Genomic DNA, 56,854 nt, shown 5'->3' on the forward strand with positions numbered 1-56,854 from the left:
TGCCCCGTGCACCCCGGCACAGGGGGGGGTCCCTGCCGCCCACCGTGCCCGCTGCTGGGGGTGTCTGCTCCCTGGGGGGGGGCGGGGGGGGGCCATCGAGGGGCACGGCGCGTCCCCCCGGCCGGGCTGCCGAGCCCCCCGCGCGCGGCGCGTCCCCCCGGCCCCTCCGCCAGATCGCGCGGGACATCCAGGAGGGCGTCGGGGCGCCCCATGGGCTGAGAAGCTTCTGGAACTCTCCCGGCTGCTGCCCGGCGCCGCAGAGGCGAGGGCTGGGGGGTGGGGGGCCCCGGGCGGCCCCCCCCGACGCCCCGCGCTGCCCGCAGGTGGCCCGGCTGCGCCCCTTCCCCGGCAGCGCCCGCCAGCTCGCCGCGCCCGGGCTCCTCGTGCTGCTGCTGACAGCGGTGCCCGGGTGCGGGCGGGGGTCCCGGCGCCGGGGGGGGGGTCCCACGCAGCTGGGGGTCCCGCGCTCGCCCCCTCACCCCAGCTGCGCCCAGTGCCCGGAGCTGCTGGTGCTGGAGGAGGAGTTCTGCCCCGGCTCGGCGCTCTGCGCGGCTCCATCCGGACCCTGACGGACGCCGCCGGGGGCGAGCGGCGCCGCGGGGGGCACCGGGCCGGGGCGGGGGGCCGGGGGGCACCGTCCCGGCCCCTCCTCGCCCCTCGGCCGCTCCCCAGAGCCGCTGGCGCGCGAGGAGCTGCACAGCATCCTCCGCCCTCCCGCCCATCCCGGGATGCCGCACCGCATCCTCCACCGCATCCCGAGCGCCGGCAACCACCTGAACTCGGGGGTCCGCGCCCCGCTCCCCGCTCCCCCCGGGCTCGGCGGGGCCGCCGCGACTCCCCCACTCTGCCTCCACGGTGGCCACGCCAGCGGTGCCGCTGCCTTCGGCCTCGCCTCGCCGCTGAAGCTGCCCGGCGCCGAGGCCGAGGAGCGTGGCACGGGCCGGCTGCGCTCCGTGGCCACGGCCCCGGCGCTACCGGGGGCAGCGGGCCGGCTCTTGGCGGGGCGCTGGGTGCGTGCGCGGGCGGGGGGCCCTAAGCGCAAGACGGTGCCCGTGCACCCCCCCGCCCCCTCCTCGGCCCTCGGGGCCGCGGTGGCCGCGGCTGCCATGAGCAGGGCCCGCGTCCCGGCCCCGTGGCCCTTCCCTGGGCGCGGCCGGCACGTGCCACGGCCGAGCCGAGGCACCGGGCGCTGCGGGCGCCGTGCCGCCCGCCGGCTGCCGCAGGCCCCGCGCGTGCCCGGGGACCCCCAGCCGCCCCCCGCCCCGTGCCAGGCTGCCGCCCGCGGCTCCCGGCCAGGGCTGCGCCCGCGTTTCCCCGCTCCGGCGCCGTTGCTCCCGCGCTCGCCCCGGCTCTGCCCGCCGGCAGCCGCGCTGCCGGCCCCTCGCCGCCCGCCCTCGCCGCCGGCCCGGCCCTCCTCGCCGGCCGCGGACCCTCCTGCCGCCGCTGCCGTGGCCCCCCGAGCCCCCTGCGCCGCGCGGGCCCGTCTGTGTCCTCGCTGCGCGTTTGCCTGCAGGCGCTGGCTCGGCGCCCTGCCGCAGTGACCGGGGACGCGGGGCCGTGGGGCCATGGGGTCATGGGGACGCGGGGTCACGGGGTCACAGGGACGTGGGGTCATGGGGACATGGGGACACGGGGTCACGGGGTCACAGGGACGCGGGGTCATGGGGACATGGGGTCACGGGGACACGGGGACGCAGGGTCACGGGGTCACAGGGACGTGGGGACATGGGGACGTGGGGTCACGGGGACACGGAGTCACGGGGATGCGGGGTCACAGGGACACGGGGTCACAGGGACGCGGGGTCACGGGGACATGGGGTCACGGGGACATGGGGTCACAGGGACGTGGGGTCATGGGGACGTGGGGTCACGGGGACACGGAGTCACGGGGACATGGGGTCACAGGGACACTGGGTCACAGGGACGCTGGGTCACAGGGACATGGGGACACGGGGACATGGGGTCACAGGGACGTGGGGTCATGGGGACGTGGGGTCATGGGGACATGGGGTCACGGGGACATGGGGTCACAGGGACGTGGGGTCATGGGGACGTGGGGTCACGGGGACACGGAGTCACGGGGATGCGGGGTCACAGGGACACGGGGTCACAGGGACGCTGGGTCACAGGGACATGGGGACACGGGGACATGGGGTCACAGGGACGTGGGGTCATGGGGACGTGGGGTCACGGGGACGCTGGGGACGTGGGGTCATGGGGACGTGGGGTCACGGGGTCACAGGGACGTGGGGTCATGGGGACATGGGGTCACGGGGACACGGGGACATGGGGCCATGGGGACACGGGGACGCAGGGTCACGGGGTCACAGGGACGTGGGGTCATGGGGACATGGGGACACGGGGTCACGGGGTCACAGGGGCGTGGGGTCATGGGGACATGGGGACACGGGGACACAGGGTCACAGGGACGCAGGGTCACAGGGACATGGGGACACGGGGACGTGGGGTCATGGGGACGTGGGGTCACAGGGACGGGGACGTGGGGATATGGGGTCACGGGGACACTGGGACGCAGGGATGCGGGGATGTGGGGTCACAGGGACATGGGGTCACAGGGACATGGGGACGTGGGGTCGTGGGGTCACAGGGATGTGGGGACATGGGGTCGCGGGGATGCGGGGACGTGGGGTCACAGGGACACAGGGACGTGGGGACGCGGGGTCACAGGGACGTGGGGTCATAGGGACACGGGGTCACAGGGACACAGGGTCACAGGGACGCTGGGTCACAGGGACACAGGGTCACAGGGACACAGGGTCACAGGGACGCTGGGTCACAGGGACGCTGGGTCACAGGGACACAGGGTCACAGGGACCCGGGGTCACAGGGATGCGGGGTCACAGGGATGCTGGGATGTGGGGTCACGGGGACGCGGGGTCACAGGGACGCGGGGTCACGGGGACGCGGGGTCACGGGGACGCGGGGTCACAGGGATGCGGGGTCACAGGGATGCTGGGATGTGGGGTCACGGGGACGCGGGGTCACAGGGACGCGGGGTCACAGGGACGCAGGGTCACGGGGATGCGGGGTCACGGGGACGCTGGGTCACAGGGACGCGGGGTCACAGGGATGCTGGGATGCGGGGTCACGGGGATGCGGGGTCACAGGGACGCTGGGTCACAGGGACGCGGGGTCACAGGGATGCTGGGATGCGGGGTCACAGGGATGCGGGGTCACAGGGACGCGGGGTCACAGGGATGCTGGGATGCGGGGTCACAGGGACTGGGGTTCACAGGGACACGGGGTCACAGGGACGCGGGGTCACAGGGACGCGGGGTCACAGGGACGTGGGGTCACAGGGACGCGGGGTCACAGGGACGCTGGGTCACAGGGACGCAGGGTCATGGGGACGCGGGGTCACAGGGATGGGGGTCACGGGGACGCTGGGTCACAGGGATGCGGGGTCACAGGGACGCGGGGTCACGGGGACGCAGGGTCACAGGGACGCGGGGTCACAGGGACACGGGGTCACAGGGACGTGTGGTCACATGGACACGGGGTCACAGGGACGCGGGGTCACGGGGACGCGGGGTCACAGGGATGGGGGTCACGGGGACGCTGGGTCACGGGGATGCGGGGTCACAGGGACACGGGGTCACAGGGACGCGGGGTCACGGGGACATGGGGTCACGGGGACATGGGGTCACGGGGACGCTGGGTCACGGGGACGTGGGGTCACAGGGACACGGGGTCACAGGGACGCTGGGTCACAGGGACGCGGGGTCACGGGGACGCGGGGTCACGGGGACGCGGGGTCACAGGGATGCTGGGATGCGGGGTCACAGGGACGTGGGGTCACAGGGATGCGGGGTCACGGGGACGCGGGGTCACAGGGATGCTGGGATGCGGGGTCACAGGGACATGGGGTCACAGGGACGCGGGGTCACGGGGACGCGGGGTCACAGGGATGCTGGGATGCGGGGTCACAGGGACGTGGGGTCACAGGGACGCGGGGTCACGGGGACGCGGGGTCACAGGGATGCTGGGATGCGGGGTCACAGGGACATGGGGTCACAGGGACGCGGGGTCACGGGGACGCTGGGTCATGGGGACGCTGGGTCACAGGGACGCGGGGTCACAGGGACGTGGGGTCACAGGGACGCGGGGTCACGGGGACACGGGGTCACAGGGACGCGGGGACGCGTGCCCCGGGCTGCTCCCCAGGCAGGGGGAGGGGGGCGGGGGGGCCACCTCTGCCGTCCCCCCGGCTCCGTCTCGGTCGGGGCGCTGGGGTCGCCCCGCGCTTCGGCGGGGGCTGCCTGCCGCCCCCCTCGCCCGCCGGAGGCTGCCGGGGCGGAGGAGCTGCCGGAGCTCCCCGGCAAGCTGCGGCGCGTGGGTCCGGTCAGGGCAGCCCCACGTCCCGGGGGGAGCGGGGACCCTGCCCCACGGCGGGGCGGGAGGGGTCCCAGCTGCGGGGGCGGGGGGTGATGTGGCGCAGGGATGGCCGGGCCGCCCCGGCTGCGTGTGGCCTTGGCGGTGCTGGGCCAGCGGCTGCACCGGGCGATCTCCGCGGGCTTTGCCAGCCCCAGCGGTTCCGTGATCCTGTAACGTGTGGAGGCGTGGCACTGGGGGGCGTGCCTTGGCGGGCACGGGGAGATGGGGTGACGGCCGGGCTGATGGTCTCGGAGATCCCTTCCAACCTCAGCGATTCCCGGTTTTTACCTTCGTGAACAAATAACCCAGCCCCCAAGCAGGAAAGCTGGAATTAATTATGACTTTACCCTTAAGTGGTTCAGTGGTGGGCTTGGTGGTGTTGGGGTGACGGCTGGGCTGATGGTCTCAGAGCTCCTGGCCAACCTCAGGATCATGAGGTTGATGATCATAATCAACCTCAGCGATTCCCGGTTTTTACTTTAATTAACAAATCCAGCCGCCAAGCCAGGAAAGATGACATTAATTATGACTCTGCCCTGAACCGGCTCAGTGGTGGGCTTGGTGGTGTTGGGGTGATGGTTGGGCTGATGGTCTCGGAGATCCCTTCCAACCTCAGCGATTCCCGGTTTTTACCTTCGTGAACAAATAACCCAGCCCCCAAGCAGGAAAGCTGGAATTAATTATGACTTTACCCTTAAGTGGTTCAGTGGTGGGCTTGGTGGTGTTGGGGGTGACGGCTGGGCTGATGGTCTCAGAGCTCCTGGCCAACCTCAGGATCATGAGGTTGATGATCATAATCAACCTCAGCGATTCCCGGTTTTTACGTCCATTAACAAATACCCCAGCCCCAAGCAGGAAAGCCGGAATGCTGCTCCCGCTGAGCCGGCTGGGCGTGGGCTGGGTGCTGGGCCAGCGGCTGCACCGGGCGATCTCCGCGGGCTTTGCCGGCCTCGCCGCCGCCGTGGCTCCGCGACCCTCCGCAGGCTTGAGGCGGCGGAGGCGGAGGGGGGGGCTGCGGCGGCCGGCGGGGCGGCCGAGGCGTCGCTCCGTCGCCGCGGGCGGGAAGGGGCGCGGGGGCCCCCCGGCTGAGGGGCCGCGGGGGTGGGCTCCGCTTTTACCCCTCCCCGCGTCCCCCTCTGAGCGGACAATAAACGCTGCGGGGCTCGCCGGGCGGTGGCCGCGCTCCGGCGCGTCGCCGTGCTCGTCCCTCCGGCGCCGGCGGCTCGGCCCGGGGGCATCGGGGGGCCCAATCCTGGCCGGAGCGCGGCCCGGGGGCTCGGGGGGCTCGGGGGGCTCGGGGGGCTGCGGCTCGGAGCAGGGGCAGCGGCAGGGTCGGAGCCGGCTGCTCGCAGCCCCATCCCGGCACGGCGTGGAGACCCCCGGGGATGGAGGCTGCACAACCTCTCCCGGCAACCTGCGCCAGCGCTGGAGGGAAAAAACCTTCCCTGTATCCAGCCTGAAGTTCCCGGTTCAGCCGATGCCTGCGGTCTCCTTGAGCCGTCGAATCGTGGAATCATGGAGTCATGGAATCATAGAGTCATCAAATCTCATCGTAGGCTCTCCACCGCGGCGCACGACGGGAGGCAACGACGTGGGTTGGTGGGCACGGGGGTGTTGGGGTGACGGCCGGGCTGATGATCTTAGGGATCCTTCCCAACCTCCGTGATTCCCGGTTTTACTGTCATCATAAAGGATCCAGCCCCCAAGGCAGGAAACATGGAATGATGACTCTGCCCTTGATGGGTTTGGTGGTGGCCTTGGCGGTGTTGGGTCAGTGGTTGGACTGGGAGATCTTCAAGGGCTTTGACAACCTCAGCGATCCCATGATTCCATGATTCCATGACTCCATGATTACATGATTACATGATTCCATGATTTGATGGTTCCATGATTCCATGATTCTATGGTTCCATGATTCCTTAATTTGATGGTTCCACGATTCCATGGTTCCATGATTCAATGATTCCATGATTCAATGATTCCATGGTTCCATGATTCCATGATTCCATGATTCCATGGTTCCATGATTCCATGGTTCCATGATTCCATGAGTCCATGGTTCCTTGATTCCATGATTCCATGATTCCATGACTCTGTGATTCCTTGATTCCATGGTTCCATGATTCCATGAGTCCATGATTCCATGATTCCATGATTCCATGATTCCATGGTTCCATGATTCCATGACTCTGTGATTCTATGACTCTGTGATTCCATGATTCCATGGTTCCATGATTCCTTAATTTGATGGTTCCACAATTCCATGGTTCCATGATTTGATGACTCTATGATTCAATGATTCCATGATTCCATGGTTCCATGGTTCCATGATTCCATGGTTCCATGATTCCATGAGTCCATGATTCCATGATTCCATGGTTCCTTGATTCCATGATTCCATGATTCCATGATTCCATGGTTCCATGGTTCCATGATTCCATGACTCCGTGATTCCATGACTCCATGACTCCATGACTCCATGACTCCCTGGTCCCACGGCTCCACGGCTCCACGGCCGATCCCAGGGTTGTTCCCGGCCCTGCGCGCAGGGAGAAGGCGTCCAGAGCCGCGTCGGGGCCCGGCTGCCGCCGCCCGCCCCGCCCAGGGCCCCGTGGTGCCGCGGCCTCGCCGGACGGCGCGAGGCGGGAACGCTGCCCGGCGGGAATGCCGCCCGGCGGGAATGCCGCCCGGTGGAACGCTGCCCGGCGGGAATGCCGCCCGGCGGGAATGCCGCCCGGTGGGAATGCCGCTTGGCGGGAACGCTGCCCGGCAGGAACGCTGCCCGGCGGGAATGCCGCCTGGAGGGAACGCTGCCCGGCGGGAATGCCGCCCGGTGGGAACGCCGCGCCGGCCGGTTCCCGCGCACCTTGGGCCGCGCTGGGGGATCCCACCGGATCCTTCCGGCAGCACACCCGGTGCCTGGCACCGGGACGGCTCGCATGGGCAGGAGAGGTGGTGTGCGACACGCCGGGCGTGCACCATGTTGGGTGTGCGACACGCCGGGTGTGCACCGTGTTGGGTGTGCGACACGCCGGGTGTGCACCGTGTTGGGTGTGCGACACACCGGGCGTGCACCATGTTGGGCGTGCGACACGCCGGGTGTGCACCATGTTGGGCGTGCGACACGCCGGGTGTGCACCATGCTGAGTGTGTGACATGCTGGGCGTGCACCATGTTGGGTGTGCAACATGCCGGGCGTGCACCGTGCTGGGCATGCGACATGCTGGGTGTGCACCATGTTGGGTGTGCGACATGCTGGGTGTGCACCATGCTGAGCGTGTGACACACTGGGCATGCACCATGCCGGGTGTGCAACATGCCAGGCGTGCACCATGCCAGGCATGTGACATGCTGGGTGTGCAACACACTGGGTGTGCACCGTACTGGGTGTGCAACACGCCGGGTGTGCACCATGTTGGGTGTGTGACACGCCGGGTGTGCACCATGTTGGGTGTGCGACACGCTGGGTGTGCACCGTGTTGGGTGTGCGACACGCCAAGTGTGCACCATGTTGGGCGTGCGACACACCGGGTGTGCACCGTGCTGGGCGTGCGACACGCCGGGTGTGCACCATGTTGGGTGTGCGACACGCCGGGCGTGCACCGTGCTGGGCGTGCGACACGCCGAGTGTGCACCATGTTGGGCATGCGACACGCCGGGCGTGCACCATGTTGGGCATGCAACATGCTGGGTGTGCACCATGCTGAGCGTGTGACACACTGGGCATGCACCATGCCGGGTGTGCAACATGCCAGGCGTGCACCATGCCAGGCATGTGACATGCTGGGTGTGCAACACACTGGGTGTGCACCGTACTGGGTGTGCGACACGCCGGGTGTGCACCATGTTGGGTGTGCGACACGCTGGGTGTGCACCGTGCTGGGTGTGCGACACGCCGGGTGTGCACCATGTTGGGCGTGTGACACGCCGGGTGTGCACCATGTTGGGTGTGCGACACGCCGGGCGTGCACCGTGCTGGGTGTGCGACACGCCGGGCGTGCACCGTGCTGGGCGTGCGACACGCCGGGCGTGCACCATGTTGGGTGTGCGACACGCCGGGTGTGCACCGTGTTGGGTGTGCGACACACCGGGCGTGCACCATGTTGGGCGTGCGACACGCCGGGTGTGCACCATGCTGAGTGTGTGACATGCTGGGCGTGCACCATGTTGGGTGTGCAACATGCCGGGCGTGCACCGTGCTGGGCATGCGACATGCTGGGTGTGCACCATGTTGGGTGTGCGACATGCTGGGTGTGCACCATGCTGAGCGTGTGACACACTGGGCATGCACCATGCCGGGTGTGCAACATGCCAGGCGTGCACCATGCCAGGCATGTGACATGCTGGGTGTGCAACACACTGGGTGTGCACCGTACTGGGTGTGCGACACGCCGGGTGTGCACCATGTTGGGTGTGCGACACGCCGGGCGTGCACCGTGCTGGGTGTGCGACACGCCGGGCGTGCACCGTGCTGAGTGTGTGACACGCCAGGTGTGCACCATGTTGGGCGTGCGACACACCGGGTGTGCACCGTGCTGGGCGTGCGACACGCCGGGCGTGCACCATGTTGGGTGTGCGACACGCCGGGCGTGCACCGTGCTGGGCGTGCAACACGCCGGGTGTGCACCATGCTGGGCGTGCGACACGCCGGGTGTGCAACACGCCAGGCCCCCTCCCTCTCTCCCCGTCCCTCCACACGCGTGTTCCCGCGCACACGCGTGTTCCCGCACCCGCCAGCGCCGCGTGCCGGCGGGCGCGCGTGACACACGCGTGTGCAAAGGCCCGTGCGTGCCCCGAGCCCCCCGGGTTTTTCTTTTTTTTTTTAAATCGGGGCGGGGGCGGGGGGGGGGGGGGGATGCGGTTGCCGTGGCGACGGGCGGGGATGCGGGGAGCGCCCGCCCCCCCCCACTGCGGAGCCACGGCCCGGGCGCGCCCATTGCTGCTTGGGGGGGGGGGGGGGCGCTTTCCAGACTCTTCCAGGGGACCCCCCCGAGGGGACCCCCCGGCTCGGGGGGGGTCAACGCGTCGCTCCGCGACGCGTTGACCCCCCCGAGCCGGGGGGTCCCCTCGGGGGGGTCCTCAGCAGCCCGCGGGAGGGGTCCCCACAGCCGCGCCCCCCCCGCGCCCCCGCCTTGGTGCAGCCCGGCCGGGCCGAGGATGCGCGGAGCCGCCCCACGGCGGGGGCTGCGGCGAGGAGGGGGCGGCGTGGGGGTGAGCGGGGGTCGGGGGGTGCGGATGGGGGGGTGCACGGTGTGGGGGGGGAGGGGGGTGCAGGCGTGGGAATGGGGGTTTGGGGGGGGCGGGAATGGGGGGCTGCGCGGTTTGGGGGGGGTTGCGCGCGTGGCAATGGGGTTCGCAGGGGTGGGGGGGGGGCAGGCGGGGGGGCTGCACGGGGGGGGGGGGGGTCCCGCTGGGTCGGGGGGGGGGGGGGGGGGGGCGCGGAGGGGCCGGGGGCGCTTGGGGGGACCCGGAGGGACGGGGGGGGGGGGGCGGGCGCTGCCCGCTGCGGGTCCCGGGGCTGGCGCCGGGGCCCCCCCAGGCGTGGGGTCCCCCCGAGCCCCCCCCAGCCCCCCCCGGGCCCCCCCGGGCCCCCCCGGCCCCGCACAATGGCGGCCGGGGCGGGGCCGGGCCTGGAGCGCGGAGCCGCCGCAGCCGGGGCCGTGGGGCGGGGGCCGGGGGGCGGCTGTGGGGCAGGGGCTGTGGGGCAGGGGCTGTGGGGCAGGGGCAACCCCTGGGCCGTGGGGCGGGGGCCGGGGGGCGGGGGGCCGGGGGGGCGGCTGTGGGGCGGCCATGGGGCAGGGGCACCCTCAGGCCGTGGGGCGGGGGCTGTGGGGCGGGGGCTGTGGGGCAGGGGCACCCCTGGGCCGCGGGGCGGCTGTGGGGCAGGGGCACCCCCAGGCTGTGGGGCGGGGGCCAGGGGGCGGCTGTGGGGCGGCTGTGGGGCAGCCGTGGGGCAGCCGTGGGGCAGGGGCACCCCCAGGCCATTGGGCCGGGGCCGTGGGGCAGGAGCCATAGGGCAGGGGCACCCCCGGCCCATGGGGCGGGGGCTGTGGGGCAGGGGCCGTGGGGCAGGGTCCCCCCCAGGCCGTGGGGCAGGGGCTGTGGGGCTCAGGCACCCCCATCCCGTGGGGCGGGGGTTTTGCACCAGGCCCAGCACTGTGGGGCGCGGGTGTGGGGCGCAGGGCGGAGCTGTGGGCTGGGCCCGGGCAGGTGTGGGGCACCGTGGGGGACAGTGGGGGGGACCCTGGGGGGACCCCCAGGGCGTGCGTGGGGCTGGGGGCTGCGGGTGCCTCTGTGGGGCGAGTGGGGGTCCTGCGCGCCTGGCGTGTGGGGCAGGCGTGGGGGCTGATCCTGCAGGGCTGGGGCTGTGGGGTGCTGTGGGGCAGGTGTGGGGCCCAATCCTGCAGGCCGGGTGTGTGGGGCACCATGGGGCAGGCATGGGGCCCGATCCTGCAGGGCCAGGGGGTGTGGGGCAGGTGTGGGGCAGGCGTGGGGGCCCAATCCTGCAGGCCGGGCGCGTGGGGCACCGTGGGGCAGGCGTGGGTCCTGATCGTGCAGGGCTGGGCGTGTGGGGCAGGCGTGGGGCACCATGGGCAGGCGTGGGGGCTGACCCTGCAGGGCCAGGGGGTGTGGGGCAGGTGTGGGGCACCATGGGGCAGGTGTGGGGCCCGATCCTGCAGGCCGGGGCGTGAGGCACCATGGGGCAGGTGTGGGGCCCAATCCTGCAGGGCCAGGGTGTGTGGGGCGCCGTGGGGCAGGTGTGGGGCAGGCGTGGGGGCTGATCCTGCAGGGCCAGGCATGTGGGGCAGGCGTGGGGCACCATGGGGCAGGTGCTGGGCCTGATCCTGCAGGGCCAGGGTTGTGGGGCAGGCGTGGGGCAGGCGTGGGGCCCGATCCTGCAGGCCGGGTGTGTGGGGCACCGTGGGGCAGGCGTGGGGGCTGATCCTGCAGGGCCAGGGGGTGTGGGGCAGGCGTGGGGCCCGATCCTGCGGGGCCGGGCGCGTGGGGCAGGTGTGGGGCCCAATCCTGCAGGGCCGGGGTTGTGGGGCAGCCATGGGGCAGGCGTGGGGGCTGATCCTGCAGGCCTGGCGTGTGGGGCAGCCGTGGGGCAGGTGTGGGGCCCGATCCTGCGGGCCGGGCGCGTGGGGCAGGTGTGGGGCCCGATCCTGCAGGGCCGGGGTTGTGGGGCAGCCATGGGGCAGGCGTGGGGGCTGATTCTGCAGGCCTGGCGTGTGGGGCAGGTGTGGGGCAGCCGTGGGGCAGCTGTGGGGCCCGATCCTGCAGGGCTGGGGGTGTGAGGGAGGTGTGGGGCAGGTGTGGGCACCATGGGGCAGGTGTGGGGCACCATGGGGCCGGCGTGGGGCCCGATCCTGCGGGCCGGGCGCGTGGGGCGCCGTGGGGCGGCCCAGCCCCACTGACGGCCCCTGCCCGCAGGCTGAGGCCGCGGGGACGCCGCCATGGCCCGGCGCGAGGCCAGCGCCAGCCCGGTGGTGCGGCAGATCGACAAACAGTTCCTGGTGTGCAGCATCTGCCTGGACCGCTACCGCAACCCCAAGGTGCTGCCCTGCCTGCACACCTTCTGCGAGAGGTGAGCCGCCCCACTGCGCCCCACTGCACCCCCGCCGCGCCCCACTGCGACCCGCTGCGCCCCATTGCGACCCCTGCCGCGCCCGCTGCACCCCACTGCAACCCGCTGCAACCCCCGCTGTGCCCCACTGCGCCCCTGCTGCACCCCCCCTGTGCCCGCGCGCCCGCCGTAACCCCTGCTGCGACCCACTGCGTCCCCACACCCACTGCAACCCCCGCTGCACCCCACCTGCACCCCTGGACCCACCATCCCCCCACTGTGACCCACTGCGCCCCACCTGCGCCTCTGCGCCCGCTGTGACCCCTGCTGCACCCCACCTGCACCCCCACTGTGCCCCTCCTGCACCCCCGCGCCCGCCGCAACCCCCGCTGTGCCCCATCTGCACCCCCAGACCTGCTGCACCCCCCGCTGCAACCCACTGCACCCCCGCGCCCCCCGCTGCGACCCACTGCGTCCCCAGACCCACTGCGTCCCCCACTGCCACCCCTGCTGCGACCCCCACTGCGCCCCACCTGCACCCCCGCACCCGCTGCAACCTCCGCTGTGACCCCAGACCCGCTGCGTCCCCTGCTGCGCCCCACCTGCGCCCCTGGACCCACTGCATCACCCACTGCGCCCCACCTGCACCCCCGGGCCCACTGCGACCCCCGCTGCATCCCACTGCGCCCCTGGACCCGCTGTGTGCCTCGCTGCAACCCCCGCTGCGTCCCCAGACCCGCTGCGTCCCCTGCTGCGCCCCACCTGTGCCTCCAGACCCGCTGCATCCCCCACTGCGTCCCCCTGTGCCCCACCTGCATCCCCACCGCGCCCCAGCTGTGCCCCCAGCCCCGCTGCACCCCCCTGCGTCCCCTGCGTGCTCTCCGGCCGCGCTGCGTCCCCGCTGCGTCCCCGCTGCATCCCTGTGCCCTGCTGCGTCCCGGGCCACCACTGCATCCGCGCTGCATCCGCGGGCCCCGCTGCGTCCCCGCTGCATCCCTGTGCCCTGCTGCGTCCCTGGCCACCACTGCATCCACGCTGCATCCACGCTGCATCCGCGGGCCTCGCTGCATCCCCGCTGTGTTCCTGGGCCCCGCTGCGTCCCCGCTGCATCCCTGCTGCATCCCCGGGCCCCACTGCATCCCCACTGTGCCCCGGGCCTCGCTGCGTCCTCACTGCATCCCCGCTGCGTCCCCGTTGTGTCCCCGGTGCATCCCGCCTGTGCCCCGCTGCGTCCCTGGCCACCGCTGCATCCCCGCTGCATCTGCGCTGCATCCCCGGGCCTCGCTGCATCCCCACTGTGCCCCCGCTGCATCCATGCTGCATCCCCGGGCCCCGCTGTGTCCTCACTGCATCCCCGCTGCGTCCCTGGTGCATCCCACCTGTGCCCCGCTGTGTCCCTGGGCCACCACTGCATCCGTGCTGCATCCCCGCTGCATCCCCGCTGCATCCCGCCTGTGCCCCGCTGCGTCCCTGGCCACCGCTGCGTCCCTGCTGCATCCCTGTGCCCCGCTGCATCCCTGGCCACCACTGCATCTGCGCTGCATCCACGCTGCATCCGCGGGCCTCGCTGCGTCCCCGCTGCGTCCCTGTGCCCCGCTGCATCCCTGCTGCATCCCGGGCCCCACTGCATCCCCACTGTGCCCCGGGCCTCGCTGCGTCCTCACTGCATCCCCGCTGCGTCCCTGTGCATCCCGCCTGTGCCCTGCTGTGTCCCTGGCCACCACTGCATCCGCGCTGCATCCCCGGGCCCCGCTGCGTCCCCGCTGCGTCCCCGCTGCGTCCCCGCTGCGTCCCCGCTGCGTCCCCGCGCCCTGCTGCGTCCCTGGCCACCGCTGCATCTGTGCTGCATCCCCGCTGCATCCGCGGGCCTCGCTGCGTCCCCGCTGCATCCCTGCTGCATCCCTGTGCCCCGCTGCGTCCCTGGCCACCACTGCATCCACGCTGCATCCCCGCTGCATCCATGCTGCATCCCCGGGCCTCGCTGCATCCCCACTGTGCCCTGTGCCTCGCTGCGTCCTCACTGCATCCCCGCTGCGTCCCGCCTGTGCCCCACTGCATCCCTGGCCACCGCTGCATCCCCGGGCCCCGCTGCGTCCCCGCTGCCTCCTGGGCCTCGCTGCACCCCCCTGCATCCCTGCCGCATCCCGCCTCGCCTTGCTGCATCCCGCCACACCCCACTGCATCCCTGCTGTGCCCCACTGCATCCCCACTGCACCTGCGCTGTGCCCCACTGCATCCCTACTGCACCACACTGCAGCCTGCACCCCACAGCATCCCCACAGCAATCCGTGCTGCGCCCCACTGCGCCCCACCGCACCCCCATGGCATCCCTGCTGCGCCCCACTGCGCCCCACAGCATCCCCACAGCATCCATGCTGCACCCCACTGCACCCCACTGCGCCCACCGCACCCCCATGGCATCCCTGCTGCGCCCCACTGCGCCCCACAGCATCCCCACTGCGCCCCACAGCATCCCCACCGCACCCCACTGCATCCCCACCGCACCCCACTGCATCCCCACTGCGCCCCACCGCACCCCCATGGCATCCCTGCTGCACCCCACAGCATTGCCACTGCGCCCCACTGCGCCCCACAGCAGCCCCACTGCGCCCCACAGCATCCCACTGCGCCCCACTGCATCCCCACTGCGCCCCACCGCACCCCACTGCGCCCCACGGCACCCCCCGAGCATCCCCCGAACCACAGCGAGAGCGGCGCCGCCCGCCCCACACATCCCCCGCCACGCGCCGTGGGGCAGCCAGAGCCCCCCCCGCCCCCCGGCGAGCCAGGGCCCCACGGCACCCCCTGCCCCACAGCGAGAGACGGGGCCGGGCCCCCCGCGCCCCACGGCGGCCTCCCCCCACACATCCCCGTGCCCCCCAACCCCCCGCGCCCCACGGCGGCCTCCCCCCACACATCCCCGTGCCCCCCAACCCCCTGTGCCCCACGGCGGCCTCCCCCCACACATCCCCGTGCCCCCCAACCCCCCGCGCCCCACGGCGGCCTCCCCCCCACACATCCCCACGCCCCCCAACCCCCCGCGCCCCACGGCGGCCTCCCCCCACACATCCCCGTGCCCCCCAACCCCCTGTGCCCCACGGCGGCCTCCCCCCACACATCCCCACGCCCCCCAACCCCCCGCGCCCCACGGCGGCCTCCCCCCCCACATCCCCGCGCCCCACGGCGGCCTCCCCCCACACATCCCCGCGCCCCCCAACCCCCCGCGCCCCACTGCCGCCTGCCCCACTGATCCGGCGCTGGTGCCCGTGGGGGGGGAGGGGCCCTGCGCTGGCGCCTGCCCCCCAGAGACCCCCGCCCCCCCCCGCCCCAGCCCCTTCCCCACCCCCCGGCCTCCCCCTCCCTCCCGTCCATCCGTCCCACGTCCGTCTGTCCTGCCAGCCCCGTCCCTGCGCTCCCGTCCCGCAGGCCCCGTCCCCGTCCGTCCGTCCGTCCTGCTGCCTGCCTGCCCCTCCTGCCCGTCCCTGCGCTCCTGTCCTGCATACCCTGGCCCCGTCCATGTATCCGTCCGTCTGTCCCATGTCTGCCTGCCCCTCCAGCCCCGTCCCTCTGCTCTTAGCCCCTGCACTCCATCCCTGTCCGTCTGTCTGTCCGTCCTGCTGCCTGCCCCTCCAGCCTATCCCTGCGCTCCCATCCCCTCCATCCGTCTGTCCTGCTCCCATCCCCTCTGTCTGTCTGTCCGTCTGTCTGTCCCTGCGCTCCCATCCCCTCCATCTGTCTGTCTGTCTGTCCATCCCTGTGCTCCCATCCCCTCCGTCCGTCTGTCCTGCTCCCATCCCCTCTGTCTGTCCGTCTGTCTGTCTGTCCCTGCGCTCCCATCCCCTCCGTCCGTCTGTCCGTCCCTGCGCTCCCATCCCCTCCGTCCGTCCGTCCGTCCCTGCGCGCCCATCCCCTCCGTCCGTCCGTCCCTGCACTCCCATCCCCTCCGTCTGTCCGTCCATCTGTCCCTGCGCTCCCATCCCCTCCGTCTGTCCGTCCGTCCGTCCCTGCGCTCCCATCCCCTCCGTCCGTCCGTCCGTCCCTGTGCTCCCATCCCCTCCGTCTGTCCGTCCGTCCGTCCCTGTGCTCCCATCCCCTCCGTCTGTCCATCCCTGCGTGCCCATCCCCTCCGTCCGTCCGTCCGTCCCTGCACTCCCATCCCGTCCGTCTGTCCGTCCCTGCGCACCCATCCCCTCCGTCCATCCGTCCATCCCTGTGCTCCCATCCCCTCCGTCCGTCCGTCCGTCCCTGCGCTCCCATGCCGTCCGTCCGTCCGTCCCTGCGCGCCCTGACGCGGCGCTCCCCGCCCAGGTGCCTGCAGAACTACATCCCGCCGCAGAGCCTGACGCTGTCGTGCCCGGTGTGCCGGCAGGCCTCCATCCTGCCCGAGCGCGGCGTGGCCGCGCTGCAGAACAACTTCTTCATCGCCAACCTGCTGGAGGTGCTGCAGCGGGACCCCGCCGGCCCCCACCCCGCCCGCGGCCCCCACCCCGCCAGCGGCGTCACCGGCCAGCCCCTCTGCTGCCCCAACCACGAGGGCAAGGTGGGGCGGCGCGGGGCTGGGGGGCTGGGGGGGCTATGGGGGGGCTGTGGGGGGCCATAAGGGGGACTATGGGGGGCTGGGGGGGCCATAGGGGGGCTGTGGGGGGCCATAAGGGGGGCTATGGGGGGGCTATGGGGGGCTGGGGGGGCCATGGGGGGCCTATGGGGGTTGGGGGGGGGCTATGGGGGGGCTATGGGGGCCATGGGGGGGCTATGGGGGTACTATGGGGGGGCTATGGGGGCTGGGGGGGGGCTGGGGGGCCATGGGGGGGCTATGGGGGCACTATGGGGGGGCTATGGGGGCTGGGGGGGGGCTATGGGGGCCATGGGGGGGCTGGGGGGCCATGGGGGGGCTGTGGGGGGCCATAAGGGGGGCCATGGGGGGGCCATGGGGGGCCATGGGGGCCATAGGGGGGCTGGGGGGGGCCATGGGGGGGCCATGGGGGGGCTATGGGGGTACTATGGGGGGCCATAAGGGGGGCTATGGGGGGGCTATGGGAGCTGGGGGGGCCATGGGGGGACCATAGGGGGGCTATGGGGGCTATGGGGGGACCATGGGGGGGCCATGGGGGGCTATGGGGGCTATGGGGGGGCTATGGGGGGCTATGGGGGGCTGGGGGGGCTCACAGGGCCTTGGGGGGGCTATGGGGGGCTGGGGGGGCTGTAGGGGCTGGGGCAGCTCAGGGGGGCTATGGGGGCCATAGGGGGGCCATGGGGGCTGGGGGGGCTCAGCTATGGGGGCCTGGGGGGGGCATGGGGGGGCTGTGGGGGCTGGGGCAGCTCAGGGGGGCTATGGGGGGCTGGGGGCCCTGAGGCAGCTATGGGGGCCATGGGGGGGCTATGGGGGGGCTATGGGGGGCTGGGGGGGCCATAGGGGGGCTGCAGGGGCTGGGGGGGCTCAGGGGGGCTGGGCCATGGGGGGCTATGGGGGGCTGGGGCAGCTCAGGTGGGCTATGAGGGGGCCATGGGGGGCTGCGGGGGCCTATGGGGGCCTGGGGGGGCTCAGGGGGGCTATGGGGCGCTGGGGGGGCTCAGGCAGCTTATGGGGGGCTGCGGGGGGCTCAGGCTGAGGGGGCTACAGGGTTCTGGGGGTCTGGGGGGCTAGGGGGGGCTGGGGGGGGCTGTGGGGGCTTGGGCTCAGGGGGCTGCAGGGTTCTGGGGGGCTGTGGGGTCTGGGGGGGCTATGGGGGGCTGCAGGGTTCTGGGGGGCTGTGGGGTCTGGGGGGGCTATGGGGGGCTGTGGGGGTTCTGGGGGGCTGTGGGGTCTGGGGGGGCTATGGGGGGCTGTGGGGGTTCTGGGGGGCTGAGGGGCTTGGGGGGCTATGGGGGGGCTGGGGGGACCGTGGGGGCTCAGGGGGGCTATGGGGGGCTGCAGGGTTCTGGGGGAGCTGGGGGGCTTGGGGGCGTCAGGGGGCTCGGGCTCAGGGGTCTGCAGGGTCTTGGGGGGCTGCAGGGCTCGGGGGGCTGGGGGGGCTGCAGGGGTCAGGGTGGGCTGGGGGAGCTGGGGGGGTCTGGGGGGGTTGTGGGGTCCAGGGCTCAGCAGGGGCTGGGGGTGCTGGGGGGGTCTGGGGGGGTCTGGGGGGTCCGGGGGGTCAGCAGGGGCTGGGGGGGTCCAGGGGGGCTGCGGGGGTTGGGTTGGGGGGTCAGCAGGGGCTGGGGGGGTCCAGGGGGTCTGGGGGGTCCGGGGGTCAGCAGGGGCTGGGGGGGTCCAGGGGGTCTGCGGGGTCAGGGGTCTGTGGGGTGTGGGGGGCTGCAGGGTCTGGGGGTCCGTGGTGTCGGGGGTCCGGGTGCTGTGGTGTCGGGGGTCTGCGGTGTCAGGGTGTGGGGTCCGCGGTGTTGGGGGTCCGCGGGTGTCGGGGCGCGGGGGGTGTGGTGTTGGGGGTCCGTGGTGTTGGGGTGCGGTGTCCGGGGTCTGGGGTCCGTGGTGTCGGGGTGCGGTGTTGGGGGTCTGGGGTCTGTGGTGTTGGGGGTCCGTGGTGTCGGGGTGCGGTGCCGGGGGGTGCGCGGTGTCGGGGGTCCGGGGTGCGCGGTGTCGGGGTGCGGTGTTGGGGGTCTGGGGGTCTGTGGTGTTGGGGGTCCGCGGTGTTGGGGTGTCGGGGGTCCGTGGTGTCGGGGCGTGGGGGTGCGGTGTTGGGGGTCCGTGGTGTCGGGGTGCGGTGTCGGGGGTCCGCGGTGTCGGGGGTCCGCAGTGTCGGGGCGCAGGGGGTGTGGTGTTGGGGGTCCGCGGTGTCAGGGTGCGGTGTTGGGGGTCTGGGGTCTGTGGTGTTGGGGGTCCGCGGTGTTGGGGTGTTGGGGGTCCGTGGTGTCGGGGGTGCGCGGGTGTCGGGGTGTGGGGGTGTGGTGTCGGGGGTCCGCGGTGTCAGGGGTCCGTGGTGTCGGGGCGCAGGGGGTGTGGTGTTGGGGGTCCGCGGTGTTGGGGTGCGGTGTCGGGGGTCTGGGGTCCGTGGTGTCGGGGTGTCGGGGGTGCGCGGTGCCGGGGGGTGCGCGGTGTCGGGGGTCTGCGGTGTTGGGGTGCGGTGCCGGGGGGGTGCGCGGTGTCGGGGGTGCGGGGTGCGCGGTGTCGGGGTGGGGGGGCAGCCCTGAGCGCCCGGCGCAGGTGATGGAGTTCTACTGCGAGCCGTGCGAGACGGCCATGTGCGGGGAGTGCACGGGCGGGGGAGCACCGGGAGCACGTCACCGTGCCGCTGCGCGACGTCCTGGAGCAGCACAAGGCCGCGCTGCGGCAGCAGCTGGACGCCGTCAGGGGCAGGTGGGGCGGGGGGCGCGGGCGCGGCCGGGGGGCTCGGGCTGGGCTGGGGGGCTCAGGCTGGGCCAGGGGTCTCGGGCTCGGCCGGGGGGGCTCGGGCTCAGTGGGGGGGCGCGGGTGCGGCCGGGGGGCTCGGGCTTGGCCGGGGGGCTCGGGCTCGGCTGGGGGGGCTCAGGCTGGGCCGGGGGTCTCGGGGGGGGGGCTCGGGTGGGGGGGCTCGGGCTCAGTGGGGGGGCGCGGGTGCGGCTGGGGGGCTCGGACTCGGCCGGGGGGGCTTGGGCTGGGCCGGGGGGGCTTGGGCTCAACCGGGGGGTCTCAGGCTCAGGGGGGGGCTCGGGCTCGGCCGGGGGGCTCGGGCTGGGCCGGGGGTCTCGGGCTCAGCCGTGGGGCTCGGGCTCGGCAGGGGGGGCTCAGGCTCAGCTGGGGGGGCTCAGGCTGGGCCGGGGGGGCTCGGGCTCAGTGGGGGGGGCGTGGGTGCGGCCGGGGGGCTCGGGCTCGGCCAGGGGGCTCGGGCTGGGCCGGGGGGGCTCGGGCTCAGTGGGGGGGCTTGGACTCGGCCGGGGGTCTCGGGCTGGGCCAGGGGGCTCAGGCTCAGCCGGGGGGCTCGGGCTCGGCAGGGGGGGCTCAGGCTGGGCCAGGGGGTCTCAGGCTCAGTGGGGGGGGGTCAGGCTGGGCCAGGGGTCTCGGGCTCAGTGGGGGGGCTCGGGCTCGGCCAGGGGGGCTTGGGCTCGGCAGGGGGGGCTCAGGCTGGGCCAGGGGTCTCGGGCTCGGCCAGGGAGCTCAGGCTTGGCAGGGGGGCTTGGGCTCAACCAGGGGGGCTCAGGCTCGGCCGGGGGGGCTCGGGCTGGGCCGGGGGTCTCGGGCTCAGTGGGGGGGCTTGGGGCTCGGCCAGGGAGCTCAGGCTCGGCTGGGGGGCTCGGGCTCAACTGGGGGGGGCTCGGGCTCGGCAGGGGGGGCTCGGGCTTGGCTGGGGGGCGCAGGCTCGGCTGGGGGTCTCAGGCTCGACCAGGGGGGCTCGGGCTCAGCTGGGGGTCTCGGGCTCGGCTGGGGGGGCTCGGGCTGGGCTGGGGGGCTAGGGCTTGGCCAGGGGGGGCTCGGGCTCGGCAGGGGGGGCTTGGGCTCGGCAGGGGGGCTCGGGCTCGGCTGGGGGGGCTTGGGCTTGGCCAGGGGGGCGCAGGCTGGGCCGGGGGTCTTGGGCGCGGCCAGGGGGGTGCGGGCTCGGCCGGGGGGGGCTCGGGCGCGGCCGGGGGTCTTGGGCTCAGCTGGGGGGGCTTGGGCTCGGCCGGGGGGGGCTCGGGCACGGCCGGGGGGGCGTGGGCTCGGCCGGGGGGCTCGGGCGCGGCCGGGGGGGCTCAGGCTCAGCCGGAGGGCTCGGGCGCGGCCGGGGGGGGGCGCGGGCTGGGCCAGGGGGGTGCGGGCTCGGCAGGGGGTCTTGGGCTCAACCGGGGGGGCTCGGGCTCGGCCGGGGGTCTCCTGCGGCGCCGCCGGCCCCCGCGCCCAGCGCCGGCTCCCCGCAGGCTGCCGCAGCTGGCGGCCGCCATCGCGCTGGTGGCGGAGATCGGGCAGCAGCTGGCGGAGCGCAAGAACGAGGCGGTGGCGGAGATCGGCGGCACCTTCGAGGAGCTGGAGGCGGCGCTGCGGCAGCGCCGGGGGCTGCTGGTGCGCGACCTGGAGGCCACCTGCGGCGCCAAGCAGAAGGTGCGGCCCCCGCCGCGCCCCCGCGCCCCGCTGCGCCACGCCTTGCCACGCCCTCGCACCCCACCCCGCCGCACCCCTGCACCCTGCCACGCCCTCGCACCCCGCTGCGCCACGCCTTGCCACGCCCTCGCACCCTGCTGTGCCACGCCCTTGCCACGCCCTCACACCCCGCTGCGCCCCCGCTCCCCGCTGCGCCACGCCCTTGCCACGCCCTCGCACCCCGCTGCGCCCCCGCTCCCCGCTGCGCCACACCCTTGCACCCTGCCACGCCCTCGCACCCCGCTGCACCACGCCCTTGCCACGCCCTCACACCCCACCCCGCCACGCCCTCGCACCCCGCTGCGCCACGCCCTTGCCACACCCTCGCACCCCGCTGCGCCACGCCCTTGCCACGCCCTCACACCCCACCCTGCTGCGCCCTCACACCCCGCTGCGACACGCCCTTGCCACGCCCTCACACCCCACCCTGCTGCGCCCTCGCGCCCCGCTGCGCCACGCCCTTGCCACGCCCTCGCACCCCACCCTGCCACGCCCTCGCACCACACTGCGCCACGCCCTTGCCACGCCCCCGCTCCCTGCTGCGCCACGCCTTGCCACGCCCTTGCACCCCACCCTGCTGCGCCCTCGCACCCCGCTGCGCCACGCCCTTGCCACGCCCTCGCACCCCACCCCACTGCACCCTCGCACCCCACTGCGCCACGCCCTTGCCACGCCCACGCACCCCACCCCGCCCTCGCACCCCACTGCGCCACACCTTGCCACGCCCTCGCACCCCACCCTGCCACGCCCTCGCACCACACTGCGCCGCGCCCTCGCACCCCGCTGCGCCACGCCTTGCCACGCCCTCGCACCCCACCCTGCCACACCCTCGCACCCCGCTGCGCCACGCCCTTGCCACGCCCTCGCACCCCACCACGCCACACCCTCGCACCCTGCTGTGCCACGCCCCTGCACCCCGCCACGCCCTCACACCCCGCTGTGCCACGCCCTTGCCACACCCTCGCACCCCACCCCGCCACGCCCTCGCACCCCACCCCACCGCACCCTCGCACCCCGCTGCGCCACACCCTTGCACCCTGCCACACCCTCGCACCCTGCTGTGCCACGCCCTTGCCACGCCCTCACACCCTGCCACGCCCCTGCTCCCCGCTGTGCCACGCCCTTGCCACGCCCTCACACCCCGCTGTGCCACGCCCTCGCACCCTGCTGTGCCACACCCTTGCACCCTGCTGCACCACGCCCTCGCACCCCGCCACATCCTCACACCCTGCTGTGCCACGCCCTCACACCCTCGCACCCCGCTGTGCCACGCCCTCACACCCCACCACGCCCTCGCACCCCGCTGCGCCACGCCCTCGCACCCTCGCACCCCGCTGTGCTGCACCCTTGCCACGCCCTTGCACCCTGCCGGTCCCCCACACCCCGCTGTGCCACGCCCTCGCACCCCACCACGCTGCACCCTTGCCACGCCCTCGCACCCCGCCGCGCCCTCGCACCCCGCACCCCGCCGCGCCACACCCTCGCCGCGCCACGATGCCGCGCCCAGCGCTGCCGAGCCCCCGCGCCGCCGTTCTTCGCAGCACCGTGCCCCCACGCTGCCATGCTCTGGCACTGCCGCGCCCCCGCGTCGCCGTGCCCCGGTGGCACCATTCTCCACGCCACCGTGCCCCGGCACTGCCGTGCCATGGCACCACCGTGCCCTCGCACCACCGTTCTCCACACCACCGTGCCCTCGTGCCACCGTGCTCTGGCACTACCGTGGCCTCGCACCACTGTTCTTCACACCGCCGTGCCCCGGCAGCGCCGTGCCCCGGCACTGCCATGCCCTTGCACCACCATTCTCCACACCGCCGTGCCCCGGCAGCACCGTGCCCCGGCACTGCCGTGCCATGGCACCACCGTGCCCTCGCACCACCGTTCTCCACACCACCGCGCCCTGGCACTGCTGTGCCCTCACACCACCATGCCCTTGCACCACCATTCTCCACACCGCCGTGCCCCGGCAGCACTGTGCCCCGGCACTGCCATGCCCTTGCACCACCATTTGCCACGCCGCCGTGCCCCGGCAGCACCGTGCCCCGGCACTGCCATGCCCTTGCACCACCATTCTCCACACCGCCGTGCCCCGGCAGCACCGTGCCCCGGCACTGCCATGCCCTTGCACCACCATTCTCCACACCGCCGTGCCCCGGCAGCACCGTGCCCCGGCACTGCCATGCCCTTGCACCACCATTCTCCACGCCGCCGTGCCCCGGCAGCGCCGTGCCCTCGCACCGCCATTCTCCACACCGCCGTGCCCTGGCACTGCCGTGCCCCCGCGCCGCTGTCCCTCCCCACGCCGCCGTCTCCCCCTGCAAAGGCCGAACGTGCCGCGGCCGTGCCGACGGCCTGGCCAGCCCCGCCGGTGCGGGCGGCCGTGCTCGGAGCAGCCGCCCGCCCGCCCTCCGTCCGTCCCGGCGCCCGGGCGCGGTGCCGTCGGCGAGGCCGGTCCTTGTCCCGGCAGGTGCTGCAGGCGCAGCTGGACGCGCTGCGGCAGGGCCAGGAGAGCATCCTCAGCAGCTGCGCCTTCACCGAGCAGGCGCTGCACCACGGCACGGCCACCGAGGTGCTGCTGGTGAAGAAGCAGATGAGCGAGCGGCTGAGCGAGCTGGCCAGCCGCGAGTTCCCCGAGCACCCCCACGAGAACGCCCAGCTCGACTACGTGGTGGAGACGGAGGGCGTCCGCAAGTCCATCCTCAACCTGGGCGTGCTGATCACCACCAGCGCCACGGCCCACGAGACGGTGGCCACGGGCGAGGGGCTGCGGCACGCCGTGGTGGGGCAGCCCTCCTCGCTCAGCGTCACCACCAAGGACAAGGACGGGGAGCTGGTGCGCAGCGGCAGCGCCAGCCTGCGCTTCCAGGTGACGGCGCCGGACGGCGGGGCGGCCGAGGCGGAGGTGCAGGACAACAAGAACGGCACCTACGAGCTGCTCTACACGCCCCGCGCTGAGGGCGACTTCCTGCTCTCCATCCTGCTCTACGGGCAGCCCATCCGCGGCAGCCCCTTCCGCGTGCGCGCCGTCAAGGCCTGCGACGTGCCCCCCTCGCCCGACGACGTCAAGCGCCGCGTGAAGTCGCCCAGCGGCGGGCACATCCGGCAGAAGGCCGTGCGGCGCCCCTCCAGCATGTACAGCAGCGGCAAGAAGAAGGAGAACCCCATCGAGGACGAGCTCATCTTCCGCGTGGGTGGGTGGCGGGGGGGTCCGGCGGGGGGTCCCCGGGGCGGGGGGGGCGGGGTGGCGGGGGTCCCTGGGGTGCTGGGGGTCCCTGGGTGGGTGGGGATGGGGTGGTGGGGGTCCCCGGGGTGGTGGGGGTCCCTGGGGGTTGGGGATGGGGTGGTGGGGGTCCCCGGGGTGGTGGGGGTCCCTGGGGTGGTGGGGGGTCCCTGGGGTGTTGGGGGTCCCCGGGGTGGTGGGGACGGGGGTGGTGGGGGTCCCTGGGGTGCTGGGGGTCCCCGGGGTGGTGGGGACGGGGGTAGTGGGGGTCCCTGGGGGTTGGGGACGGGGCGGTGGGGGTCCCTGGGGTGGTGGGGACGGGGTGCTGGGGGTCCCTGGGGTGCTGGGGGTCCCTGGGGCGGTGGGGATGGGGCAGCAGGGGTCCCTGGGGTGGTGGGGACAGGGTGCTGGGGGTCCCTGGGGCAGTTGGGGGTCCCTGGGGCGGTGGGGACAGGGTGGCGGGGGTCCCTGGGGTGCTGGGGGCGGGGCAGTGGGGGTCCCTGGGTGGGTGGGGATGGGGTGGTGGGGGTCCCTGGGGTGCTGGGGACGGGGTGGCGGGGGTCCCTGGGGTGCTGGGGGTCCCTGGGGTGGTGGGGACGGGGTGGCGGGGGTCCCTGGGGTGCTGGGGGCGGGGCGGTGGGGGTCCCTGGGTGGGTGGGGATGGGGTGGTGGGGGTCCCTGGGGTGCTGGGGGTCCCTGGGGTTGGGGACGGGGTGGCGGGGGTCCCTGGGGTGCTGGGGGTCCCTGGGTGGGTGGGGATGGGGTGGTGGGGGTCCCTGGGGTGCTGGGGGTCCCTGGGGTGGTGGGGACGGGGTGCTGGGGGTCCCTGGGGGTTGGGGACGGGGTGGCGGGGGTCCCTGGGGGTTGGGGACGGGGCGGTGGGGGTCCCTGGGGTGTTGGGGGTCCCTGGGGTGGTGGGGACGGGGCGGTGGGGGGTCCCTGGGTGGGTGGGGATGGGGTGGTGGGGGTCCCTGGGGGTTGGGGACGGGGTGCTGGGGGTCCCTGGGGTGTTGGGGGTTCCTGGGGCAGTGGGGACAGGGTGCTGGGGGTCCCTGGGGTGGCGGGGACGGGGTGGTGGGGGTCCCTGGGGGTTGGGGACGGGGCGGTGGGGGTCCCTGGGGCGGTGGGGGTCCTTGGGGGCAGTTCAGGGTCTCTGGGTGGATGGGGATGGGGCAGTTGGGGGTCCCCAGGGTGGCGGGGATGGGGCGGTGGGGGTCCCTGGGGCAGTTGGGGGTCCCTCGGGGGTGGGGATGGGGCGGTGGGGGTCCCCAGGGCAGTGGGGGTCCCTGGGGGCAGTTGGGGGTCCCGGGGCAGTTGGGGGTCCCAGGCACAGTTGGGGGTCCCAGGGCACAATTGGGGGTCCTAGGGCACAGTTGGGGATCCCCAGCGCAGTTGGGGGTCCCTGGGGGCAGTAGGGGGGTCCCAGGGCACAGCTGGGGGTCCCTGGGGCAGTGGGGGGTCCCGGGCACAGCTGGGGGTCCCGGGCGCAGTTGGGGGTTCCAGGGCACAGCTGGGGGTCCCGGGTGCCATTGGGGGTCCCGGGCACAGTTGGGGGGTCCCAGGGCACAGCTGGGGGTCCTGGGTGCCATTGGGGGTCCCGGGGCACAGTTGGGGGGTCCCAGGCACAGTTGGGGGTCCCAGGGCACAGCTGGGGGTCCCGGGTGCCATTGGGGGTCCCGGGCACAGTTGGGGGTCCCAGGGCACAGCTGGGGGTCCTGGGTGCCATTGGGGGTCCCAGGGCACAGCTGGGGGTCCCAGGGCACAGCTGGGGGTCCCGGGTGCCATTGGGGGTCCCGGGCGCAGCTGGGGGTCCCGGGCGCAGCTGGGGGTCCCGGGTGCCATTGGGGGTCCCGGGTGCCGCTGGGGGTCCCGGGCGCAGCTGGGGGTCCCGGGCACAGCTGGGGGTCCCGGGTGCCATTGGGGGTCCCAGGGCACAGCTGGGGGTCCCGGGTGCCATTGGGGGGTCCCAGGGCACAGCTGGGGGTCCCAGGGCACAGCTGGGGGTCCCGGGTGCCATTGGGGGTCCCAGGGCACAGCTGGGGGTCCCAGGGCACAGCTGGGGGTCCCGGGCGCAGCGGGGGGTCCCGGGCACAGCTGGGGGGTCCCGGGTGCCATTGGGGGTCCCAGGGCACAGCTGGGGGTCCCAGGGCACAGCTGGGGGTCCCGGGCGCCATTGGGGGTCCCAGGGCACAGCTGGGGGTCCCGGGGCACAGCTGGGGGTCCCGGGCGCAGCGGGGGGTCCCGGGCAGACCCCCGCCGACCCGCTCGGCGCGCCGCAGGGAGCCGTGGCCGGGAGAAGGGGGAGTTCACCAACCTGCAGGGCATCTCCGCCTCCGGCAGCGGCCGCATCGTGGTGGCCGACAGCAACAACCAGTGCGTGCAGGTAGGGAGCGCGGCCCCCCGCCCGCGCCGCCGGCCCCGCGCCCGCCTCAGCCCCCCGCCGCCCCCGCAGGTCTTCTCCAACGAGGGGCAGTTCCGGCTGCGCTTCGGCGTGCGCGGCCGCTCCCCCGGCCAGCTCCAGCGCCCCACCGGCGTCACGGTGGACGTCGGCGGCGACATCATCGTCGCCGACTACGACAACCGCTGGGTCAGCATCTTCTCCCCCGAGGGCAAGTTCAAGGTGAGGGGGCGGCGGGCGGCACCGGGGCGGGGGGGGGGGGGTCCCGGCCGCGCCGCCGGCCCTGACCCCCGCCCGCCGCCCCCCGCCGCAGACCAAGATCGGCGCCGGGCGGCTGCTGGGCCCCAAGGGCGTCGCCGTGGACCGCAACGGCCACATCATCGTGGTGGACAACAAGGCCTGCTGCGTCTTCGTCTTCCAGTCCAACGGCAAGCTGCTCACCAAGTTCGGGAGCCGCGGCACGGCCGAGCGCCAGTTTGCAGGTACGCTCGACGGTAATACCCCCGCCGGCGAGTCCCCTCTTCCGCGCGCCCGCCCGGGGCGTGCCGCCGCGCCGCGCTGGGCCGGGCCGGGCCGGTGAGTACCGCGCGCCGCTGCCGGCACCGCAGCCGGCCGGCACCGGGCCGGGGCTCGGCGGGGGCTCCGGGCCGCGGTCGGGGCTCTGCGCCCGGGCTTCGGTGCTGCAGGGGGTCCCGGCTCTGCGCTGGGTTCTGGGCTGCGGTTCTAGTCCGGCGCTCGGCTTTGGGCTCCGGGCTTGGGCTCCGGGTTTGGTCCTGGGTTTGGTTCTGGGTTTGGTCCTGGGTTTGGTTCTGGGTTTGGTTCTGGGTTTGGTCCTGGGTTTGGTTCTGGGTTTGGTTCTGGGTTTGGTCCTGGGTTTGGTTCTGGGTTTGGTTCTGGGTTTGGTTCTGGGTTTGGTTCTGGGTTTGGTCCTGGGTTTGGTTCTGGGTTTGGTTCTGGCTCTGGGCTCAGGTTTGGTTCTGGGTTTGGTTCTGGCTCTGGGTTCTGCGCTCAGGTTTGGTTCTGGGTTCCAGGTTCTGGTTTTGGAGTTTGGCTCTGGGCTCAGGTTGTGGTTCTGGGTTTGGGGCTTGGGTTTGGTTCTGGGTTTGGGTTCTGCGTTTGGGTTCTGGCTCTGGGTTCTGGGCTCAGGTCCTGGCTCCGGGTTTGGGGCTCCGGGCTTGGGCTCCGGGTTTGGGGCTCCGGGCTTGGGCTCCGGGTTCGGGCTCCAGGTTCTGGCTCCGGGTTCGGGCTCCGGGTTTGGGCTCCGGGTTTGCTCCTGGGTTTGGCTCTGGGTTTGGTTCTGGGTTTGGTTCTGGGCTCAGGTTCTGGCTCCGGGTTTGGGGCTCCGGGTTTGGACTCCGGGTTTGGACTCCGGGTTTGGGCTCCAGGTTTGGGCTCCGGGTTTGGGCTCCGGGTTTGGGGCTCCGGGTTTGGGCTCCGGGTTTGGGCTCCAGGTTTGGGCTCCGGGTTCTGGCTCTGGGTTTGGGGCTCCGGGTTTGGGCTCTGGGTTTGGGGCTCTGGGCTTGGGCTCCGGGTTTGGGGCTCCGGGTTTGGGCTCCGGGTTTGCTCCTGGGTTTGGCTCTGGGTTTGGTTCTGGGTTTGGTTCTGGGTTTGGTTCTGGGTTTGGTTCTGGGCTCAGGTTCTGGCTCCGGGTTTGGGGCTCCGGGTTTGGGCTCCGGGTTTGGGCTCCGGGTTTGGGCTCTGGGTTTGGGCTCCGGGTTTGGGGCTCCGGGTTTGGGCTCCGGGTTTGGGCTCCGGGTTCTGGCTCTGGGTTTGGGGCTCCGGGTTTGGGCTCCGGGTTTGGGCTCCGGGTTTGGGGCTCCGGGTTTGGGCTCCGGGTTTGGGCTCCGGGTTTGGGCTCCGGGTTTGGGGCTCCGGGTTTGGGCTCCGGGTTTGGGCTCCGGGTTTGGGGCTCCGGGTTTGGGCTCCGGGTTTGGGCTCCGGGTTTGGGGCTCCGGGTTTGGGCTCCGGGTTTGGGCTCCGGGTTTGGGCTCCGGGTTTGGGGCTCCGGGTTTGGGCTCCGGGTTCTGGCTCCGGGTTTGGGGCTCCGGGTTTGGGCTCCGGGTTTGGGCTCCGGGTTTGGGCTCCGGGTTTGGGCTCCGGGTCCGGTTGTGGTTGTGGGTTCTGGGCTCCGGCTTTGGGGTTTGGTTCTGGGCTCCAGGTTCTGGTTCTGGGTTCCAGGCTGGGGCTCTGGGCTCAGGTTTTGGGGTTTGGCTCCGGGTTTGGGGCTCCGGGTTTGGGGCTCCGGGTTTGGGCTCCGGGTTTGCTCCTGGGTTTGGCTCTGGGTTTGGTTCTGGGTTTGGTTCTGGGTTTGGTTCTGGGCTCAGGTTCTGGCTCCGGGTTTGGACTCCGGGTTTGGGCTCCGGGTTTGGGCTCCGGGTTTGGGCTCCGGGTTTGGGGCTCCGGGTTCTGGCTCTGGGTTTGGGGCTCCGGGTTTGGGCTCCAGGTTTGGGCTCCGGGTTTGGGCTCCGGGTTTGGACTCCGGGTTTGGGGCTCCGGGTTTGGGCTCCAGGTTTGGGCTCCGGGTTCTGGCTCTGGGTTTGGGGCTCCGGGTTTGGGCTCCGGGTTTGGGCTCCGGGTTTGGGGCTCCGGGTTTGGGCTCCGGGTTTGGGCTCCGGGTTTGGGGCTCCGGGTTTGGGGCTCCGGGTTTGGGCTTCGGGTTTGGGCTCCGGGTTTGGGCTCCGGGTTTGGGGCTCCGGGTTTGGGCTCCAGGTTTGGGCTCCGGGTTTGGGGCTCCGGGTTTGGGGCTCCGGGTTTGGGCTCCGGGTTTGGGCTCCAGGTTTGGGCTCCGGGTTTGGGGCTCCGGGTTTGGGCTCCGGGTTTGGGGCTCCGGGTTTGGGCTCCGGGTTTGGGCTCCGGGTTTGGGGCTCCGGGTTTGGGCTCCGGGTTTGGGCTCCGGGTTTGGGCTCCGGGTTTGGGCTCCGGGTCCGGTTGTGGTTGTGGGTTCTGGGCTCCGGCTTTGGGGTTTGGTTCTGGGCTCCAGGTTCTGGTTCTGGGTTCCAGGCTGGGGCTCTGGGCTCAGGTTTTGGGGTTTGGCTCCGGGTTTGGGCTCCGGGTTCTGGCTCTGGGTTTGGGGCTCCGGGTTTGGGCTCCGGGTTTGGGCTCCGGGTTTGGGGCTCCGGGTTTGGGCTCCGGGTTTGGGCTCCGGGTTTGGGGCTCCGGGTTTGGGGCTCCGGGTTTGGGCTTCGGGTTTGGGCTCCGGGTTTGGGCTCCGGGTTTGGGGCTCCGGGTTTGGGCTCCAGGTTTGGGCTCCGGGTTTGGGGCTCCGGGTTTGGGCTCCGGGTTTGGGCTCCAGGTTTGGGCTCCGGGTTTGGGGCTCCGGGTTTGGGCTCCGGGTTTGGGGCTCCGGGTTTGGGCTCCGGGTTTGGGCTCCGGGTTTGGGGCTCCGGGTTTGGGCTCCGGGTTTGGGCTCCGGGTTTGGGCTCCGGGTTTGGGCTCCGGGTCCGGTTGTGGTTGTGGGTTCTGGGCTCCGGCTTTGGGGTTTGGTTCTGGGCTCCAGGTTCTGGTTCTGGGTTCCAGGCTGGGGCTCTGGGCTCAGGTTTTGGGGTTTGGCTCCGGGTTTGGGCTCTGGGTTTGGGGCTCCGGGCTTGGGCTCCGGGTTTGGGGCTCCGGGTTCGGGCTCCGGGTTTGGGCTCCGGGTTTGGCTCTGGGTTTGGCTCTGGGTTTGGTTCTGGGTTTGGTTCTGGGTTTGGTTCTGGGCTCAGGTTCTGGCTCCGGGTTTGGGGCTCCGGGTTTGGACTCCGGGTTTGGACTCCGGGTTTGGGCTCCAGGTTTGGGCTCCGGGTTTGGGGCTCCGGGTTCTGGCTCTGGGTTTGGGCTCCGGGTTTGGGGCTCCGGGTTTGGGCTCCGGGTTTGGGCTCCGGGTTTGGGGCTCCGGGCTTGGGCTCCGGGTTTGGGGCTCCGGGTTCGGGCTCCGGGTTTGGGCTCTGGGTTTGGCTCTGGGTTTGGTTCTGGGTTTGGTTCTGGGTTTGGTTCTGGGTTTGGTTCTGGGCTCAGGTTCTGGCTCCGGGTTTGGGGCTCCGGGTTTGGACTCCGGGTTTGGACTCCGGGTTTGGGCTCCGGGTTCTGGCTCTGGGTTTGGGGCTCCGGGTTTGGGCTCCGGGTTTGGGCTCCAGGTTTGGGCTCCGGGTTTGGGGCTCCGGGTTTGGGCTCCGGGTTTGGGCTCCGGGTTCTGGCTCTGGGTTTGGGGCTCCGGGTTTGGGCTCCGGGTTTGGGCTCCGGGTTTGGGCTCCGGGTTTGGGCTCCGGGTCCGGTTGTGGTTGTGGGTTCTGGGCTCCGGCTTTGGGGTTTGGTTCTGGGCTCCAGGTTCTGGTTCTGGGTTCCAGGCTGGGGCTCTGGGCTCAGGTTTTGGGGTTTGGCTCCGGGTTTGGGCTCCGGGTTTGGTTCTGGGTTTGGGTCCTGGCTCTGGGTTCTGGGTCTGGGTTCTGGGCTCAGGTTTGGTTTTGGGTTCCAGGTTCTGGTTCTGGGTTTGGTTCTGGGTTTGGTTCTGGGCTCAGGTTCTGGCTCTGGGTTTGGGCTCTGGGTTTGGGCTCCGGGTTTGGGCTCCGGGTTTGGGCTCCGGGTTTGGGCTCCGGGTTTGGTTCTGGCTCCGGTTGTGGTTGTGGGTTCTGGGCTCCGGCTTTGGGGTTTGGTTCTGGGCTCAGGTTTTGGTTCTGGGCTCCAGGTTCTGGTTTTGGGTTCCAGGCTGGGGCTCTGGGCTCAGGTTCTGGCTCCGGGTTTGGTTCTGGGTTTGGGTCCTGGCTCTGGGTTCTGGGCTCAGGTTTGGTTTTGGGTTCCAGGTTCTGGTTTTGGGGTTTGGTTCTGGGCTCAGGTTCTGGCTGTGGGTTTGGGGCTCCAGGTTTGGGCTCCAGGTTTGGGCTCCGGGTTTGGTTCTGGGTTTGGGTCCTGGCTCTGGGTTCTGGCTCTGGGTTCTGCGCTCAGGTTTGGTTCTGGGTTCCAGGTTCTGGTTTTGGAGTTTGGCTCTGGGCTCAGGTTGTGGTTCTGGGTTTGGGGCTTGGGTTTGGTTCTGGGTTTGGTTCTGTGTTTGGGTTCTGGGTCTGGGTTCTGGGCTCAGGTTTGGTTTTGGGTTCCAGGTTCTGGTTCTGGGTTTGGTTCTGGGCTCAGGTCCTGGCTCTGGGTTTGGGCTCCGGGTTTGGGCTCCGGGTTTGGGCTCCGGGTTTGGTTCTGGGTTTGGGCTCTGGGTTTGGGTCCTGGCTCTGGGTTCTGGGCTCAGGTTTGGTTTTGGGTTCCAGGTTCTGGTTTTGGGGTTTGGTTCTGGGCTCAGGTTCTGGCTGTGGGTTTGGGGCTCCGGGTTTGGTTCTGGGTTCTGGGCTCAGGTTTGGTTCTGGGTTCCAGGTTCTGGTTTTGGGGTTTGGCTCTGGGCTCAGGTTCTGGCTCCGGGTTTGGGCTCCGGGTTTGGTTCTGGCTCCGGTTGTGGTTGTGGGTTCTGGGCTCCAGGTTTGGGTTTTGGTTCCAGTTTTAGTTCTGGGCTCAGGTTGCGGCTCTGGGTTCCAGGTTTTGGGTTCTGGCTCGGGGCTCTTGGTTCTGGTTTTGGGTTCTGGTTCTGGGTGCAGGTTTTGGTTCGGGGTTCTGGTTTGGGCTTCTGGGCTCCGGGTTTGGGGTTTAGTTTTGGGTTCCAGGCTGGGGCTCTGGTTTTGGGTTCTGGCTCGGGGCTCAGGTTGTGGCTGTGGGTTTGGGGCTTGGGTTTGGGCTCTGGGTTTGGGTTCTGGGTTCCAGGTTCTGGTTCTGGGTTCCAGGTTCTGGCTCTGGTTCTGGTTCTGGCTCTGGGCTCTGGTTCTGGTTCTGGCTCTGGTTCTGGGTTTTGGTTCTGGTTCTGGCTGTGGTTCTGGTTCTGGGCTCTGGCTCTGGGCTCTGGCTCTGGTTCTGGTTCTGGGTTTTGGTTCTGGCTCTGGGTTCTGGTTCTGGTTCTGGCTCTGGTTCTGGGTTTTGGTTCTGGGTTCTGGTTCTGGGTTCTGGTTCTGGGTTTTGGTTCTGGGTTTTGGTTCTGGGTTCTGGTTCTGGGTTCTGGTTCTGGGTTTTGGCTCTGGGCTCTGGCTCTGGTTCTGGGTTTTGGTTCTGGGTTCTGGTTCTGGGTTTTGGCTCTGGGCTCTGGCTCTGGTTCTGGGTTTTGGTTCTGGGTTTTGGTTCTGGGTTCTGGTTCTGGGTTTTGGCTCTGGGCTCTGGCTCTGGTTCTGGGTTTTGGTTCTGGGTTCTGGTTCTGGGTTTTGGCTCTGGGCTCTGGCTCTGGTTCTGGGTTTTGGTTCTGGGTTTTGGTTCTGGGTTCTGGCTCTGGGCTCTGGTTCTGGCTCTGGTTCTGGTTCTGGCTCGGGTTCTGGTTCTGGTTCTGGCTCTGGTTCTGGTTCTGGGTTCTGGCTCTGGGCTCTGTGCCCGCACCCCGCGGCTCTGGGTCCTGGGCGCCGGCCCCGCCGTGGGGCTGGGTGCCCCCCGCAGCCGTGGGGGTCCGGGCGCCGCCCGCGCTCACGCCCCCGCCGCGGCCTCGCCGGCGCTGGCGCGGCACCAACCGGAGCCCGGGGCGTCCCCGCGGCGCCGAGCCGGGCCGGGACCCCCGCCCCCGCCGGGGCTGAGCCCTCCCCTCCCCAGGGCCCCACTTCGTGGCCGTCAACAACAAGAACGAGATCGTGGTCACCGACTTCCACAACCACTCGGTGAAGGTGAGCGCCGCCGCCGCGGGTGCCGGTGCTGGTGTGGGCGCGGTGCTGGTGCCGGTGCGGGTGCGGGCGCGGTGCGGGCGAGGGTGCCGGTGCGGGCGTGGTGCCGGTGCCGGTGTGCGTGTGGGTGCCGATGCGGGTGCCGGTGCGAGTGTGGGTGCCGGTGTGGGCACGGTGCGGGCACGGTGCGGCTGCTGGTGTGGGCACGGTGTGGGCGTGGTGTGGGTGTGTGGGTGCCGGTGCGGGTGCCGGTGCAGCTGTGGGTGCCAGTGCGGGTGCTGGGGCAGGCGCGGTGCAGGCACGGTGCGGCTGCTGGTGTGGGCGTGGTGCAGGGCGGGTGCCGGTGCGGGTGCCGGGTGTGGGTGCCAGGTGCGGGTGCCAGTGTGGGTGGGGTGCTGGTGTGGGTGCCGGCGCAGGTGTGGTGCAGGCGCGGTGCGGGTGCTGGTGTGGGCACAGTGTGGGCATGGTGCGGGTGCCGGTGCCAGTGCGGGTGCTGGGGCAGGCGCGGTGCGGGCACGGTGCGGCTGCTGGTGTGGGCACAGTGTGGGCGTGGTGCAGGGCGGGTGCCAGTGCGGGTGCCGGTGCCGGTGTGGGTGCCAGCGTGGGTGGGGTGCTGGTGTGGGTGCCGGTGTAGGCGCGGTGCGGGTGCCAGTGCAGGTGCTGGTTGCGGGCGCGGTGTGGGTGCCGGCGCAGGTGCGGTGCAGGTGCGGTGCGGGTGCTGGCGTGGGCACGGTGTGGGCATGGTGCGGGTGTGGGTGCCGGTGCGGGCGCAGTGTGGGTGTGGGGCGGGTGCTGGTGTGGGTGCCGGTGCGTGCTGGTGCGGGCGCCCGTGTGGGTGCGGTGTAGGTGCGGGTGCGGGTGCCGGTGTAGACGCGGTGCGTGCTGGTGCGGGTGCCGGTGCGGGCGCGGCGCGCCGGGAGGGCCCGCGGTGACGCCCCGTCCCCAGGTCTACAGCGCCGACGGCGAGTTCCTCTTCAAGTTCGGCTCGCACGGCGAGGGCAACGGGCAGTTCAACGCGCCCACCGGCGTGGCCGTCGACGCCAACGGCAACATCATCGTGGCCGACTGGGGCAACAGCCGCATCCAGGTACCGGCGCACCCGGCCGGGGCGGGGGCTCGCGGGGGCGCGTGCCGTGCCGTGCCGCGGCGCGCCGGTGCCAGCGCCTCCGTGCCCGTCCCCGCAGGTGTTCGACAGCTCGGGCTCCTTCCTCTCGTACATCAACACGGCGGCCGACCCGCTGTACGGGCCGCAGGGGCTGGCGCTCACCTCCGACGGACACGTGGTGGTGGCCGACTCCGGCAACCATTGCTTCAAGGCCTACCGCTACCTGCAGTAGCCGCCGTGGGGCCGGGGCCGCGGCCAGCGCCGGGACGGTGCCCGCCGGCCCCCCGGGAGCGCGCCCGCAGAGGGGTGCCCCGAACGACGGCTGCCCCACGGCCGCCGCTGCCCCGCGGCCATCGCCGCCCCACAGACGCAGCTGCCCCACAGACGCCGCTGCCCCACAGCTGACGCTGCCCCACGGACGCCGCTGCCCCACGGCCATCGCTGCCCCGTGGCCATCGCTGCCCCACAGACGCAGCTGCCCCACGGACGCCGCTGCCCCACGGCCATCGCTGCCCCGTGGCCATCGCTGCCCCACAGACGCAGCTGCCCCACGGCCATCGCTGCCCCACGGACACCACTGCCCCACGGACGCCGCTGCCCCACAGCCAACCCTGCCCCACGGCCGCCGCTGCCCCCCAAGCGCCGCCCCGGCCCTCACGTGCACTTTATCCCGGGGGGCAGCCGGGCCCGGGGCGTGGGGCGCGGACGGGAGCGTGGGGCGCTTGGGGGGCCGTGGTGCCGCCCTCGCTCCTGCCCCACGGCGAGGCCGCCGGCCCCGCTGCCGGGGGGTCCCAAGGGCGCGCGGGGGCCTCGGGGAGGCGTGGGGCGGGGGGGAGCCGCCGGTGGGGCCGGGGGGCCGCGCGCGCCGCCGGGCGCTGTGGGGCTGCCCCCCAACCGGCCCCGCTCCCCGGGGCGCCCGCGCGTGCCTGCCCGCCCCACGGCGGGGCTGTGTGGGGCTGCCGCCGCACGCTGACGAGCTCTATGTACAAAATAAAGTATTCTGGAAGTACCCTGCCCCCCGGCGCCGCCAGCCCCACGGCGCGGGGGGAGCGGGGGCGGCTCCTGCCCCACGGATTCGCGGCCCTGGCGCCACCCCCGCTGGGGGTCCCTGGTGAAGCCCCCCCGGGCGCCGGGGGCTGGCAGGGGGGCGGGGGCGGGGGCTGAGCCGGGCTGGGGGCCACGACTGCGCTGCGGGAGCCCCCGGGCACGCCGTGGGGCGGCGGGACCCCCAGGCTGTGCTGGGACCCCCAGGCTGTGCTGGGACCCCCAAGTTGCAGTGGGACCCCCAAGTTACACCGGGACCCCCAGGCTGCACTGGGACCCCCAAGTTGCACTGTGACCCCCAGGCCATGACGGGACCCCCAGGCTGCGCTGGGACCCCCAAGTTGCGCTGGGACCCCCAGGCTGCGCTGGGACCCCCAAGTTGCGCTGCGACCCCCAAGTTGCACTGTGACCCCCAAGTTGCACTGGGACCCCCAAGTTGCGCTGGGACCCCCAAGTTGCGCTGGGACCCCCAGGCTGTGCTGGGACCCCCAAGTTGCCGCGGGACCCCCAAGTTGCACTGTGACCCCCAAGTTGCGCTGGGACCCCCAGGCTGTGCTGTGACCCCCAAGTTGTGCTGTGACCCCCAAGTTGCGCTGGGACCCCCAGGCTGTGCTGTGACCCCCAAGTTGCACTGGGACCCCCAAGTTGCGCTGGGACCCCCAAGTTGCACTGTGACCCCCAAGTTGCGCTGGGACCCCCAAGTTGCGCTGGGACCCCCAGGCTGTGCTGTGACCCCCAAGTTGCGCTGTGACCCCCAAGTTGCACTGTGACCCCCAAGTTGCGCTGGGACCCCCAAGTTGCACTGTGACCCCCAATTTGTGCTGTGACCCCCCAAGTTGCGCTGGGACCCCCAAGTTGCGCTGGGACCCCAGGCTGTGCTGTGACCCCCAAGTTGCACTGTGACCCCCAAGTTGTGCTGTGACCCCCAAGTTGCACTGTGACCCCCAAGTTGCGCTGGGACCCCCAAGTTGCGCTGGGACCCCCAGGCTGTGCTGGGACCCCCAAGTTGCGCTGTGACCCCCAAGTTGCGCTGGGACCCCCAAGTTGCACTGGGACCCCAGGCTGTGCTGTGACCCCCAAGTTGCGCTGGGACCCCCAAGTTGTGCTGGGACCCCCAGGCTGTGCTGGGACCCCCAAGTTGCACTGGGACCCCCAAGTTGCGCTGGGACCCCCCAAGTTGCGCTGGGACCCCAGGCTGTGCTGTGACCCCCAAGTTGCACTGTGACCCCCAAGTTGTGCTGTGACCCCCAAGTTGCACTGTGACCCCCAAGTTGCGCTGGGACCCCCAAGTTGCGCTGGGACCCCCAGGCTGTGCTGGGACCCCCAAGTTGCGCTGTGACCCCCAAGTTGCGCTGGGACCCCCAAGTTGCACTGGGACCCCAGGCTGTGCTGTGACCCCCAAGTTGCGCTGGGACCCCCAAGTTGTGCTGGGACCCCCCAGGCTGTGCTGGGACCCCCAAGTTGCGCTGTGACCCCCAAGTTGCACTGGGACCCCAGGCTGTGCTGTGACCCCCAAGTTGCGCTGGGACCCCCAAGTTGCGCTGGGACCCCCAGGCTGTGCTGGGACCCCCAAGTTGCGCTGGGACCCCCAAGTTGCGCTGGGACCCCCAAGTTGCACTGGGACCCTAGGCTGTGCTGTGACCCCCAAGTTGCGCTGGGACTCCTAGGCTGTGCTGTGACCCCCAAGTTGCACTGGGACCCCCAAGTTGCGCTGGGACCCCCAAGTTGCGCTGGGACCCCAGGCTGTGCTGTGACCCCCAAGTTGCGCTGGGACCCCCAAGTTGTGCTGTGACCCCCAAGTTGCACTGGGACCCCCAGGCTGTGCTGTGACCCCCAAGTTGCGCTGTGACCCCCAAGTTGCACTGGGACCCCCAAGTTGCACTGGGACCCCAGGCTGTGCTGTGACCCCCAAGTTGCACTGGGACCCCCAAGTTGCACTGTGACCCCCAAGTTGCGCTGGGACCCCCAGGCCGCGGTGGTCGCGGGCAGCGCAGGCGCGGGCGCAGCACCCGGAGCCCCCCGGCACCTTTGGGGCGCTGACCCACGGCGGGGGGGTGGGACTGGGGGGGGGGTGGGGCCGGACTGGGCCGGACTGGGAGCGGGGGTGAGGTCAGACTGGGCCGGACTGGGAGTGGTGGGGGAGGGGCTCTGCCCCCCGCGGGGATTCGCCCCACACATGGGTGCCCCGCCCCCCCGGCCCCTCCCCCCGGCCCCTCCCCCCCCCCAGCCCCCCGGGTCTTTCCCGGCGCCCCCCGGGCCCTGCCGGGAAGCGGCTGGGACAGCGCCAGCCCCACAGCATCGGGGGCTGAGCCCCCCCAGCCCCACAGCATCGGGGGCTGAGCCCCCCACAACCCCCCAGCCCCACAGCACCGGGGCTGAGCCCCCCCCCAACCCCCCCAGCCCCACAGCATCGGGGGCTGAGCCCCCCACAACCCCCCAGCCCCACAGCACCGGGGCTGAGCCCCCCCCAACCCCCCCAGCCCCACAGCATCGGGGGCTGAGCCCCCCACAACCCCCCAGCCCCACAGCACCGGGGCTGAGCCCCCCCCCAACCCCCCCAGCCCCACAGCATCGGGGGCTGAGCCCCCCACAACCCCCCAGCCCCACAGCACCGGGGCTGAGCCCCCCCCAACCCCCCCAGCCCCACAGCATCGGGGGCTGAGCCCCCAACCCCCCCAGCCCCACAGCATCGGGGGCTGAGCCCCCCCCAACCCCCCCAGCCCCACAGCACCGGGGCTGAGCCCCCCCCCAACCCCCCCAGCCCCACAGCATCGGGGGCTGAGCCCCCCCCAACCCCCCCAGCCCCACAGCATCGGGGGCTGAGCCCCCCAGCCCCACAGCACCCCCCGTCCCTGCCCCACTGCGTTGGGGTCCGACCCCCAGCCCTGCCATGGGGGGCGATGATGGGGGGCGCCCCCCCGCCCCGTGTCGTGCCCCCCCCCAAGGTTGTGTGGGGCGGGCCGGGTTGCGCAATGGGGCAGGGCGGTTGTGCAACCCCCCCCGCTGCCCCATATAGGGCGGGGGCGGGGGCGGGGGGGCCCAGGCAAACCATGGGGGTCCTGGCAGCCGCCCTCAGCCTGGCCTGGGCCCTGGCCCTGGGCTGCGCCCACCCCCTGTCAGTGGGGCGGGGGTGTGGGGCGGGGGGTGTGGGGGCGGCGGGGGGCTGTGTGGGGCAGGGGGCTGTGTGGGGCAGAGGGCTGTGTGGGGGGGGCAGGGGGGTGTGGGGGCGGCGGGGGGCTGTGTGGGGCAGGGGGCTGTGTGTGTGGGGCAGGGGGCTGTGTGTGTGGGGCAGGGGTGTGTGTGGGGCAGGGGGGTGTGTGTGTGGGGCAGGGGGGTGTGGGGGGGGCAGGGGGGCCTGTGGGGCAGGGGGCTGTGTGGGGCAGGGGTGTGTGTGGGGCAGGGGGCTGTGTGGGGGGCAGGAGCTCCCTGCCGATGTGGGGCAGGGGGGTATGTGGGGCAGGGGGTTGCGTGTGGGGCACGGGGTTGCGTGTGGGGCAGGGGGGTGTGTGGGGCAGGGGGTTGCGTGTGGGGCAGGGGGGTGTGTGTGGGGCAGGGTGGGGTGTGGGGCAGGGGGCTGTGTGGGGCAGGGGGCTGTGTGTGTGGGGCAGGGGGGTGTGTGGGGGGCAGGGGCTCCCTGCCGATGTGGGGCAGGGGGGTATGTGGGGTAGGGCGTGTGTGTGTGGGGCAGGGGGGTGTGTGGGGCACGGGGTTGCGTGTGGGGCACGGGGTTGCATGTGGGGCAGGGGGGTATGTCGGGCAGGGGGATGTGTGTGGGGCAGGGTGGGGTGTGGGGCAGGGGTGTGTGTGGGGCAGGGGGGTATGTGGGGCAGGGGAATGCGTGTGGGGCAGGGGGTTGTGTGTGGGGCAGGGGCTCCCTGCTGATGTGGGGCAGGGGGGTATGTGGGGCAGGGGAATGCGTGTGGGGCAGGGGGTTGTGTGTGGGGCAGGGGCTCCCTGCTGATGTGGGGCAGGGGGTTGTGTGTGGGGCAGGGGGGTATGTGGGGCAGGGGGGGTGTGGGGCAGGGGGTTGTGTGTGGGGCAGGGGCTCCCTGCTGATGTGGGGCAGGCCCGCGGCTCTTTGGGGGCTGCGCCGTGAGCCCCCGGTGCCGCCCGTCCCCAGGCCCCACAACGAAACGGAGGCAGCTGGAGGGGGGCAGCCCCATGGGCCTGAGCCCCACGGCAACGACACTGGTGAGAGCCCACGGGGGGCAGAGGCGCGTGTGGGGCACAGGGGGTGTGGGGCACAGTGGTGTGTGTGGGGCACAGTGGTGTGTGTGGGGCACAGGTGTGTGTGGGGCACAGCAGCTGCTGTGGGGCAGGGGTGTGGGGGGGCCCCAGGCGCTATGGGGCAGCGGGTGTGTGTGGGGCAGCGGGGTGTGTGGGGCCCCAGGCGCTGTGGGGCAGCGGGTGTGTGTGGGGCAGTGGGTGTGTGGGGCCCCAGGCGCTATGGGGCAGCGGGTGTGTGTGGGGCAGCGGGTGTGTGGGGCAGGGGTGTGTGGGGCCCCAGGCGCTATGGGGCAGCGGGTGTGTGTGGGGCAGCGGGTGTGTGTGGGGCAGCGGGTGTGTGGGGCAGCGGGTGTGTGGGGCCCCAGGCGCTATGGGGCAGCGGGTGTGTGTGGGGCAGGGGGGTATGTGGGGCGGGGGGGGTGTGGGGCAGGGGGTTGTGTGCGGGGGCTGCGTCTCGGGGGCCGCCCCACGCTGACCCCCAGCCCCCAGCCCTGGCCCAGCTCTGCGCGGACGAGGGCGGCTTCGACGCCGCCACGCTGAGCGAGAACGGCAGCGTGCTGCTCTTCCGAGGTGGGGCGGGGGTGTGGGGCAGGGGTTGGGGGGCAGGGGTGGGGGGCACAGGGGTGGGGGGCAGGGGGTGGGGAAATGGGGACTGGAGGGCATGGGGCTGGGGAGCAGGGGGACGGGGAGACATGGGGTTGGGGGGCAGGGGATGTGTGGGGCAGGGGATTGGGGGGCAGGGGGACTGGGGGGCAGGGGGCTGTGGGGCAGGGGGCTGTGGGGCAGGGGGATGTGGGGCAGGGGGCACTTGAAGCAAATGGGGTCTGGGGGGGGGCGGGAGCTGGGGCCTGGGGGGGGCGGGGGTGAATGGGGGGGGTGGGCGAAGGGAGTCTGTGGGGCTGGGGGGGGGTGCCCGTGGGGCCAGGGGCACTGTGGGGCAGGGTGTGGGGCAGCACCGTGGGGCAGTGCCGTGGGGCCAGGGGCAGGGTGTGGGGCAGCACCGTGGGGCCAGGGGCAGGGTGTGGGGCAGCACTGTGGGGCAGCGCCGTGGGGCAGGGTGTGGGGCAGGGTGTGGGGCAGCGCCCTGGGCCCAGCCGCTGCCGCCGCAGGCCCCGAGGTGTGGGAGATCCCCCGGGGCGGGGGCCAGCCCCACAGCCGCCCCCTGGCCGCCTCCTGGCCCGAGCTGGGGGGCCCGGTGGACGCGGCGCTGCGGCTGCCCCGGCGGCAGCGACCCCAGGAGCACCAGAGCCTGCACCTCTTCCAGGCACGGGGGGCGGGGGGGTGGGGGGCAGCGGTGGGGGGCAGCGGGTTGGGGGGCAGCGGGTTGGGGGGCAGCAGGTGGGGGTCAGTGGTGGGGCAGGCAGCGGGTTGGGGGGCAGCGGGTTGGGGGGCAGCGAGTTGGGGGGCAGCGAGTTGGGGGGCAGCGGGTTGGGGGTCAGTGGTGGGGCAGGCAGCGGGTTGGGGGGCAGCGGGTTGGGGGGGCAGCGGGTGTGGGGCAGCGGGTGGGGGTCAGCAGGTGGGGGGCAGCGGTTGGGGGGCAGCGGTTGGGGGGCAGCGAGTTGGGGGGCAGCGGGTTGGGGGTCAGTGGTGGGGCAGGCAGCGGGTGGGGGGCAGCGGGTTAGGGGGCAGCAGGTGTGGGGCAGCAGGTGTGGGGCAGCGGTTGGGGGGCAGCGGGTGGGGGGGCAGCGGGTGGGGGGGCAGCAGGTGGGGGGCAGTGGTTGGGGGGCAGTGGTTGGGGGTCAGTGGTTGGGGGTCAGTGGTGGGGCAGGCAGCGGGTGTGGGGCAGCAGGTGGGGGGCAGCGAGTTGGGGGGCAGCAGGTGGGGGGGCAGCGGGTGGGGGGCAGCGGTGGGGGTCAGCAGGTGTGGGGCAGCGGTTGGGGGGCAGTGGTTGGGGGTCAGTGGTGGGGCAGGCAGCGGGTGTGGGGCAGCGGGTGTGGGGCAGCGGGTGTGGGGCAGCAGGTGGGGGTCAGCAGGTGTGGGGCAGCGGTTGGGGGTCAGTGGTTGGGGGTCAGTGGTGGGGCAGGCAGCGGGTGGGGGGCAGCAGGCGGGGGGGCAGTGGTGGGGCAGCGGGTTGGGGGGCAGCGGGTTGGGGGGCAGCGGGTTAGGGGGCAGTGGGTGGGGGTGCAGCGGGTGTGGGGCAGCGGTTGGGGGTCAGTGGTGGGGCAGGCAGCGGGTGGGGGGCAGCGGGTTGGGGGGCAGCAGGTTGGGGGGCAGCGGGTGTGGGGCAGCGGGTGTGGGGCAGCAGGTGTGGGGCAGCGGTTGGGGGGCAGCGGTTGGGGGGCAGTGGTGGGGCAGGCAGTGGGTGGGGGGCAGCGGGTGGGGGGCAGCGAGTTGGGGGGCAGCGGGTTGGGGGGGCAGCGGGTGGGGGTGCAGCGGGTGTGGGGCAGCGGTTGGGGGTCAGTGGTGGGGCAGGCAGCGGGTGTGGGGCAGTGGTTGGGGGTCAGCAGGTGTGGGGCAGCGGTTGGGGGGCAGTGGTTGGGGGTCAGTGGTGGGGCAGGCAGCGGTTGGGGGGCAGCAGGTTGGGGGGCAGCAGGTGGGGGGCAGCAGCTGTGGGGCAGTGGTTGGGGGTCAGCGGTGCGGGGGCAGCGGTTGGGGGGCAGCAGCTGTGGGGCAGCGGCTGGGGGTCGCGGGCCGGGTGGCCCCACGCGCTGCCATGGGGGCCAGGCCGGCTGCCCGGGGGGTGGGGGTCTCCCCTCTGCCTGGGCCCCCGAGCGCGTCTGTGGGGCTGCCCCATGGGGTGGGGGTCTCGGGGCTGCCGGGGGTCGGATCCGGGGGTCTCGCCCTGGGGGTCTCCCCGGGTCTGGCCCCACGGCGCTCCCCGGCGCGGTGCCGTGGGTCTCGCCCGTGGGGCTCAGCCGTGGGGCGCGGGCAGGGCGAGCAGGTCTGGGCCTACGCCGGGGGGCGGCTGCGTCCCGGCTTCCCCCGCCCCATAGCGGAGGAGTTCCCGGGCATCCCCGGGGGGCTGGACGCCGCCGTCGAGTGCCACGCCGAGGAGTGCGGGGGCGAGAGCGTGCTCTTCTTCAAGGGTGAGCGGGGCGGCCGTGGGGCAGGGGGCGATGCCAGGGGGCTGCCGTGGGGCACAGAGGGGCTGCCGTGGGGCAGGGGGCAATGCCAGGGGGCTGCCGTGGGGCACAGAGGGGCTGCCGTGGGGCAGGGGGCAATGCCAGGGGGCTGCCGTGGGGCATGAAGGGGCGGCCGTGGGGCAGGGGGCGATGCCAGGGGGCTGCCGTGGGGCATGAAGGGGCTGCCGTGGGGCAGGGGGCGATGCCAGGGGGCTGCCGTGGGGCATGAAGGGGCTGCCGTGGGGCAGGGGGCGATGCCAGGGGGCTGCCGTGGGGCATGAAGGGGCGGCCGTGGGGCAGGGGGCGATGCCAGGGGGCTGCCGTGGGGCACAGAGGGGCTGCCGTGGGGCAGGGGGCAATGCCAGGGGGCTGCCGTGGGGCACAGAGGGGCTGCCGTGGGGCAGGGGGCAATGCCAGGGGGCTGCCGTGGGGCATGAAGGGGCGGCCGTGGGGCAGGGGGGCGATGCCAGGGGGCTGCCGTGGGGCATGAAGGGGCTGCCGTGGGGCAGGGGGCGATGCCAGGGGGCTGCCGTGGGGCATGAAGGGGCTGCCGTGGGGCAGGGGGCAATGCCAGGGGGCTGCCGTGGGGCATGAAGGGGCGGCCGTGGGGCAGGGGGCGATGCCAGGGGGCTGCCGTGGGGCACAGAGGGGCTGCCGTGGGGCAGGGGGCGATGCCAGGGGGCTGCCGTGGGGCACGTTGGGGCTGCCATGGGGCGCATCGGGGGGCCGTGGGGCACGTCGGGGGGGCCGTGGGGCACGTTGGGGCTGCCATGGGGCGCGTCGGGGGGCCGTGGGGTGCAGAGGGTAGCAGAGGGCCGTGGGGCACAGAGGGGCTGCCATGGGGGCACGTTGGGGCGGCTGTGGGGCACGTTGGGGTGGCCGTGGGGTGCATCGGGGTGGCTGTGGGGCACGTTGGGGTGGCTGTGGGGTTTGTTGGGGCGGCCGTGGGGCGCAGAGGGGCGGCCGTGGGGCACGTCGGGGGGCCATGGGGTGTGTCGGGGGGCCGTGGGCACGTCAGGGGGCCGTGGGGCACAAAGGGGTGGCCGTGGGGCGTGTTGGGGCTGCCGTGGGGTGTGTCAGGGGGCCGTGGGGCACAGAGGGGTGGCTGTGGGGCGCGTCAGGGGGCCGTGGGGCACGTCGGGGCGGCCGTGGGGCACAGAGGGGCGGCCGTGGGGCACGTCGGGGCGGCCGTGGGGCACAGAGGGGTGGCCGTGGGGCGCGTTGTGGCTGCCGAGGGGCGCGTCGTGGCCGCGCCGGGCCCGGCAGCAGCGGCGCTGTGGGGCGCAGGGCGCACGTGGTACCTCTTCGACCTGGAGCTGCGCGTGGCGAAGGCGCGGGCGTGGCCGGGCCCCGGCCCCTGCGGCGCCGCCCTGCGCTGGCTCGGCCGCTTCTACTGCTTGTGGGGCGCCCGCTTCCAGCGCTTCCAGCCCCTCACCGGCCACCTGCCCCACGGCTACCCCCGCGACCTGCGCGACTACTTCCTGCCCTGCCCCGGCCGAGGTGCGCGCCCCGCCCGCCCCCGCGACCCACAAGTGCCCTGGGGACCCTCCCCCGTGACCCACACGTGCCCCTGGGACCCACACGTGCCCTGGGGACCCTCCCATGGGACCCACACGAGCCCATGGGACCCACAAGTGCCCTGGGGACCCTCCCCCGTGACCCACACGTGCCCCTGGGACCCACAAGTGCCCTGGGGACCCTCCCATGGGACCCACACGAGCCCATGGGACCCACAAGTGCCCTGGGGACCCTCCCCCGTGACCCACACGTGCCCCTGGGACCCACAAGTGCCCTGGGGACCCTCCCATGGGACCCACACATGCCCATGGGACCCACACGTGCCCCTGAGACCCACAAGTGCCCTGGAGACCCTCCCCCGTGACCCACACATGCCCATGGGACCCACACGTGCCCTGGGGACCCTCCCCCGTGACCCACACGTGCCCCTGGGACCCACAAGTGCCCTGGGGACCCTCCCATGGGACCCACACATGCCCATGGGACCCACACGTGCCCCTGGGACCCACAAGTGCCCTGGAGACCCTCCCCCGTGACCCACACGAGCCCCTGGGACCCACAAGTGCCCTGGGGACCCTCCCGGCCCCCTCCCACGGGGCCCTGGGGGCGCGGGCACCCAGCCCCACAGAGCCGGGGGGCCCGGGCTGCCCTGGGGGTCCGGCCCCTCCCGCAGCGCTGCGGCCGCCGCAGGCCACGGCAACGCCTCGTGGGGGGCCGCGGGCGAGCGCTGCAGCAAGGAGCCCTTCCAGGCCGCGCTGGCCGACGACAGCGGGCGCCTCTACGCCTTCCGCGGTGAGGGGCGGCCGCCGCCGTGGGGCTGTGGGCCGGGGGCTGTGGGGCCGGGGGGCTGTGGGGCAGGGGGGCTGTGGGGCAGGGGGCTGTGGGGTTGGGCTGTGGGCTGTGGGGCAGGGGGGCTGTGGGGCAGGGGGCTGTGGGCTGTGGGGCTGTGGGCTGTGGGGCTGGGGCTGTGGGGTTGTGGGGCTGTGGGTTGTGGGGCTGTGGGGCAGGGGGCTGTGGGGCAGGGGGGCTGTGGGGCAGGGGAGCTGTGGGGCTGGGGGCTGTGGGGCAGGGGAGCTGTGGGGCTGTGGGGCAGGCGGCTGTGGGGCTGAGGGGCTGTGGGGCAGGGCTGTGGTCCCAGCCACACCATGGGGCTGTGGGGTATGGAGCTGGCTGCACTGTGGGACTGTGCTGTGGCTGTGGTGTGGGGCAGGGTCAGTGGGGCAGGGCCGTGGGGCAGGGTCCATGGGGCAGGTCGGTGGGGCAGGGTCCATGGGGCAGGGCTGTGGGGCAGGGCCGTGGGGCAGGGCCGTGGGGCAGGGTCCATGGGGCAGGGTCGGTGGGGCAGGGTCCATGGGGCAGGGCCGTGGGGCAGGGTCGGTGGGGCAGGGTCCATGGGGCAGGGCCGTGGGGCAGGGCCGTGGGGCAGGGTCCATGGGGCAGGGCCGTGGGGCAGGGCCGTGGGGCAGGGTCGGTGGGGCAGGGTCCATGGGGCAGGGCCGTGGGCAGGGCCGTGGGGCAGGGTCGGTGGGGCAGGGTCCATGGGGCAGGGCCGTGGGGCAGGGCCGTGGGGCAGGGTCGGTGGGGCAGGGTCCATGGGGCAGGGCCGTGGGGCAGGGCCGTGGGGCAGGGTCCATGGGGCAGGTCGGTGGGGCAGGGTCGGTGGGGCAGGGTCCATGGGGCAGGGTCTGTGGGGCAGGGTCCATGGGGCAGGGCTGTGGGGCAGGGTCTGTGGGGCAGGGCCATGGGGCAGGGCCGTGGGGCAGGGTCCATGGGGCAGGGCTGTGGGGCAGGGCCGTGGGGCAGGCCGCTGACGCCGCGCGCAGGGGGTCTCTCGTTCCGCCTGGACTCGCACCGGGACGGGCACCATGCCTGGCCCGTGGGGCAGACGTGGCCGGGGCTGGAGGAGCCGTGGACGCCGCCTTCGCCTGGGACGGCCGCACCTACGTGATACAGGTGCGGCGCCGTGGGGCTGCCCCATGCCGCCCTTCCCGGCCCCTGTGGGTCCTGCCCCACGGCAGCCTGGGGACGCGAGGGCAGCGGTCCCCCCGGGACCCCCCTGCCCCACAGAGCCCCCCAGCCCCTAAACCCATCCCTGGGGCAGCCCCACGGCCCTGCCCCCCATGGCCCTGCCTGCGACCCACACCGGCCGTGCGTGACCCACACCGGCCATGCCTGACCCACACCGGCCGTGCCCGTGACCCACACTGTCCATGTCCACCCATGACCCACACCATCCATGCCTGTGACCCACACCGGCCGTGCCTGTGACCCACACCACCCGTGCCCGTGACCCACACCAGCCGTGCCTGCCCATGACCCACACCGTCCATGTCCACCCGTGACCCACACCATCTGTGCCCGTGACCCACACTGTCCATGTCCACCCATGACCCACACCATCCATGTCTGTGACCCACACCACCCGTGCCCGTGACCCACACCGTCTGTGCCTGACCCACACCGGCCGTGCCTGCCCATGACCCACACCGTCCATGTCCACCCGTGACCCACACCACCCGTGCCCGTGACCCACACCATCTGTGCCCGTGATCCACACCGGCCGTGCCTGACCCACACCAGCCATGCCCGTGACCCACACCGGCCATGCCTGCCCATGACCCACACCGGCCATGTCTGTGACCCACACCGTCCATGTCCACCCGTGACCCACACCGGCCGTGCCCGTGACCCACACCATCCATGCCTGTGACCCACACCAGCCGTGCCCGTGACCCACACCACCCGTGCCTGTGACCCACACTGGCTGTGCCCGTGACCCACACCATCTGTGCCCGTGACCCACACCACCCGTGCCTGTGACCCACCTCGTCCGTGCCCACTTGTGACCCACCCTGCCCCACACTGTCCGTGCCCACGCCCCACACCGCCCGTGCCCCACACCACCCGTGCCCATGCCCCACGCCGCCGTGCCCCACACCACCCGTGCCCGTGCCCCACGCCGCCGTGCCCCACGCTGCCGCGCCCCACGCCGCCGCGCCCCACGCCGCCGCTCCCCCGCAGGGCTCCGAGGTCTCCGTCTTCCGGTCGGAGCAGGGCCACCGCCGGGTGCTGGGGTACCCGCGGGCGCTGCAGGAGGAGCTGGGGGTCCCCGGCGCCGACGCCGCCTTCACCTGCCCCGGCTCGGCGCAGCTCTACGTCATCGCAGGTGGGCGGCGGGCGCGCCGGGGCCGGTACCGGCGGCGGGCGCTGGGGGCGCGGGGCTGACGGCTGCGGTGCCGGCAGGGAGCCGGGCTCGGCTGGTGGACCTGACGCGGACGCCGCGGCGGGCGGGCGAGCCGCTGCCGCTGCCCCACGAGCACGTGGACGGCGCCATCTGCACCGACGACGGCGTCTTCCTCTTCTGCGGCGCCGGCTACCACCGGTACGCCAGCGTGGCCGAGCTGCTGCGCGCCCGGGAGCCCGCCCCGGCCCAGGCCATCGCCGCCCGCTTCTTCCAGTGCCCGCAGTGACCGCGCCCGCGGTGCTGCCGCCGGCACCGGGGCTCTGCCGGCCGCGGCCTGCCCGTGCCGGGGACGCAATAAAAGCCGGGGAGACCCCGAGACCCCTCCGCTCTGTTTGGGGGTGCTGGGGGGGCGGCGCGGCTGGGCGGCGGTGCGGTGCCGTCGCCGTGCCCGCGCCACGGAGGGGCCCGAGGCCTTGCGGGGCGGCCCCGGAAGGTGCCAGCGGGGGCCGCGGCATGGGCAAGCACTCCACGGCTGTGCCGGGCCGCGCCGCGCTGCGCCGGCCGGTGCTGAGCCGCACCGCACCGCGCCGACTGCAATGGGTCATCCTGTAACGTGCCACGGCGCGCCGTGCCCCACAGCGCTGAGCCGTGCCCCACAGCACCATGCCGTGCTGTGCCGTGCCCCACAGCACCATGCCACGGTGCACCGTGCCCCACAGCACCATGCTGTGCCCCACAGCGCCATGCCACGGCGCACCGTGCCCCATAGCACTGTGCCATGCTGTGCCGTGCCCCACAGTGCCATGCCACGGTGCACTGTGCCCCACAGCATCATGCCGTGCCCCACAGCGCCATGCCGTGCCATGCCCCACAGTGCCATGCCACGGCGCACCGTGCCCCACAGCACCGTGCCGTGCCCCACAGCACCATGCCGCGCTGTGCCGTGCCCCACAGCGCCATGCCACGGCGCACCGTGCCCCACAGCACCATGCCGCGCTGTGCCGTGCCCCACAGCACCGTGCCGCGCTGTGCCGTGCCCCACAGCGCTGAGCCGTGCCCCACAGCACCATGCCGTGCTGTGCCGTGCCCCACAGCACCATGCCACGGTGCACCGTGCCCCACAGCACCATGCTGTGCCCCACAGCACCATGCCACGGTGCACCGTGCCCCACAGCACCGTGCCGTGCCCCACAGCACCATGCCACGCTGTGCCGTGCCCCACAGCACCATGCTGTGCCCCACAGCACCATGCCGCGCTGTGCCGTGCCCCACAGCTCCATGCCACGGCGCACCGTGCCCCACAGCATCATGCTGTGCCCCACAGCACCGTGCCGTGCCATGCCCCACAGCACCATGCCACAGCGCACTGTGCCCCCACAGCACCGTGCTGTGCCCCACAGCGCCATGCCGTGCCCCACAGCGCCATGCCACGGCGCACTGTGCCCCACAGCGCCATGCCGTGCCCCACAGCACCGTGCCACGCCGTGCCGCACCGCCCCACGCAGCGCCCTGCTCGGCTGCCCTGTGCCACGCTGCGCTTTCCCCCACCACACGTCCTGCGCCGCACCGTACCGTGCCGCGCTGACCCACCGCCAACCGGTGCAGGGGCTGCACCGCGCCGCGCCGTGCCCCGCCGGTGCGCCGTGCCGAGCCGTGCCCCGCCGCACCGCAGCCCCGCGCCAGCACCCTGCGCGCCCCCCGTGCCGCGTGTAGCGTGTGGCGTCGCCAGGCCGTACGCTGCAGCATGGCGTGCCACGCGTCACCGCACGGCACCGCTTGGCCCTGCGCCACGACGTCCTGCTCCGCGATGCGGCACGCGTGCCGCGCCGTGCCGCGCGGGTGCCATCCCACGCTGCGCCGTGCCGTGCCGTGCCAGGCGGGGGCTGTGCCAGGCGGGACGGTGCCAGGCTGCTCGTCACCGTCAGGCGCTGCTGCGGGCTGCTCCCCGCCGTCCGTGCCGCGCTGACACGCTGTGCCGCGCCGCGCTGCTGCCAGTGCTGTCAGCGCCCATGTCAGTGCCGGTGCCGGTGCTGGCGCTGATGTCAGTCCTGGTGTCGGTACCGGTGTCAGAGCTGATGTCAGTGCCAGTGCCGGTGCCGGTGTCAGTACTGTGCCGCACTGGTGTCAGTGCCAGCGCTGGTGCCAGTGCTGCACCGTTCTACGCTGGCGTCAGTGCCAGCACCGTACCGTGCTGTGCCGGTGTTGGTGGTGGTGCTGGTACTGATGTTGGTACTGGTGTTGGTACTGGTGTCGGTGTTGATGCCGGTGTCAGTGCAATGCCAGCGCTGGTACCGGTACCGGTGCTGATGTTGGTGCCTGTGTCCAGTGCTGGTACCGGTCCTCAGCGCTGTTCCTGGTGCTGGTGTTGGTAGCGGTACTGGTGCTGATGTCAGTGCCGGTGTCGGTGCTGGTACCGGTCTCAGCGCTGGTACTGGTGCTGGTGCTGATGTTGGTGTCAGTGCCGGTGTCACTGCTGGTACCGGTGCCAGTGTCAGTGCCGGTGTTGGTACCCGGGTGCCAGTGCCGGTGTTGGTGCCGGTCGCAGTGTTGGTACCGGTCTCAGTGCTGTTCCTGGTGCTGGTGCCGGTGTTGGTACCGGTACCGGTGCCAATGTCGGTGCTGGTGTTGGTACCGGTGTCACTGCTGGTACCGGTGTTGATGCTGGTGTTGATCTCAGTGCTGGTCCTGCTCTCTGCCGGTGCCAGTACCGGTCCTCAGTGCTGTTCCCGGTGCGGTGTTGGTACCAGTGTTGGTACCCGGTCTTGGTCCCGGTGTCGGTGTCGGTGTTGGTACCAGGGTGTTGGTCCTGGTGCTGGTGTTGGTCCCGGTGTTGGTCCTGGTGCCGGTGTTGGTACCGGTGTCAGTGCCAGTGCTGGTCCCGGTGTTGGTACTGGTGTCGGTGTTGGTCCCGGTGTTGGTCCTGGTGCCGGTGTTGGTACCCGGTGTCAGTGCCGGTGCTGGTCCTGGTGTTGGTCCCGGTGCCGGTGTTGGTCCCGGTGCTGGTGCCGGGTGTTGGTGTTGGTACCGGTGTCAGTGCCGGTGCCGGTGTTGGTACCGGTGCCAGTGTTGGGTGTTGGTCCCGGTGTTGGTGCTGGTGTCAGTGCCAGTGTTGGTGTCGGTCCCGGTGTCGGTCCCGGTGTCGGTCCCGGTGTTGGTCCCGGTGTTGGTCCCGGTGCCGGTGTTGGTCCTGGTGTTGGTCCCCGGTGTCGGTCCCGGTGTTGGTCCTGGTGCCGGTGCCGGTGTTGGTCCCGGTGTTGGTCCCCGGTGTCGGTGTTGGTACCGGTGTCAGTGCCAGTGTTGGTCCCGGTGCCGGTGTCGGTGTTGGTGTCGGTCCGGTGCCGGTGTCGGTGTCGGTCCCGGTGTTGGTCCCGGTGTCGGTGCCGGTGCCGGTGTCGGTGTTGGTGTCGGTCCCGGTGTTGGTGCCGGTGTTGGTCCCGGTGCCGGTGTTGGTGCCGGTGTTGGTGCCGGTGTTGGTCCCGGTGCCGGTGTCGGTGTCGGTGTTGGTGCCGGTGTGTTGGTGTCGGTGCCGGTGTCGGTGTCGGTGTCGGTGCCGCTGTTGGTGTCGGTGTCGGTCCCGGTGTCGGTCCCGGTGTCAGTGCCGGTCCCTGCCGGTGCGGGTGGGGGGAGGGGGAGGGGGTGGGGGAGGGGCGCAGGCCCCGCCCCGGAAGCGGAAGCTCCCAGCGCCCCCGCCCCCCCCAGCGAGCCAGCCGCAGTACCGGCCGGGCCGGGCCGGGGGTCGGGGGGGGTCCCGGGGGTCCCGGGGGGGCTGGTGGGGGCCGGGGCAGGCCCGGGGGGCCCGGCTTAGGCTCGGGGGGGCTCGGCAGGGCCAGGGGGGTCCCGGGCAGGGCTGGGGGCCTGGGGGGTCCGGGGGGTTCGGGGGGGGCCGGGGGGGTCCGGGGGTTCGGGGGCCCGGGCGAGGCCCGGGGGGGTCCCGGGCAGGGCTGGGGGTCCCTGGGGGTCCCCGGGGGGTTCCGGGTCAGGCCTGGGGGGCCCGGGGGGGTTCGGGGGTCCCCGGGGGTCCCGTGTCAGCCCGGGGGGGGTCCCGGGCAGGGCTGGGGGGTTCGGGGGGGGCCGGGGGCTCCGGGTCGGGCCCGGGGGATTCGGGGGTCCCCGGGGGTCCCGGCTTAGGCCCGGGGGGGGCTCGGGGGGGTCTGGGGCAGGGCTGGGGGGTCCGGGGGTCCGTGTCAGGCCCGGGGGGGGCTCGGGGGGTCCGGGGGGGGTCTCGGGGGTTCGGGGGGGTTCGGGGGGGTCTCGGGGGTTCGGGGGGGTCTTGGGGGTTCGGGGGGGTCTCGGGGGGTCCGGGGGGGTCTCGGGGGTCTCAGGGGTTCGGGGGGGTTCGGGGGGGTCTCGGGGTCCGGGGGGGTCTTGGAGGTTCGGGGGGGGTCCGGGGGGGTCTCGGGCAGGCCCGGGGGGGTCTCGGGGGGTTCGGGGGGGTCCGGGGGGGTCTCGGGCAGGCCCGGGGGTCCCGGGGTCCCGGTGCCCGCTGCCCCCCGCTCAGGGCCGCCCCCCGCAGGCGCCATGGACGCGGCGCTGCCGCCCCCCCGGGGGCCGTAGGAGCCCCCCCACCCGCCCCGCCCGGCCCGGGGGGTCCGGCCCGGGGGTCCCCGCCGCCTGCGCGCCCCGGCCATGTCGGGGGCCCTGGGCCAGCGCGGCGACCTGGCCAACGACAACCGGCGCCCGGCGCTGAGCCTGGGGCTGGGGGCTCCCCCCGAGCCCGGGCGGCCGCCGCCCCCCGAGGCCCCCCCGCCTGCGCCCGCCGGACCCCCGAGCCGGCCGGCGCCCGCTGGGCGAGGGACGGGCGCAACCCCCCCGCGCCGGCGCGACCAGAACCGCAACGAGCTGGGGACCCCCCCCGAGGAGCTGGGGGGGCCGCGACGCCCACGACGCCCGCGACGCCCGCGACGCCCGCGACACCCATGACACCCGCGACGCCCGCGACGCCCCGCAACACCTACGACGCCCGCGACGCCTGCGACGCCTGCAACACCCACGACGCCCGCGACGCTTGCGACGCCTGCAACACCCACGACGCCCCGCGACGCTTGCGACGCCCGCAACACCCATGACACCCGTGACACCCGCAACGCCCGCGACGCCCACGATGCTTGCGACGCCCGCAACACCCACAACACCCACGACGCCCCGCGACGCCCGCAACACCCGCGACGCCCGCGACGCCTGCAACACCCATGACGCCCGCGACGCTTGCGACGCCTGCAACACCCACGACGCCTGCGACACCCGCAACGCCCGCGACGCCACAATGCTTGCGACGCCCGCAACACCCACAACACCCGCGACACCCACGACGCCCGCAACGCCCGCGACGCCTGCCACACTGGCGGGGGGGCCCCGGGCGCGCGCACCCACCTGCGCGACGGCGACGACGATGAGGAGGATGAGGAGGAGGAGGAGGAGGAGGAGGAGGAGGAGGGCGACGGCGACTCCACGCCGCCGCAGAGCGAGCCGGCGCCGGCCGAGTGGGAGCAGGGCGGGGAGCGGCCCCGCGGGCACGGCCGCAGCGCCAGCCGCCTCTTCGGGGCGCGCGGCGGCACCGCCAGCGACGACGACTCCAGCGCGGCCACGCTCAGCCAGGGCAGCCCGGCCGGCAGCTCGGCCCGACGACGCAGGTGGGCACCCGCCGGCCCCACGGCGGCCCCACGGTGACCTCTGGCTGCCCCACGGCGGCCCCACGGTGACCTCTGGCTGCCCCACGGTGACCTCTGGCTGCCCCATGGCGGCCCCACGGTGACCTCTGACTGCCCTGGCTGCCCCACAGCAGCCCCATGGTGACCTCTGGCGGCCCCACGGCGGCCCCACGGTGACCTCTGGCTGCCCCACGGTGACCTCTGGCTGCCCCACGGCAGCCCCATGGTGACCTCTGGCTGCCCCACGGCAGCCCCACAGTGACCTCTGACTGCCCCATGGTCACCTCTGGCTGCCCACGGCGGCCCCACGGTGACCTCTGACTGCCCAGGCTGCCCCACAGCAGCCCCATGGTGACCTCTGACTACCCAGGCTGCCCCACAGCAGCCCCACGGTGACCTCTGGCTGCCCCACGGTGACCTCTGGCTGCCCCACGGCAGCCCCATGGTGACCTCTGACTACCCAGGCTGCCCCACGGCAAGCCCCATGGTGACCTCTGACTACCCAGGCTGCCCCACAGCAGCCCCATGGTGACCTCTGGCTGCCCCACGGCAGCCCCACAGTGACCTCTGACTGCCCTGGCTGCCCCATGGCGGCCCCACAGTGACCTCTGACTGCCCAGGCTGCCCCACAGCAGCCCCATGGTGACCTCTGGCTGCCCCACGGCGGCCCCACGGTGACCTCTGGCTGCCCCACAGCAGCCCCACAGTGACCTCTGACTGCCCCATGGTCACCTCTGGCTGCCCAACGGCGGCCCCACGGTGACCTCTGACTGCCCAGGCTGCCCCACAGCAGCCCCATGGTGACCTCTGACTACCCAGGCTGCCCACAGCAGCCCCACGGTGACCTCTGGCTGCCCCACGGTGACCTCTGGCTGCCCCACGGCAGCCCCATGGTGACCTCTGACTACCCAGGCTGCCCCACGGCAGCCCCATGGTGACCTCTGACTACCCAGGCTGCCCCACAGCAGCCCCATGGTGACCTCTGGCTGCCCCACGGCAGCCCCACAGTGACCTCTGACTGCCCTGGCTGCCCCATGGCGGCCCCACAGTGACCTCTGACTGCCCAGGCTGCCCCACAGCAGCCCCATGGTGACCTCTGGCTGCCCCACGGCGGCCCCTCGGTGACCTCTGGCTGCCCCACAGCAGCCCCACAGTGACCTCTGACTGCCCAGGCTGCCCCACAGCGGCCCCACAGTGACCTCTGGCTGCCCCATGGTCACCTCTGGCTGCCCCATGGCTGCCCCACGGTGACCTCTGACTGCCCAGGCTGCCCCACAGCTGCCCCACAGCAGCGCCATGGCGGCCCCACAGTGACCTCTGGATGCCCAGGCTGCCCCACGGCAGCCCCATGGTGACCTCTGACTACCCAGGCTGCCCCACAGCAGCCCCATGGTGACCTGTGGCCACCCCACGATGACCTGTGGCTGCCCCACAGCTGCCCCATGGTGGCCTGTGACTGCCTGGGCTGCCCCACGGTGACCTCTGACTGCCCCACAGTGATCTCTGACTGCCCAGGCAGCCCCACAGCAGCCCCACGGTGACCTGGGGCTGCCCCATGGCTGCCCGATGGTGACCTCTGACTGCCCCATGGTGACCTGTGGCTGCCCCACAGCTGCCCCACGGCAGCCCCTCAGTGACCTCTGACCGCCTGTGACTGCCCCACAGCAGCCTGTGACTGCCCAGGCTGCCCCACGGCTGCCCCATGGTGACCTCTGACTGCCCCACGGCTGCCCCACAGCAGCCCCACGGTGACCTCTGACTGCCCCACAGCTGCCCCATGGCAGCCCCTCAGTGACCTCTGACTGCCCCACAGCTGCCCCACGGTGACCTCTGACTGCCTGGGCTGCCCCACGGCGGCCTGTGACTGCCCCATGGCAGTCCCCACCTGCCCCACGGCTGCTCCTGCCTGCCCCATGAGTGCCCCGATTCCCCCACGCCTGCCCCACGGCTGCCTCTGCCTGCCCCATGGTGGCCCTGCCTGCCCCACGCCTGCCCCACGGCTGCCCCACAGCTGCCCCTGCCTGCCCCCACCCCGCCATGCCCAGCCTGGTCCCCGTCAGCCCCACATCTCCCCCCAGCTGTGCGCCCACGGCTGTCCCCAGCCCCACATCGCTACCTGGGCCCCCCCCGGCCCCCTTGGCTCCATGGCAGCACCCCCTCTGCCCCCCAACCCCCCCCCCCCAGCCCCACCCCTGCCCCCCAACCCCCCCCAGCACCCCCTTGTGCCTCCCAGCCCCCCCCGTGCCCCCCAGCCCCCTCCCGGGCTGACCCCCCTGTGCTGTGGCAGGGTCCCCACTGTGCCCCACGGCGCTGGCCCTGCTGCGCCCCTGGGGGTGCAGCCCCACCGTCACCCCACACCCCCCTGTGCCCCACAGCACCCCCCTGTGCCCCCCAGCACCTCCGTGTGCCCCACATCACCCCCCTGTGCCCCACATCACCCCCCTGTGCCCCAAACCCCCCTGTGCCCCACAGCACCTCCATGGGCCCCACATCAACCCCCTGTGCCCCACAGCACCCCCCCTGTGCCCCACAGCACCTCCATGGGCCCCACATCAACCCCCTGTGCCCCACACCCCCCTGTGCCCCACAGCACCCCCATGGGCCCCACAGCACCCCCCTGTGCCCCACACCCCCCTGTGCCCCACAGCACCTCCATGGGCCCCCATCCCTGCACCTCACCCCTGCGGCTGTGGGTCTGGGGCCCTGCCCCACTGCAGGGGCCATGTCCTGGTGTGCCCTGTGACCCCCGAGCAGCTGTGGGGCCCCGTGGCTGTGGGTCTGGGGCCCCGTGGCTGTGGGTCCCTGTGGCTGTGGGTCTGGGGCCCCATGGCTGTGGGTCCCTGTTGCTGTGGGTCTGGGGCCCCATGGCTGTGGGTCTGGGGCCCCGTGGCTGTGGGGGCCCCATGGCTGTGGGTCTGGGGCCCCATGGCCGTGGGTCCCCCATGGCTGTGGGTCTGGGGCCCCATGGCTGTGGGGTGCTGTGGGTCTGGGGCCCCGTGGCTGTGGGGTGCTGTGGGTCTGGGGCCCCGTGGCTGTGGGGCCCTGCAGCTGTGGGTCTGGGCCCCATGGCCGTGGGTCCCTGTGGCTGTGGGTCTGGGGCCCCATGGCTGTGGGTCTGGGGCCCCATGGCTGTGGGGTGCTGTGGGTCTGGGTCCCCATGGCTGTGGGTCTGGGGCCCCATGGCCGTGGGTCCCTGTGGCTGTGGGTCTGGGGCCCCATGGCTGTGGGTCCCTGTGGCTGTGGGTCTGGGGCCCCATGGCTGTGGGTCTGGGTCCCCGTGGCTGTGGGTCCCTGTGGCTGTGGGTCTGGGGCCCCATGGCTGTGGGGTGCTGTGGGTCTGGGTCCCCGTGGCTGTGGGTCTGGGGCCCCATGGCCATGGGTCCCCGTGGCTGTGGGTCTGGGGCCCCATGGCTGTGGGGTGCTGTGGGTCTGGGGCCCCATGGCTGTGGGTCTGGGGCCCTGCCCCACTGCGGGGGCCGTGTCCCCCTGCACCCCGTTCCCATGGGCCCGGCTGGGGTCCCGCGCTCTCCCGGCGACGTGGGGCACCCCTTCCTTCGGCAGCGGGGGGGCCCGGGCCGGCGGGGGGCGGGGGCGCTCCGTGGGGCTGCGGCGGGGTTGGGGGCCGCGCCGAGCCCCCTCCCCGCAGCGAACCGTGCCCCCCGCGCCCCCCAGACCCCTTCTGGAGCCGCAGCCCCTTCGCGGCCGACGCCGACCTGCCGGCGGGGTGGCTGCGGGTGCAGGACGCCTCGGGCCCCTACTACTGGCACGTGCCCACCGGCACCACGCAGTGGGAGCCCCCCGTGGGGCCGGCCCGCGGCTCCCC

The 56,854-nt window shown here is 73.1% G+C and overlaps 3 protein-coding genes across 3 annotated transcripts; all 3 read left to right on the plus strand.

Moving 5' to 3' along the window:
* The first annotated feature begins 11,852 nt into the window (after nt 1–11,852).
* TRIM3 (tripartite motif containing 3) lies at nt 11,853–34,580 on the plus strand. Its single transcript, XM_075709664.1, is given in 12 exon segments — nt 11,853–11,983; nt 16,271–16,502; nt 19,098–19,151; nt 19,153–19,250; nt 20,765–20,945; nt 23,449–24,172; nt 26,481–26,584; nt 26,654–26,821; nt 26,913–27,093; nt 33,176–33,246; nt 34,190–34,330; nt 34,428–34,580. Coding segments are annotated over 12 exon segments (2,238 nt in total).
* Nucleotides 34,581–38,442: 3,862 nt separating this feature from the next.
* HPX (hemopexin) lies at nt 38,443–47,669 on the plus strand. Its single transcript, XM_075722705.1, is given in 11 exon segments — nt 38,443–38,507; nt 39,513–39,583; nt 40,109–40,189; nt 40,729–40,883; nt 42,492–42,645; nt 43,969–44,187; nt 44,890–44,991; nt 46,023–46,097; nt 46,100–46,152; nt 47,221–47,365; nt 47,443–47,669. Coding segments are annotated over 11 exon segments (1,347 nt in total).
* Nucleotides 47,670–52,009: 4,340 nt separating this feature from the next.
* On the plus strand, nt 52,010–56,831 carry LOC142595179 (amyloid beta precursor protein binding family B member 1-like; the record flags this gene model as incomplete). Its single annotated transcript, XM_075722815.1, has 3 exons — nt 52,010–52,090; nt 52,844–53,013; nt 56,723–56,831. Coding segments are annotated over exons 1-3 (360 nt in total), but the record flags the coding sequence as incomplete, so codon positions are not given.
* Between the last annotated feature and the right edge of the window lie 23 nt (nt 56,832–56,854).

This window comes from Pelecanus crispus, chromosome 1 (assembly GCF_030463565.1).
Source record: "Pelecanus crispus isolate bPelCri1 chromosome 1, bPelCri1.pri, whole genome shotgun sequence".
In the NCBI taxonomy this organism is placed as follows: Eukaryota; Metazoa; Chordata; class Aves; order Pelecaniformes; family Pelecanidae; genus Pelecanus; species Pelecanus crispus.